Raw genomic sequence first — 56,653 nt, forward strand, 5'->3', positions numbered from 1 at the left:
TGAGTACGGTCCATTGGCAATCGTTAGTCATAAAATAATCCACACATAGACAAAGAAAGATCGTTAAGGTTAGGATCAAAACGATCAAATATACACACATAGAACACGTAGGCACAATGATGAAAAGAAGAGTTCGTAACCTAAAGTCAAATTCTATGTTCCACTATAGTCAGGTTTATTTGGTGTCAAAAGGGTACCATGGTTAAGAGTTCGGACGCGTTAGCAAGGCAGCCTCCCTTGAGGGTGTATGCCAACGGGCGGCTCCGCGAGTTCGTGATGAAATCGAACTCGACTCCATGGTTTAGGTGGATTTAAAAACTTGGATGAAACCTTATTGCCATGAGCGTTTTTGGGTTGATAGAGCATAAATCCCCCGGGGCTAAGACGTATGTAGAACACACATGTTTTTTCAGAAAAATCGAAGGAAGCTGACCGTGAGAAGAGAATTAAAGCCACTGGAAGGATTTCAGGACTGCTGCGACACGACAGAGGACACCGTGTCACGGTGCAAAACACCGCGTGACGTGCCCAGTGCCGTGACACGGCAAGCTCTGCCGTGGCGCGACAGTCAGGAAATCTGACCGGTGTCTCTGTTTTCTTCGTTCACGACCAGGTTATCCAATTTTTCCTACGGGACAGACCTGAAATACGACGTCAAAACGTCTATGCATATGTAAAAATGACAATTTAATCACAGGAATATTTTCAATAATCTTTCAAGTCTCATCTACTCATCTTAATTAAATACCGATCACTCAAATCGATAAATAACCAAGAATCCTCCCTAGTGGAGTCGCCAAATTGTAGGCGTCGTTCAAAGTGCGCCTACCTTAAAGCATGTGGTGAATATGCTTGGCACTCATAGGAAGTTGGAATTGACATAATACGATTAGGGACAAGGAAAGTAGGGAGCTAATATGTCCGATTTATATTGTATTTTACCCCCGTCCCTTGGTCATAATTAGTAGTGTTTTTGGCTCTTTAGAGCCACTTTTATTACTAATTGGTGTTTTCTAGTGTTTTCGTAGATTTTGTTGATTTTGTAGGGATTTTCACGTTTGGAGCATTTTCCCGAGATATTATGGAGCAACTACGAGCATTGGAGAAGCACGACCAGATTCTATAGCCCAGGGCCGGTTAGAGTCATCGAACCGGTGATTAAGGGCTCGGTATATGTGATACCGGGGCATTTAGACCGAGTATTCAAGACCCGAAGAGGAAACTCATATTGGCCCGAAGAATTGGAGCCCAATCGTAGTCTAAATAGTGGCCCAAGAGTGCCGCCTAGCCAAAGAGGCTGGCGCCCGGCGGCGCTCCTGGCCGGGCGAGGGAAGCAAGGCTAGCGCCCGGCCGGGCGCAAGATTCATACTTGAGAGGAAAAAGGCGCGCCCGATCAGGCGGTGCCTCGCCCGACCGGGCGCGTGTTATTATTAGGAGTTAATTATCGACGTTTAAGTTTGTTTTAGTTTAGGATTCTTGCTTAGTATAAATACTTCTCCGTTAAGCGAGTTTAGTATCATCTTTTACCTTTTTCTTAATTCTTTCTTAGATTTCTCTCTCTACTTAGCTTTTAAATTAGTTTCTCTCTCATATACTTTGTTCTTAACTCTATTCTTAATTCTAGATTTCTTTGGTAACGATTCCTCTTCTCTTAATCTTAGTTATTTATTTTATTCCTTTGATCATGTCTTGTTTTATTGCTTTGATTAGTTTAGTTTTTATTATGTGTGAGTATTTTTATTTCTAGGGTTTGTGGGGATCCATAAATAATATGAAGGGGTAATTTATTGTTGTTAATTGTCAATGCTAGATTAATTTCCTATTGATTGATTTAATGCTATGTGACTAGATTTGCGCAAATCTTTTATGCATGAGTTTAACAATATTGATTCGAGATTCGACAGATGAGAACTGATGTTTAGGTCTAGTTTCAATAGGCAGGTTAATTTATAAATGGTTAAGTCGAGATTCGAGAGATGAGATTTAATACCAATAAATTAATTGTGTGATTGTAATACGTAGAGAAAGCCCTTTATGATCTGATTAATTTATGCATTGATGATTGATTATTATAATTTACCCTGGAATATTATTTATTGGTGAACGTATGCCCTAGGCCTTTTATTCATTGTTTTCTCCCTACTCTTAATCATCGTAGTTTAGTTTCCTTTGATTACAATATATTGGTTACTTTATAATCTAGATTATAATGTTTAATTAGGAATAGGAAGTCTCGTTTCTCTGTGGATTCGACCCTACTTCCCTATCTACATTAGTTAGAGGATTTAGGAATTACTTTTGATTAGACGATACGACTTTAGCATGTCAGGAGCCGCCAATAAGTTTTTAAGGAACTTTTAAACCATTCACGGATCATAAAGGCAACCACGAATATAGGGACAACAAATTGCAACAACGATTAACCCGTGAAGGTTACACCCCATTTATAATCCATGAGATTACTAGCTCCATATGGTTCGGAACCATGAAAGGAGGATCGGGGATGATGGTAAGAAGTGAGTCATGGAGTCACATTCGCCCGTATTGGCCTCTACTCGATTCTTATAGTGAAAAGTAATTCCTGCGATCTCAAAGGCATGCAAACAAAATATTCAATTTGCTTTAAACTATTATTATGCTAAATTGGTTGAATATTAATGCAACATATAGTTCTAAAATATTGTGATCACTTGGTTTAATAACAATATTAAAAAGGAACCCAAACCGGTTGTCCAAATTATCTTATTAGGCGTGATTTTCAATTACATATTCCCTTTAAACATGCAATATGGTGATCATAAAATATAATAAAATAAACATTAATATTGGAAGCAATTCAACAATAATATCGTTAGTCAAATCAAATAATAATAATAACCCTAATCATGATACTAGCAATATAAAATAAAATAAGTAATTAAATTAATTAATTACTCACATTCCGCACGTTCCTTAAAATTGCTACATCATGAATAAATTGTTAGTAACTTCAATAAAAAAATATAAATCAAATGAAAATTAAATTAAATAAATGTAGATTTGATTTGGTCCAAACCCTTAGTTATTTATATCTTTCACGCCTTGGTTTAAGGACGGAACCTCGGGTGTTGTATGGACTCCTTGGAGTGCTTAAGGGAAGAATGGTGTAATTAGGAATATAGGTTTAAGGCTTAGACTATGAGAGAAAGAGAAGAGAATGATTTTTTGAGTAAAAGAGAGAAAGAGAGAAGGATTTGATGACCCAAACTGTAGAAAGGAATGGGTTTTTTATAGGGAAAATGAGTAGAGGGAACACACGGAACCCTAAAAAGATAAAAAAAAACCCCAAAAAAATAACACCGCGACACGGCAGAGAACATCGTGACACGGTGCCAGGCACCGTCAAACGGGGGAAAATCCCGTGACATGGAGAAAATTGGAGTGACACTGGACATATTTGACCTACGGGAAGTGAAAACGCGTGAAGGGATTACGCTGAAAAGACACGAGAAAATTCCGTGACACGACACACGTACCATGACACAACATTTTCCACCGTGGCACGGTACAGTACACCGTGCCACGGTAAAAAAGTACGCGGAAATTTCACGGAATATCCCCGTGTCACGGAATGGGCACCGTGACACGGGAAATTGTATTGTGACACGGTGCAAAATCCTGTGACACGGTGGATTAAACGTGCAGAATTGCAAAAAAAAAGGCATTGTGTCACGGCAATAAGCCCCGTGACACGTCAGCATTTGCCGCGTCGCGACATTTTAGCTGCTGCGCGGTAATTCCAGTTTTTTACCCGTTTAAAATCATCATAAATTTTGATCCGTAACTCAAAATAAGGCAGATAATATATCATTGGAAATCTTATCAAGTATAATTTCTAACCCAATTAGAATCAGGTCAAAATAATTTTTAGATTTTAAGATATGGCCATTTTAGTAGAAGAGTATCAATTTTAGGTCGAGTTTAGTGTTTTGCTCATATCTTCTTCGTTATAGCTCGAAATTGGGCTTATGATATATGGATGGAAATATTTTTGAAAGGCCTATACAACCAAATAATAATTGGATCAAAATTATAAGACCAAAAAATAAGTTTCTCTCGGTTTTGCGATGTGGACACGAAAAGTGGAAAACAAGTTATGTTTTAGGGAAAAAAGCTAGGAAATGGATTGGTATATGAAATGTATTGGATAGAACATGGATTTAAGCACTCCAAAGATTAAATACTCAACCCAACCAATAATGGCGGTGAAAGGTTGTTCATCATCGGGTTTGGTTTTGGGGAGACATTTTTAGGTGTCTACAAGGAATCTTGGATGGACTCCCAAGAGGAGTCTTCGAAGGAGTCTTTCCCTCCTTCGGTTCCTGAATTTTGATGCCCCCAGTCGGCATTGGAGTGGCAGCAAACCTGCTAGGAAGGACCAGTGCCCTTTTCTTTCTCGGGGGCCCCATCATTTCGTCGTCTGAAGAACTGTCAGACGAAAGATCCTCGGCAGTAGCAGGAGCTTTCCCTTCACGTCTTACTCTGCCGCCATCTGTCTCATTAGACTTTGGAAAATGGGGGTTAGGAAACAAGATAAGCAAACAGATAAGAAAACCTTCAGCAAAAAAAATGCTAAGGCAAAGAGTCTGGAGGACTCACGAAAGTCTTCAACAGACGCTCGTCCTCAGCAGCCCCGTCTTCTTCCCTCTCTACGGCAGCAGAAGTCCCAATTCCGCTCTCAAAAGCCTCGGCTACCTCAGCAGCAGTAGCAGCAACCTCTTCTTCTTCAGGAGTCATGCAGAAGAAAGGATCATGCTTCTCCCACCAAGGTTTCTACTTCAAATAGTCAGAAGAGGGGGTGATCAAAAACCTCTTGGAGTGCAGAGTAAGAGGACGATCTTTCGGCTCGGTAATGTCAGGCTTGTTGTTCGTTACAACCCTGTTGGCATCAATTCCGAGACACCTGTAGTCAACACCAGTGTTACCCTCGTGCAGCACTAAAAAACAAAGATCAAGTAAGTCAGCAGAACAAAAACAGATGCTGAAAATACTCAAAACTAAAGCGAAAAAAAAAGAAAAATAAAGTCCTCGGCCCCAGCCAAAGATTCTTACAACCTCGGTACTTTCAGCTGAGGCCGACAACATCAAGCATGTGCTCCTAAAAGGCATAATGGAAGCACGACAACCAAGTCTCGGGCATATAATACATTCATCCCATTCCCCCAGGATTCCTCTTCTTGCTGAAGAGGGACAATTGCATATAATTGGGATCCCATCCTCTTCAGAGCCAAGACCCTTCATCTCCGGATCAGGCTCCGTCAAGTATCTAGGAGCACCGAAAAAATTTAGGATGGTCCACATCCGAAGGATCCTTGACCCAGATCCATTAGCCTCTCCATTCCTTGTCTGAAGTATCATTCGGCCACATGGTGAGGTGCTTCCTTGCACTCTCAATACGCCACCAGCCAGGGTCGTGGTCCTCATGCTCGCTCTGAAGGTTCTGCACAAGATTGTTCAGCTTCCTGAAGTAGTGTAGCTTGGCTTGAGGGCGTTAAACAAACACACCCAGAGATACGTCATTATCCTTCGGATACTGATGGGAGTTAATTGACACAAAGAGATACGGTACGATTTCAGCACCCCTGCCACAAAGGGGTGCAAGGGGAAACAAAGCCCGTATTGCAGTTGCCGAGTGTACACCCCTACATAGCCAGGGGTGGACATAAGTTATGTCGGCTGTAGTGGGCATTCGGCACCAGTACCCATCCTCTTCCAAGATACCGTAGAAGATCTCAATTTTCTCGGCAAAGTGGTAGGTGAACTTATTAATCACCCACCAATCATAGGGCCTGAAAGCATCATCCTGAAGTTCTGCTCAATATCTCCTCATTCTTCAGCCCCAGGGAGCAACTCCTAAGGAGCTGCGGCCGGATTCTTTGCTCGGCCAGAAGTACTAGTCTCCTCCGTCCCTTGAAGAGGCACCGAAGAAATCGGCACAACGCTGGTCCTTGCTCCACCAGCAGGAACAGTAGCCTCAGCCTGATGTCAACTGGGTCGAGAAACTTCCTCACCCTCATCCCTCTCGGAATTCATAGGACGTCGCGTCGAACCTCGAGCCATAATTCGACCACTCGAAAAATCGAGAGAAAATTGGGAAAAAGATAGGTGTTTTGAAAGTCAAGGAAAACCGAAGAAAATTCAAAGAAAATTACATTTATCTGAAGCAAAATTTGTCAATCTACAAGTTCGGAGCAACGAATTTTGGTTTCGGCGGAATGAATTTCAGAGAATAAGCAAAGAATTGAAATCTGAAGTAAGGGTTTGCACGAGGTTTAGTGGGAATTTGTGAAGAAATGAGGAAAGAGAGTGTATAAGTAGCTTAAATCTTTCCAGAAATGGAATTATGGGAGTCCGCGCCACTAAAATCCTACTAACTCCTCGTTAAGTAACCGTTAATTACATTCCCTCCAATTAAACTAACCAGTAATCCTTCCAACTTCCTTAATTACTCTTAAAGCAGCCGTTATTTCATTAATGACAGCCAAATTCAAATTTTTTAAATTTGTTAAAAAAAAATCATTTACTTTCCTCCATTTTTGCAAGTCAAAACCCGACCCGTCATGTTTCCAAATCGGGTCTAAGGGACAAGTTGTTTGGGTCCAATTTACTCCAATTGGGTCAGTCCATAAATGATTCAATAACAAATCCCAAGGTCAAGGTTCAACTATCCAATCCATGCCAAGTCAGTCAAAGGCCCAGTTATCGTGCAGTGGCTAGCTCACTTGACTTGAGGCCCACTTTATCCCTTATGTCAAGGTATAAAAGCAATGAATCTTCTCTCTCTACATTCATTCACTTAGAACATCAAGCAATTAATACTCTTGGATAGCTTTCTCTTTCTAAACACTATATTGACTTTGGCATCGGAGGGGCCTTCCTCGACACAACCCCCGAGGCCAGTTTACGTGTGTTTGCTGTGCAGGAAATCCTCGGCTCAGCCATCAATTGGACCGAGTTTAGTCTTCAGCCCACCAGAAAGGACCTATCCGAAGGTCCTATTATTTTCACCCTAAACATCTTCCTACTTAGCTGAGTGAAGGAAAGAGGTAGCTCAAGAACATCTCTTCTTGCGGTTAAAACACACAGTTCTCGACTGACTTTCGCGGATACCAAACTGTCTAGCAAGATGATAAAGACGAAATCAGATAATTATTAGAGCGAAATACTCGGAAATATCATATCCGTATTTTTATGAGGAGAGTTCTTGGGAGTTATCAGATCCGTATTTTTAGGGATTTTTCTGGGCTAGGTTTCACCAATAAATGGAGGAATTTATTTGAAATTTTGGGGGATATCTAGCAACTAACAGAGAGAAGCGAGAGGAGAAGAAACAAACAGAGAACCCTAGCAGAGGGGGACGAATAGGAGGCAACTCGGTTCAATTTGTGTTAACTCTACTTCTTACTAGAAGATCTGGTATTGTAATTGTAATTTTGATTTGGATTTTCTTATTATTGGATTGTCATTTTCTCATCCACTTTTGTTTAGTTTGCTAGTTAGATGATGTGCTTTGATAATTAAAGAGAAGAAGTTAGTGCTTTGAATTCCTCTTATTAATTCCTTGCTACATTAGTTTAGAAGTTGGTAGTGGAATTTGGCTTATTAATTAAATTTATCTAGCTATAATATGTCATTACTTCTTGCTTTGATCATTAGTCATAATATGAATTGTATATTTCTACTTTTGTTATTCAATTTTCGTATCTTAGTATGTCAGGCCAGATTAACAAGGGTAGGGAGAAACATTATGCATTGGACTATATGTTGTATTGTGAGAATAGTATAGATTTTTTTGTAATTATTGGGTATTATGCTTACGTCTTGATTGGATTGATAATTTGGTTTATTGATATGAATTGGTTGAATTATATTTTAGACCGGCCATCTTTAATATAATATTCTAGTTTTATAGCTAGGATTTTAACTTGTGGCACGTAATTGTCCTTATTATTTTCCCTTGTTAGCAATTAGGTGTTTAATAGGTGACTAAAGCTTGTTATAATGCCTAAGATTATCAACCCTTTGAGTTGCACGAATCCGAGCTTGTGAGATTTGTGGCTTAAGTTAATTACTCCCTTGTTATTAATGCTACTAATTAATCAAGTCTAGAGAGCTTGTTCTAGGTTATAAGTTGGCAAGACAATATTCCAAGAGCTTGTTTGGTCTATTTGCAATTAAAGGAAGTTTTGAATGCTTGTTTGTGTTCATTGGTTAACATTATGATATAGTCATGATTATATATAATTCAATGATCAGTTGATACTCCAACGTTATAATACATCTCCTGATTCCCTATTTCATTATTCTTGATTTTATCGTATTTCAATTTTTTACTAGTTTATTTCTCCGTACTTTATTTTTTATCTAGTTAATGGTTTATTTATTAGATCATATCATTATATCTTTAAAACAGGGATTTCTAACTTACAAAAGTAATAATTTGATAATCCAATTCTCTGTGGGATCAACCCTAGCTAACCCTTCTACATTTTAGGAGGTTTTAGTTAGGTTTATTTTTTATAGACACGCGACAGTCGTACCAGCGCTGCTATTACGGAGGCTTTAGCCGGGAATATTATTAGCAACTAGCACTTCATAGACATAATTGAAAGCTGGCGTATGTATTGGCTAGTTGCGATAGTCCACTTTTTAAAGTGAAAGTTATTATTCGCAACTGGCCGAGTGTTAGGCCCGCTGCTAATATTAGTCTTTTTTGTACCTTCACACCTTACTAATTTACCCTTAGGATTTATACCTTCACACCTTACTAAAAAAAGGTAGAACTTTCGTATTTTGTTATGGACTACGAATTACTTGAGTACGATTAGAAATAAAGGTAAGAACAATAGAAATTATACGTTGATACTTTACCTCTTAGCCTTTTGAAAAATGTGGGGATAAAATAGTTGTCTGGATCTCGAAATTTCTTCCTCTAAAACTACAAAAGATGAGGTACTTGTAGGCTTAAAATCGATGAAGATAGAGTTTCAAAATAAGATAGGGTTTAGAAAACGCATAACACGGGTCAACAGTTTTGCGGTTTTTATTTTTATCATAATATTTGATGCAGAACTCGAAATAAGATGAATAATATACCATTGGAAAGCTCTCAGAGTCAACTTTATTTCCAACCAAGCCAATTTGAATCAAATTTATATATTATAAGATAGGTCAAAATAGTAGGGTAGTGTCATCAGTTTTGATGGAGTTTAGTTTTTTGATCATATCTTATTCGTTTTTAAATCGAAATTGAGATTTTAATATCATTGGAAAGCTTATTTTAAGGGCTATCCAACCATTTAAGATTTGGATTAAAAATCAAACTTGTTCGATTTTGGGCCGCGAATTCTGAAAAGCAGAAATTGGGGGAACATTTATGGATTTGGGGATAAAATAAGGGGTTTGGGTTTTTGAAATGGCTAAAATGGGTTAGAAAAATAATAGTGGGGCTAGAACAAAAGGTCTATTCAAGTAATTCTTAAATTCATCATTTGAACCGGACCAAATTAGGCAATGAATGTTGTTTTGTCATCGGACTTTGTTCAGGGATTCATTTTAGGTGTCTACACTTAGATTTTCCTAGAAAGTAACAACACTAAGGGAAAGTAGACAATCTAGTTGGCTCGACAGTTGGATGCCACATAAGCACCACTGATGCATGGCTCCAAAAATATAGGAGCATGTCATAGTAAGGTATGTGATACGGTTATTGACGGTTACTTGGTCAAGCAAAACGTGGATGACTTTCCCATTATACGTGGACAAGGCCAGATATATCCAATTGCAATAACTTAGATTATTGGTGTAGTGGGTAGTTATCGTTACTAATTGGGTTGTAGTTGTTAGTGCTCATAAATAGGTCAAGACATTCATTTGCTGGGTAGAGAATCCTTAGAGCTCTTGAAAGAAACTCCTTATTGTACTTGTAAGTTGTAACCCACTAGTAAATAATAGATGGAAAATTGTTACAAAATTACTTTTATATAATTAAATATAAATAAATGCTACAAAATTATTACCTTTATAAAATATTATACCTAATGAGTCAGTATTGTACTAAAGACCATTATAATCGTCGACAAGTACAGTTTTGTAAAACGTATAAAAGTACGAAATATTACACCCAAGGAGTCAGTATTGTACTAAAGACCGTTATAATCGTCGATAAGTACAGTTTTGACGACATATAGGAGGAAGTATAAATCAAGGGTTGTGAGACAAATGGAAATGTCTCACAACTATTAAAATAACATAAAAGTATAAGGAAGTGAGTGAATGAAGGAGAGAGATAGGAAGAGAGAAAAAAGAGAAAAAAGGTGGTGTGGGCCCCACTAAAACTTTTCAGACATGTATCACGTGCAAAAACGGACAAAATTTTTTGGGGACTACTACCACTGAGTTTATATTTTGTTCCACTAAAACTCCAGTGGAGCTTTTTGAAGTACCACTAAGACTATATTTTGTATCACTAAGAGTGTATTTTGTACCACTGAAATAAACTCCAGTGATATTATTTGATAACTCAATGAGACAATTTTAAACTGGCGCCTGAAAAACCTATATTACCCTTGTGAGACATGACTTTATTGTCTCTCAACCCTCCATTTATATAACCTCGACATATAGTTATGTTTTATGGGATCTTGTTATTCACAAATACAATTAGGAATGGCAACGGATCGGATTCGGGTCGGATGGAGCTCCACCCGCATCCACCCGAATTAATCATCCGCTCCACCCGATCCACCCGTCACCCGCAAAACCCATCACCCGCATCCGATCCATCCGTCATCCGCGGATGAAACGGGTGGATCGGATGCTTAACGAGTGATAATTATAATATTTCAAAAAAAAATAAATTATAATCCTACTCTAACTATAAAATCTAATACGTTAAATAAAAAAAATAAAAAAAAAACTTTTAGCCAATTTTAAACTTAAAAAGTAAACCATTAATTAAATTTTTATTCCAAACTATAGCAATAAAAATAATCATGAACTTACCTTTTTTTTAACGGAATCATGAACTTATTTCGCTACTACATAATTAGGAATTGAGGGAGGTTTTATATTTTTTAAAATAAAATTAAAAAAATTTTAGAATTTTTTTTTTTAGAAATATATAGTACATATATAGTGTAGTATACTAGTATATAAGAAAATTGGGAATTATATATATATATACACACAGATGGACTGCGGATCGGGTGATAAACGAATGATGGAAGAACGGAGCCCACTCGAATCCGATCCGATCCGTCACCCGCTTCATCTGTCACCCGCCCTTCATCCATTTAATGCGGATTTTCGTCCATTTATTTATTTCGGGTGGATCGGATTTGCGGATATCCATTTAGAATTGCCATCCCTAAATACAACATTATTCACATACTCTACTCCGACTAGATTTTGTGGTTTATAGTTATTTTTGTGGGATTATATTAGGATCATACCAAGGATCAACACATATACTATATTTTAATTATACTTACCTCTGTTTTTTTTAGTTGACACATATTCCTTTTTAATTTTTTTTTTTTTTGAGTTGACACGTTTATTTTTTGGGTAAGTTTAATACCTTATATTTACTAGCTTAGCTACCCCACTTGCTTTATTATTCTCTCTCCTCTCCATAATACGTGTGCCTAAATTTAACGTGTCAACTTAGGACATGTTCACATTTACTTAATTTTAGTTCAGTTCAACTCCAATTAGTTCAGTTCAGTTCAGCTCAGCTTAGTTCAGTAAATGTGAACAAGCCCTAAATGGAAATGGAGAAAGTATTATCCATTATAATTTTTACTTATTAATGATTAATATTTGGAATTGTACAAGAAACTATAATTGGATGCTAAATTGCCAAGTACTCCCTCTGTTTTTTTTTATTTGCATCACTTTTTTTTATGAGTGTTTTTTTTTAAATGCATCACTTCTGTGATTGAAAACATTATATTATATTTTATCATTTTTCCCGCTTAACGTATTTTATCATTTCTCTCTCTTCCATGGTCCCCACTAAAATAATAAAAATATTTATTCTTTCTCACATACTTTCTCTTTTATGGTCTCCATCTAACTTTTTTACAATAATAATATATTCACCCACGCACTCAAAATATTATATAAATCTCCTAAAATTTTGTGCAATCCAAAGTGATGCAAATAAAAAAACGGAGGGAGTAAATGGTTTGGTTTCGGGTTATGGTTAAAATGATTAGCGGGCCGGTTTCGAAAATTATCAAAACAATTCGATTGTTTTTTTTATATATATTTTTAATGCGCGTCTTGATCAGATCGAGCTATAATCAATTCGGGTGAAAATTATCAAAATGATAAAATATAAAACATATTCTTAGGTCTCAATCATCAGCTTAAACACGTGATACCATATTAGTCAACTCAACCGAATTGAAGAGGAGGAATAAAAGAGAGAGGGGGTCAAAGAGTCAATTCAAAGGACGCAAGGGCATGTCATTCCGGCCATAGTAATTAGGGGCATTTTGGTAGTTGACTTTTCATAAGGAACAATAGAAGAGCGTTGAACTTTTAAATGTTTGAACTCTAGAACAGCGTTGAACTTTTAAAAGGTTTACAGATTAAAGAAGATATAGGAGAGGTGCTATCTTGGTTATTTTTGATTTTTTAAAAAATGTCAATCCCTCCAAATTCTCCTTGGAGAGGTTGTGCTGCAAACTACCCACAACCTTTAGACGAATGCGAAGAGCTGGGAGTCCAATGTTTAGTAGAAACAATTACTACTTCAACTGCCGGCTCCTAGATCCTCCTTTAGCTGACATTGAGTACCGGAACAGCACCAGAGATGCAGATGTCAGCCGGCATGTGTTCAGGTGGGATCGTGCCCATTACAATGAGGTGTTTCGAGATGGATTTCAGGCGAGGCGTCAACAAGGGACCCCGGACAATATCTTTTACAATTTAGAACACTACATAAACAATGGTGGGCGTCCTCTAGGTAATTCTCCGGAACCTGTTAATTATGCCTTTGTCAGCACCACGATCAATAGCGGCTGGCACCCTCCGCTCCAGCTTCCCCGCAATCAAGATAGTATAGTTGTGGAAACACTACGCCAAAAACATTATATAACAGCACATGATTAATAGCAGTTCAACTAAAACCGCTCTAAAAAGTACCTCCATTAACTTCTAATGGCAGTTTTGGGTTTTAAGGAAGTTTTTAAAGCGGTTATAATAGAACCGCTATCAAAAGTAAAGAAAAAAGGCGCCTGAAATTAAAGCCTACAACCCGCAAAAACTCAAAACCCTCGCAAAAACTCAAACCCTTGCAAAAAACTCAAAACTACCAACCCTCTCAAACCCTCGCAAAAAACTCAAACTGAAAACCCTCTCAAACCAGAATCCCTCATCCGGCAACCTCACTACCTCCGGCGACGTCACTACCGGTCCGGCGACCTCCCTTTCTCTGTTTCTCTCTCCTCTCCTCCATTACTCCCTTTCTTCGCCATCTTCGTCGCCATCTTCGCAACTCTAAGACTCCAATCTGCAGGTTCGAAATTCTTAATTCTTATTATCGATTTTCTGTAATTTTTTTCGAATTTCACTTCTTATCATTTTTTGGTGGATGATTTCGGATTAGGGTAAGAGGAATTCGAGTGAGGTAAGGTTTGAAGAGGAGTTTTGATGTGGTTGATGTTTCTGTTTTCGTTTGCGAGGGTTTGGTTAATTTGGTTAATTTGTTGAATTTATTGTTGGATGTACTTTTTTTTGTTGAATGTAATTTGATATGTATTTTTACTTTGTTGAATTTCTATTTTTTTGGTTGAATGTGTTTCGAATATCTTTTTTTTTTTATTTATTTTTGAATTAGCTTGTTGAATATATTCTGAAATTGTAGTTCTAATAGCCTCAAACCCAAATCTTCCGATTCATGATTTTTCCTAAAACCCAAGTGTTTCATGATTTTTGTTGTAGATTCTAAACAGCCCAACAAAGACGGGAGCACCTTTGGCAAGTAAGACTGGACGAGGCGAGTCTGTGGACTTCGCTCTGGTATGCGAGGACGACTGGACGAGGCGAGTAAGGCGACCCTTGGCCGCGGCGAACAACATCGAGTCACCGACGACAACTGACTTAGTTCAGTTTAATCAGAGGTTAGTTTTCTTTTGTATTTGTTGAATATTTGATTGTATTTTAGTTTGTAAAGTTGTATTTTGTAATTGTAATTGTGAATTTGTGATTGTAATTGGAAATTTGTGATTTGTGATTTGTGATTTTGTGATTGTTGATTTGTTGTTGAGGACTTGAATTTGTGATTGAAATTGGAAAATAAAGAAAGATACAAAATGAAAGAAAATGAGATTAAATGTCTTTGAAATTAAAGAAGGATGAAAAAGAAAATAGAATGAAGTTTTTGAAATTGAATTTTGGACTAGTAAAATTGTTGCGATACAACTGTACTACATACAGTGCAATGTACATTAGACATTTGAAGGTGGTGATTTTTTCATGAGCAACTTTTCAGGATTATTTCATCTTTTTATTTTTCTTTTGATTGATTTGGCACATATGCAAAATGGTAAGTTTGGATATGTTGTGTGTGCGCTCTTCTTTTGAGTTTTGCCTAAACAAGATAAAGGTTATTTTACAAGTCACATTTCTTTGTATATTTTGTGTATGGGCTGTAACCTGTAACACACAGTAAGGTAATTTTGCCATTTTTGTTGGTTATTACGGTTGAAATTGGAAAATGGTGTAAGATACAAAATGAAAGAAAATGAGCTTAAATATTTAATGATTAAATGTAAGACAAAATGATACAACCGTTTGATTCTGGTTGTACACTTTATTTTTTTTGTTGGTTTTGATATGTAGACACATTTTTTCACAAACATAGACAGGATTAATAAAGGCTACGTGTGTATTGTTATTGCTACATCATAGTTGTCATGGATCGAAATTGGATGCATGCTCGGCGTAATAGTGATGAGTATGAGCATGGAGTAGAAGAGTTCATTGAATTTGCAAGAAAACATGCTGAGGACGCAACACATATTTTATGTCCATGTGTTGATTGTAATAGTATGGTTCGACTTAATATTGAGGACGTAAAAGTTCACTTGATGGCTAAAGGCATTAATCAATTTTACAAGTGTTGGTTACATCATGGTGAGATATTAGGGGAGGTTCCTAATGTGCACGGTATGATGGATTTTGAAACTGGGATGGAAGTAGAGATGGATGGAGAATCTTCCGGTGAAGATAATGAGTTTGAAGAAATGGCAAAAGCTTTGGAGGAAAACTTTGCAGATTGTCCAGAGATGTTTGATAACTTGTGTAGTGATGCAAAGAAACCTTTGTATTCGGGATGCACTAAATATAGTAGATTATCTGCTATTATCAAATTGTTTAATGTCAAAGCAAGTAATGGAATAACAGATAAAGGCTTTGCTGGTTTCTTAGATGCAATACATGAAATGCTCCCACATGGAAACCTACTTCCAACTCGCACCTATGATGCTAAAAAGATGCTAAGCTCTATTGGCTTGACTTATGGAAGAATCCATGCATGTCCAAACGACTGCATCTTGTATCGCAAAGAGTATTCGTTGTTGGAGTATTGTCCCAAATGTAAAGCTCCAAGATATAAGAAAAAGAAGATTCCGGCCAAAGTAATGTGGTATTTTCCAATTTTGCCAAGGTTTAGACGACTTTTTAGCATTCCAGAAACTGCAAAGAGTTTGACATGGCATGCGGATGAACGGAAGAATGATGGTATGTTAAGACATCCGGCCGATTCCCCACAATTGATCAAAATTGACAAGGATTTCCATGATTTTGGTAAGGAGCCTAGAAATCTAAGACTTTCCCTTGCAAGTGATGGTGTGAACCCTCATGGTAATCAAAGTAGCACTCATAGTACATGGCCGGTAATCTTAATGATTTATAACCTTTCTCCTTCTTTAATTATGAAACGGAAGTATATGATGCTTTCAATGTTAATATCAGGACCTAGACAACCTGGCCATGATATAGACATTTATTTGGCTCCTTTGATTGAAGATCTAAAATTGATGTGGGATTCTGGCATTGAAGTGTTTGATGCGCATCGTAATGAAACTTTTAATTTGAGAGCCATGCTTTTCGGCACAATAAATGATTTTCCCGCCTATGGTAACTTGTCAGGTTATACTGTGAAAGGTTATAAATCATGCCCTATATGTCAAGAGAACACAACTTCAACTAAGTTGAAAAACTCAGGAAAAAAGGAAAGGAAAAATTCTGGGAAAGTTGTCTACTTGGGAAATCGTAAGTTTTTACCGGTGCAACATCGTTATCGAAGGTGGAGGAAAGCTTTTGATGGTAATGCTGAAGAGGGTAGAGCTCCGGTTCCTCCAACAGGTCTCCAGATATTACAAAAAGTAGAGGTCTTAGATGTAAATCATGGAAAGTTGCACTCCTCCCAGGTTCCAACTCGTGGCTATAAGAAGAGGTCGATTTTTTTTATCTTCCTTATTGGAAGGACTTACATGTTAGACATTTTCTTGATGTCATGCACATTGAGAAAAATGTTTGTGAAAGTCTTGTTAGCACACTACTCAATACACCAGGCAAGAGCAAAGACTCGCTTCATGCTAGAAAAGATTTAGTCGACATGGGAATTAGACCTGAGTTACATCCTGTTATGCATGGTGATCGTACATATCTTCCTCCAGCGTGCTATACTCTAAGTAAAAAAGAGAAAAAAATATTTTGTGAGTGTTTACATGGTGTGAAGGTTCCTGATGGATATTCTTCCAATATTAAAAATCTTGTGTCTTTGAAAGATAATAAACTTTTAGGTTTGAAATCTCATGATTACCATGTACTCATGGAGCATTTTCTTCCTATTGCTATTCGCTCCATTTTGCCTGAAGATGTTCGAAATGCCATTACAAGACTTTGCATTTTCTTTGGTGAGATATGTAGAAAAGAAATCAACCCTTTAAAGCTACCTAACTTGCAAAAGGAAGTTATTGTTACTTTATGTCAGTTGGAGATGTATTTTCCACCTTCTTTCTTTGATATAATGGTCCATTTAACAATACACTTGGTTAGAGAAATTCAGTTGTGTGGGCCTGCATATCTAAGATACATGTATCCTATTGAGAGATACATGAAGATTTTGAAGGATTACGTAAAGAGTGGAAGCCATCCGGAAGGTTGTATGGTTGAGCGCTACCTTGTAGAGGAGGCAATTGATCTTTAAAGTGATTACCTCTCTTTTATTGATGCGGTTGGAATTCCAAATCCTAGGCATGATGGAAGTTTGAATGGGCAAGGGAAAGGGATCATGGGAAATAAGGTGTTGACTATAAACCCTGAAATGTGGCATCGCGCGCACTTGTATGTCTTGCATAATAGTTCGGAGGTTGATCCATATGTGGAAGAACATATGGATTACTTAAGGACCCTTTATCCAATTAAGAGTGAGAAGTGGATTACTGACAAACACAATTCATGCTTTATTGAGTGGTTAAAGGCTCGAGTTGGAGATGAAATAGCTCAATCACCTTTTGATGTTTCTGATAGACTTAAATGGTTGTCCCGAGGTCCTAGTAAAGATGTCTTCTCATATTCTGGTTACCAAATAAATGGGTTTACATTCTGTACAAAGGGTAGGGACAATGAAACTACAACACAAAATAGTGGGGTGTCAATTGTAGCACAAGCTATGCATATCTCAAGCACAAAAGACAAGAACCCCATTTATGCAAATATGTCTTACTATGGAGTAATTGAAAACATTTGGGAATTGGACTATGGGCTGTTTAGAATTCCTATATTTGGTTGTAAGTGGGCTGATAACAATAATGGAGTTCGTTTTGACCATAAAGCCGGTTTCACATTTGTTGATCTCAATAGAGTGGGTAGTAAGGATGATCCATTCATATTGGCCAGTCAAGCAACACAAGTTTTCTATGTTACTGACCCAGCTAATAAAATATGGTCTTTTGTTTTGTCGTCGAACAAAAGATATCCTATCGATGATGAGGACCATGAATTAGATGAAAGGGAAGATCCTTCGTTTGTACTGCCATCACAACCACTCGATGATCAAGTTGTTGAAGAAGATTTTTATAAAAGAGATGATCATGAGGAGGGGATATGGGTACATGCGGAGGAAGGAGCTACCAAATCCAAGAAAAAAAGAAAAAAAACTTGACATGGTACTATATTTGCTTCTGCTTTTTGCTTTTGCTTCTGTTAATATTACTTCTGGTTCTGCTTTTGGTTTTGCTATTTTTGCTTCTCGTTCTGCCTTTTGATTTTGCTTCTACTTGTGGTTCTGCTTTTGGTTCTTCTTTTGGTTCTACCTTTTGACATGGTACTAAACATGTTCCCCAACGTTTGCTAGATTCATTATTCGAAGAACTCAAGGTACTATTCTCAATTGTGCTCAAAATTTATATTATTGTTACATTTGTGCACATGCCTAATAACTAAGTTTGTTAATATTCTCTTGACCTTTGTGCTTGTAGTTGATATACAAGGTTGACGAAAGTAGGAGGAAATTTATGATGACCAAAGCTAATATTGCTTGGAGAAACTTTAAGTCTTCGCTCTCAAGAGAATGGATATGGACTGAAGATATGGAGATACGTAAGACACCGCCAAAACAATACGATTTCATCAAGTTAAATGACTAGACTGAATTTGTAACAAGTCGGCTAAAAGAAGAATGGAAGGTAATTTACGACTTGATTGTGTAGTATAGATACTTTCTACCACACCTATATTGACCATTTTGTAATCATCGTTTGACGAATAGGAGAAGAGTGAAGCTGCTAGAAAGTCTGCAAAAGGAAACATTTATCCTAAAAAACGAGCTCGTAGAGGATATGCTCGATTTGAGCAAGATGTTGTAAGTTAACATTCTTTTATAATCTATGTTGCAATATCTTTGACCCACAAATTATACCTACAACAAGAATTATTTGTGTTTTTCTCAGCTTGAGGAGTTGGCTAAGAAAGGCATCCATGAATCGTCCTTAGGCCGAGGACAGCTGTGGAAGTTAATCAGGAGGGATAAGGATGGAAATGTTGTTGATGAAGGAGCAAAATCAGTAGCTTCACGTATTGTATGTATTTTATTTCAATAAGTTTTTATTTTTAAGTAATTGTTATTTCGATTACCAAGTTGTTCATGGTATAGTCATTGATACAGGATTACTTTATGAGTTTGTCTAAGCAAGGAGGGATGGAAGACATTGGGCGAGGAGATGTGTTGTCAAGGGCGTTGGAGAAAAAAGAGCACGGTGGTCGTGTCATAGGTGTTGGAGTAGGAGTGACTAATACGAGCTACTTTGGAATGATTCAAACAAAGAAGGAATATATGGATCAAGTCAGAAAATTGTGCTCTCGTGTGCAATCATTGGAAAGCGAAATGAAAAAGATCAAAAAGATAAATAATGATGAGGAAACATGTCAAAACGGAGAGGAAGAGGATGATTGTCAAGCCACACAAAAGCATGGGGACAAGGAGGATTGTCACACCTGTCAAATTTCTGATTTCGATTGTCAGCCTTCTGAAATCAACATCCCACAGGTTACCTAAACTTGTATTCTGGTTTTGTATTGTGGTTTTGTACCAAAGTAGCTGTACTAAAATTTCATATTTTGTTTTATATAGGGTATAACTCCTTGCCAATTAGCGTTGTCAGATCCTTCTTACCGTATGGTTGCCTCAGGGAAGGTCCATAACTTCAGAATGGAAACTATGGTGCATAATACACCAATACCATCAGGATATGTGAAAGTTGGTATTGACTACGCTGTAGAGGAGAATACACCTTTGCCAATGCCAATCGAAGGAGTAGCTGATGTGATCAAAGATGCAATAGGCAGTATCGTGTTATGGCCCATAGAACTTATTGTTCTAGATAAGGTGATACAAATTCTTCCTTGAATTGTATAATATTTTTGGCGGTTCCATGTTTATTTTATTGTTATGTTGAAAGGTTATGAACCCTTTAGAAGAAAAGGATAAAGAAGAAGGCCAAGATAAACAAGGGAAGGATAAACTAGGCAAGGAATCTATAAAACCACGACCAGTGACATGTCTACGCAAACGAAAGCCACAAAGTCTAGAAAACTCAGAAAAGGTAAAGAATCCATTAACTCTTGATGCATTTTTTATAAATCACACAAAGTCCTTATTTTTCTTGTATTTTAAATCTAATAAGTTATTTTCTTTATAGCTGGTTAAAGTTCATGAAGGCCATGAAAAATGCTCTAATGCAAACAATGAACCCATTGAGTCGCAAAAGGTTGATCACCCATCAAACCGAACACCTACTTCACCTCCCATTCAATCACAAAAGGTTAATTTAATAGAACTCAAGTTTCTTTTCAGTAGTTAGTTTTTGCTGAGTAATTAGTTTTTTAACATATTCATATTGCACAATGTGTGTTTTTATTAATAGGAAATGAAATCGTTTGACAATGAGAAGGAAAAGGTTGATCGATGTATTGAAGCATTAGTTATTGCAAATGCTCAACCAGAGATGATAATGTTTTTCAAGTATGCTGCAAAAATTGCTTTAGATGAACAAATTAGAGTTCCCATTGATATTGGGATACGAAGTCAGTGCAAGGAGGTGTATCTTGGTACGGAGAAAATTTTTGATTTCCTTGTACAAGACCAAATCGGACTTTGTCATATGAAGATATATATGTCATAAGTTTCGATACCATTGAACTACAAATTCTTACTTAGTAGCTTACAAATTTTAATTATTTTAATTACTTGTAGAATTACCTCGCTAACTCACTTGCCTCGTTATTTGTTTTCAAATGAATTAGAAGGATGTATTCGGTTGCTGGCATTAGTGGTGTCTCTTCCTTTTTTGGTTTTATATGTCCATCTGGGATATCACAAGTGACTCAATTTCAAAAGGGGGACATGAAGAAGATCAAGGATCACAATATGAAAAGAAGTCACTACATGGTGGATGTCTTTAAAGACAATGCATCAAAAGGAAAAATTTTCCTCGCTCCATATAATGCCGGGTACCCTTTTTTTTTGGTGATATTATCGTTCCCATGTCTACTCTCAATATTCATTTTTTATTTGTCTCAAATAGGATGCATTGGGTATTGTGTGCTATTGATCCTTTCAATAACATCGTATACTACTTTGATTCCTTACACAATGAAGAGGAAATAGGCACGGGAAAAGGCGTTAGTGAGGATTTGCGTGAAATCATAGATGTGTATGTGCTTTTTTCTTATCAACTATAACTACCTCCATTGACACATTAACTTTATGTATGTCTACTTAGTTTGGTCTATTTATTTCTTTAGTGCTCTGTTTCAATTTCGGAGTGAAATGGAAATTGCAACGAAATTGAAGATGGATACTAAATGGAAGACAATAAAGGTATTAACAATTTGATAATTTAGTGTAGATATGAAATGATGAAATGTATGTATGAAATAATTTAGTACACAAACGCACCAAGATTCCCGAAAGTGTAAGTTTGTATTTGTGTCAATTGTGTGGTTTTACTGCCATATTCTTCCAAGTTTTACTACCATGAGCTATTGTTCATTGTCCTATGCTGTTGTTGTTTGCTAGCTTGTTGTTTGCTAGCAGCTGCTCGTTGTTGGTGTTGTTGCTTGGTTGCTTCTGGTGTGTTGCAAGTGCTTGGTGTTTTGTTCTGCTGGGTGTTGCTGTGTTGTTGTTGTTTGTTGTTGTTTGCTGCTGCATAGTGTATGTGCTGCATAGTGTGTTGTTGTTGTAGCTTAGTGTTGTGTTTGAGATAAGATAATGGTTTGATTTCGGTTTGGGTTATACTTTGAATTATCATGGATTTGTTATTGATGTTGATATTATCCTAAGCAAATTGTTTTTTTATGTAGTATTTTGCAGGATGCCAGTTTTCCCATTACGATGAAACTCAACTTGATGATGTTAGACTTGAGTGGGTGCGTTACGTGTTTCAACATATCTAGTCTAAAAGAGTTGTTATAAGTAAATCACTCTTATTTTCCCAAAGTTTGAGTTTCGATGCAAAAAAGTACTATACATCTTGGGAAAATATTTTTTGTAAAGGAACATTTTGTAAAGGTGATGAATTGTGTTGGGAAAATATTTTTTTGTAAAGGAACATTTTGTAGAGGTGATGATTTTGTAAAGGAACATTTTTCTTTTTTGTAAATTATTATTATTATTATTACAGGTTTTGCTATATTATTATTGAATTATTTAGTAATTCAATTTTTTTTAAATAGTTGCAAACTTATAATAGCGGTTACAAAAATTGTACTACTTATCAAAGCATATTTATTATAATTTTGGTGTTTGAACCTTTTAACAGCAGTTGTAATGAAATTTGAATTTTGGCGCAAAAGGCATTATTTAATGGCGGTTACAAAAAGTACGCCATTATAGAAAACTTTTCCCACTTTTTCTGATTAATGTTTTATAGCGGTTATACATCCGCCATTAAAAGTGTCATATCCTTTTAACAGCGTTTAGATGAATGGCGGTTGGGTAACCGTTGTTAAAGGGTATTTTAACGCCATTAAAGCCAATTTTTGGCGTAGTGAAACATGGCGGTATGAGATCTACGCACCTGATGGAATTTGGATTGCTGCAACTCTTAGTGATCGTTACCAGTTTCCCTCCCAAGATGAGGTTTGTTATGTTGCCGGTATTGCACCTCAATACACCCGATCTGCCCAACTCTTTAGGCTTTTAATTAACACTGGCTCAAGGTTAGTATTTTAAAAAAACACTTTGTTATTGCATTGAATTTGAACACATACTTATTTAAAATTAACTACTAAAGTTTTAAATTTGTTGATATCATTAATACACTAAACTATTATTGTGTTTGTTAAATATGAATACGACATTATCTTAAATGAACATTAGATTAAGATTAGTGTCTGTGGGATGTAAGATAGTAATAAACTTTTTTCATATAATTAATTTGTGATAACATAAAAATGAGGCAACTCATTATTTGGAAGAAACTAATGCAATGCATACAAGAAAATGGATATGATAAGGGAAAAATTATTAAAACTACAATTGAAAGAAAAAAGTATTGTTGATTAGTTGTGTTGATAATATTTAAAAAGGAAATTTTGTAAAAAACAACCTATTATAATCCAAAATTTGCGAGAAACTACCTATTAAAAAAAATGTTGTAATTGACTACCTAATTTTTGAAAAATGTTGTAATTTACTACCTTTACGCCAGATAATGAAGGAGTTTGACCAAAATTCTCCGGCGTTGACTTGGTCACGTGACTCTTGGTGAAAGAAAAGTGTCATTAAGTGTCACGTGATGGTCATGTGACCAATGCAATACCGGAGAAGTTTGGTCAAACTCCTTCATAATCCGGCGTAAGGTAGTAAATTACAACATTTTTCGAAAATTAGGTAGTCAATTACAACATTTTTTTTAATAGGTAGTTTCTCTCAAATTCTAGACTATAATAGGTAGTTTTTCACAAAATTTCCTATTTAAAAATAGTAATTACATTGATCATGTATGTTATTCCCAATAAAACTATAGAATATATATGTCGTATGACTTTTTTTTATTAATGAATTAATTTAATTCAAAATAAAAAAAAAAAGAATAATTGTCCAGAATAATCCAACATTTGCCTCATTCGCCCAAAATACTCCCACCTTATTTTTAATAATCCGACCTTTATACTCAATCCCCTTAAAATGCTCGCAAGTTACCTGTAACCGGTTGAGTAGGTAATTATTATTTTTAATTAAGTTAAATTTACATGTGTCACCACATGCTTGGTCAAAAAATAAGTTTGAATTTTAATTTTGTCTTAAGAAATGATTATTAGTGATTAACTACTCCGATCCCTCTGTCCCTTAATTACATTCCTAGCTACTTTCCTTTTTGGGTGTTTCAAAATTACATTCCTACTTTTCCTTTATAGTAAGTGAATTTTTACCAAATATCCCCAAATTATCCCTAAATAGTTGTGATGTGACATTACTTTAATTATTTTTCTGTTTTGCAATTAATGGTTGCACAGTTTCCATAATATAATTTTCTCACTCATATTTTCTCACTCATAACATTTTGAATCCATGTGCAACACTATAATTGAATATGATTGGTCCTTTTATTTTTCATAAACAAATGTGATTAGTCCTTTTTCTTTTCAAAGAACTGTGACATGTGCTTGCTTTAATACCATTATATCTTTGTTTTATTCAAAAACAGCAATAAATGTCTTGTAATTCCCATTTTACTTTCGAATCATGGGTTTTAAGGTTACTCCAAGTTCCTTAATTTCCATTTAAATTTAGAAATAGGGATGCAATTAAGGGACGAAGGGAGTATTTCAACTTTTTTCTGAAAAAAAAACAAAAAAACAAAAAACAAAACCAGCCCCAGCCCCACTGCGACCCTAGCCATCTCCCACCCTTATCATGGGCCTTGAGCCACTAGCCTTACCATGACCAGAACCCAGCTCCCTCACTGACCGGATGTTAGCTCACCCTCTGCCCTATACCCCCTTCCGTCACCACTAAACCACCACACGCAATACCAAAATCAAGGTGTGGTCAAAATCGAGGCATAGGAAGGGGATAGGGCCGAAATCGGGACGTGGGGAACGGGAGGTAGCCGGAAAAAAAAGAAGGGGAAGGGAGCTAGGATCGGGATGGAGAAGGGGTTTCCAAGGGTTGGAGATGGTTATATGGTCGCCAGTGTTTTTATTTTCGAATCACAGTCTGGTAGGTTTTCGCGAGTGGGGGAGGGAGGGAAGTAGGTGATTAAGGCCAGGGGTGGGGGTTTGGCATTGCACCGAAGCCGACATTGGGTGTTAGGTGGCCAGAGCCGCGGGGTAGGGGACTCAGGTAATGGGGACAATGGTTGGGCAGCTGGTGGAGTTGTTTTTAAAACATTAATCTTTTTTATTTTTCTTTAATAAAAATGATAATGTTTTTTACCAATCACAAGTCGCCACATGTTAGGTAAATAACTTTGTATTACAAATTACATGACCGATTTGGACCATTTTGAGCGGACTTGATGTAAAGGTCGGATTATTAAAAAATAATCAAAAGGTGAGATTATTTTGGGCGGGTGAGGCAAAGGTCGGATTATTCTAGGCAATTATTCCCCCCCCCCCCCCCCACAAAAAAAAATGTACTTCCTGAAAATAAGTTAGGTAAAATAACTTTAAAAAACTTATTAAAGTCATCGTTATACATTATATTGGCGAGAAATTTTTATAATGATAACTTGACATATGTCTGAAATGATCGATGTAAATATGATCTGATTTGATGATATTTTATAGATTTCTTGAAAAATAAAAAAAAAAGTTATAATTTGATAAATTATTGTAGAAATATATTTAACAAGAAAGTAACTCAATTGTATTGCTTCATAAGAATTCAAATCAACACCTTGAATATAAATGTTTTATTTTTCATTTAACCCTAACTATTATACAACTATATATATACATGTAATTAAAATGTTAATAGTATTTTTGGATCCGTTATTTTATATATACTCTCTACCATATTTCAACCTTTTAAATTTTGGCTTATTTTGGTCTTCCAAAAAATAGTCTTAAAATCTTGTGTAACTATTGTAAGTAAATAGAACATGATATACAAAGGAATACAATTATTAACATAATATATAAGATTAGGAATAAAGTTATTATAGTTGTATTGTACAAATATTCCAATAATAAAAGAGTTTTGCTAAAATATGGGAGGAGGAGTTTTGGAGGGAATAAACGGGTCCAGGAAATGACATGTGTCAATTCTGGTGTCTATTTTAGTATTATGTGGAGGTGATTATTGGGCGGGCCAGAAAGGCCAAGGGAAAAAGTAAAGCCCATTCCTATATGTGTAATTTCTCGCCCAAACTAGCTAGGTCGTGCAGGCTTTTATGGCCAATTTTGAGCCGGTAAAAAATCCAATTACAATTGCATAAAATCGATTTTCCAAGCCTGCCCAAAATTTTAAAAAAATTGGCAGGGCCTAACTTGATTTCGACCCGGAAAATTATACCCAAAACTCGCCCAAAATCGGATTGGTCTCACCATGATCAAGTCTAGTATTATGTTATTGATTGTATTATCATGAGACATCGACATTTGATATTCCAATTTCTCGCCATACGTCGTGCGATTGAGCCACATACACGACAATTAAGCATAAACATGACATGTTAGATGTAAGGTAAGTGATATCAAATAGATTTAGAAGGATAGACATTATTCTAGAATTTTATTTAGATAAATTTTTATTTTTTCACATACACAAAATTATTATTTATAATTTTCAATACTTTTCTTATAAAATTGTAATTTTTGCATCATAAAATCCGTATTAATATATGTTTTAAAGCAAGATACATTTGTAATATATGTAAGTCAATTAGAAAATTTATAGAGTGTGAAAGATGTATAGCTCAAGTGGTTAAAGTTTTCCTCTCGATTCCAGGTGATGCTAAATCAATAATTCTCATCACTTGCCTTGTGGCTCTCTAAATACTTGTGTATGTGATAAAAGAGATCATATGCCTTTTATGTGTAATGGTTGTATTCTCTATGTGATACGGTTTAACATTCAAGCAAATTATTTTTAAAAAAATTTTATCATCACCAATTCGGGGCATCGTCTGGGAATATAACTCGTTTATATATGAACCTATAAATTGAATGTTTAAGTTTATTTTTATAATGATAATCATGTTTATCTATGAAGTACTTAACGTTCATTTTGTTCCACATGTTTATCATTAATGTAACAAATATCTAGGGCCTGGACCAACCCGTTTTAGCTAATCCAAGGTGTAGCATATTAATTGGCGTTAATATGTCACGATTTTTACCATCACCTTACCGTCACCGCATAACGACCATAACCACCACCCGTGCAACCACTGCACAACCACTAGGAATTACCGCCCAACCACCAGATCTCCATAAACACTATCGCGCAACCACTGCACGACCTTTAGAGCCACCCATCGCATCACATTATGAGAGTTAGCACCACTACACAGCTATGAACACCATTTCACAAGCAAGTTCCTTTCCCTAAAGGTTAAATATGGGCCCACTTTACTTGCTTTGCAACTAGGGTGTCTTTTGTTTGGCCGGCTGGCCAATTTATAGTCACCAAGGTGGCCCATCACCGGCATAGCCATGGGTGGGGAGGAGAGAGAAGGAAATATTGGTGGTGGTAGAGGAAGAAGACATTATTATACGTTTATTTTGGAGGAAAAATTGAACGAAGAGAATATCAATTGGATTTGCCTCTGTGATATATCATGCCTCGTTCCAATGTCATCTTTAAAAAATATTGTGCACATAGTCATTTGACTCATTTCAATATACATCATTTTGTAGATTTTATTATTGTATAATTAAAAATCTATTAACTATTACTAAAACAGAAAATGGTGTTGTCATCACTACCCACGGGTTGCTCTCTTTATAAAAAAAATTCCCGCCTAAAATGCAATGATGATGTCATTTTTTTTTTTTTTGTAGAGCTATCATATTGAACATTTTTGTAATTTAAATATTAGAAGTTTCTACCTTACAACTAAAACCTATCATTTTATCGTAGGAAATTAAAACAATTTTAAATAGCACACTAATAAATGACCTACTACATTCAACTATGAATTAGACAAGTCGAACAGATACTATATCATAATTTAAAAAAAAAGATTTTAAATTACAAAATATACATAATTTTTATTTATATAAATGTATAATAGCGATTTATTATTATAATGTACAAATTAAAAATTGGATTTATATCTTTAAAAAAATATAGATTTATATAAATCATGTATCGCACGTAGAGATGTCAAAAACCGACCCGAACTAGTGAATCCGAGCCGTTTTGAACTGTTTCGAAAAGGAACCGAACCGATAAGAACTTGTTATTTTAAAACTGTAAACCGAACCGATTTTTCAAAACTTGAAACTGAACCGATCCGAATGTTTGAGAACGATAATGAACCGTACCTGTTATCAAGCCAAACTCATACAACCCGAAACCGAGAACAACTCGAAACCGAGTACTTCCGAACCCGGTAGCAACCCGACCCATTGTAAACTGAAACCGTTTAAACCCGACAAAAACCCGATAAACCCAAATCGCTTACAACCTGTAGCTAGTTAGGACCGAACCATTTATAACCCGTACTAAATTATGACTGAACAGTTTACAACCCGTAACCGGTAATAATCAAACCGTTTATAGCTTGTAAGTCCGTAACCAATTATGGCCGTAGAGGATTTTTTTTTTTTTTTTTTTGTATATTTTATCGATAGTAAAACAAAAAGGGTTTAATTTGAAATATAAAGTATTTACTACCTCCGTTACACATTATTTGCAACGATTTGACATAAAGTAGAGAGGAAAAATGTCTAATCGTTGCAAATAATGTGTAACGGAGGTAGTATATTGAATAGGTTTGGAATTTTGATGTCAATGAAACTCTTATGATAAAATATTATCGTCCTTTTACGAGTAATGGCTTGTGGAACACTAAATTGTATTAAAAAAATCTGAATCAAAAAGTAAATCTAGATTTGTTAATATCATTTGATCTTGAAAATCATTATACAAAAAAGGGACATAAAGCTAAACAACTAATTAATCCTCCATATGATCTACTAGAATAAATAATTAAAGAATGCAGAGGGTATAGTAGAAGATATACGTTAATGAAACCCATTTAAAACTGGCAAAATAAGTTGTCAAACCGATTGAGTTCAACTCGAATCGATTATGACCTGAACCGATTAAAACCCGACCCGATTAGGACCCGATATGTTTTGACCCAAAACCCGATTTAAATTGATAAACCCCGTTTTTAAACCGACATAATTTAACCCGAACCGATTATGACCCGGACGAATTATAACCCGACCCGATTAGAATCCGACCCGAAAAGAAACTGTGATAAAAATAAACCAAACCGATACGACCCGAAATTATTTAAAACCGACCCGAACTGACCCGATAATAATTCCAACCCGTTAAAAACGACCCGTTGCAAACCAAAAACCGATAAACCGAACCCAAAACCCGATTGACACCCCTAATCGCACGGGTTCTAACCTAGCATTCATGATAAAATAAGTGATTAATGGTTCAAATATTAGTGAATTGAGGAAGCACAATTAACTTTGTTTGAACTAAAATTCTTTAAATAAATCAGAATAAATTGAACAGAGGGAGAAGATATATACACATTATAGTATTCTACATCTCATAACAAGTATACCCAAAAATATTTACGAAACTTTTATAATTCGATCCAGGTATACAAGACGAGAAAGAGTGGACAATGTATTAATCATAAACTCGAATTTCAGCCCACAATTCCATCCGGAAAGGCAGATCAGCATTCAAAGGCCAATAAGTTATTATATAGATGAAAATGGCACAAGGCGAAGTCTAAGCATTAGCAGATATCATCCAAACGATGGCCCCTATAACACCACTTCCTTTCAAAAGAGGGATCTAAGAACCACCTCCCTCATAGATTGGTACATGGATGGGGTGGGTAACTTAGAGAGTTATGTAGATGCTGCATTTCGTTCCTCGCGGAAAAATGAAGCATACCTATTCATGAAGAATGAGTATTTGCTACTGAACTATGCACCTGGGTCAACAAATGACAGAGTAGTTAATGGACCGCTTCTTATACGCGACGGGTTCCCTTCACTAAAGGGTACCCCCTTTGCAGAGTATGGAATAGACTGTGCTTTTGGGTCTCATAATCACAATGAGTCTTTCATCTTCTCCGGAATATTCTGTGCCCGGATAAACTTTGCTCCGGGCACTACAGACGACTATATAATTGATGGTCCTATGATTATCACTAGGATGTTCTCGTTCTTTAGAAAGACGGTCTTCGAAAACGGGGTAGATGCTGCATTTGAGTCCTCAACTAAATATGAAGCTTATCTCTTTAAAGGTGATCAATATGCTCTTATAAACTATAATAATGGTGGTTCTAGTTCAACACCTCGTTTTATTGCCATCCGTCCTATATCGCAGGGCTTTGGTGGTTTGAGAAACACCATCTTTGAAAGCGGGTTCGATGCAGCATTTTCTTCACACTACAACCATAAAGAGGCCTACCTGTTTAAAGGAGATTCATATGCACTCATGAACTTCGCTCCTGGTTCAACAAATGACTACATTATTGGCGGGGTCAAGAAAATCCTTCCTAACAACTGGCCTTCTTTACGACCCATATTGCCTCGGTACAACCGTGGTATTGACCTACCTGCTGATGAACCAAGTTCTGTTGGTCAGCCTGGAGGTCATCAGGAATTGTGAAACACAGTGCAAGACATTAGTAGTTGCTATACATATTTAGAGTTTGCCTACAAGTTTTTACTTCTCACATGAGAAGGTTTTTCTTGTTTCATGCTTAGTATATTTTTTAATTTTGTAGTTTCATGTTTAAGAATTTTTTGGATATTGTTAGTTGTACCCTTTATGAATAAAAACTACTACCGCAATGTAGTACCACTTGCAAATACCAATGATAAAGATGAGTTAATGAGTATATGATAATTACATTACTTGTAAGATTTTATAAACCTCCTCAAATTGGAGTGTATTCCATTTATTCATATATATATGGTTACAAAGATACTCCTAATCACGTTAAGAAGTCTCAGAAGATATTTATAGAATATTCACAAAAGTATATCCTTCTATTACATAATATCTAGAATATTTATCATATACTCTATCACACCCCTGCAATCATAACGGGAGGACGATGAATGCTAAGACTTGATCTGAAATCCAAGAACAGTTGTCAAGGTAGGCCTTTCGTGAAGATGTCTGCAAACTGATATCGAGTTGGAACGTGCAGGACCCATACTTGCCCCAACGCCACCTTTCTTAATCGAAATGAATATCCATTTCGACGTGCTTGATACGTTGGTGCTTTACAAGATTATGAGATAAATAAATTGCACTTACATCATCATAATAAATAATAGCAGCCTGCTCTAAAGAAGATTATGAAGCCAGTAAGCCTCGACAACAACATTCGTGACATCCTGTATTCTGCCTCAGTACTTGATATAGAAAGAGTAGCCTGATGCTTAGAAGACCAAGAAATAAGATTGTACCCTAGAAAACAACACTATCCTAAAATCGAACGACGAGTGTTTGGACACCCGCCCAAATTTGCATTGGTATATGTGATCAAATTCATAAGTGATGAAGGATATAAATGTAACCTGTGATCAATGGAGCCCTAAATGTAATGCAGGGTGCATTTCAATGCATCATAATGACCCTCTCTATGGTCATGCATGAATAAACAAACTTGCTGAACATGAGTAAAAGTAAGGTACTGTAATGAACCTGCAAGACTACGATAAAGTGTTGGGTTATGAAATTTAGGCCTTGTCTGTGCACTAAACTTGGATTGAGTATCCACAGGGGTTGTCGTAGGTTTACAACTAGCCATACCTGTGCGCTCTTAAATTTCCAATGCATAATTATGATGAGACATAAACAAATATGATGGAGTACGAGTAACACCAATGGCCACAAATTCAGATGACCTAAATCAGTCATTGGAAATCTTGTACGTAAGTGAGAGATGATGCGTTCATGTAACAGATCTGAGGATGTAACCAACACAATATCATCAACATATAATAGTATATGCCATATCATTCCCATGCCGGAAAATGAGTAAAGAAGTGTAACTCTTAGCAAACCACTAATACGACCAAGTCCTTCAAGCTTGTTTTAGACAATAGAGAGACTTATGGAGCTTGCAAACATAGCCTGGGAACCTCTTGTCAACAAACCCGACTGGGGGTTAATGCATATACACACACTCATTCAAGTCACCATGTAAAAAGCTTTTTTAACATCAAGTTGGTGAATAGACCACTTACGAGTCATAGCCAAATTCAATACCGTGCAAATGGTAGTCGGTTTAACAATCAGAATGTTTCATCACAATCAACACCTTCAAAGATTTTCCATCACAAACAAGACGAGCTTTGTGTTGTTCTAGATCACCGTTAACATTCAATTTATGACGAAATAACCACATGCAACTAGCAATATTTACCCTCGTTGGCCTAGACACCAATTCACAAGTCCTAATTTCAATTAAAGCATTATATTCATCACGCATCGCGAGATTCCAATTGGGATCTGATAAAGCTTATTTGTTATTTCTATGAAGCGGGGAACGATAAAAGTATTGACCGGGGGTAGTGACAGGCTGACAGCTAAACCAAATTTTGGGTTCGGTTTAAAGATACCATGCTTTGAGCGGTTTGCATTTATGGCGATGAAGGTAGAGGTCTAGTTGGTGTATAGGTGGTTGGCCTCAAAGTAGGGGCGGTGTGCAAGTGTAAGGTGAGGGAGGAGTAGACTATGTGCAACTGATTGTGTTGCTGCCTTGCTGGGGTCGAGTAAGGCTGCCTGAATACCACCGGAAGCTGCCCCAGGGTGGAGGAAGCTACCTGGCACGCTGGAATTTTTGCGGCAACACGCTCAGGACAGTGAGGAGCTGTCTTGCAAGCTGGGGAGGCAGTATCAGCTGAGGAGTGATGCGGCAGGGGGCTCCACAATCCAAAAGCGGCTAGGTGAGGTGCGCGGCAGCCATCCCTGCTTGTGAGGGTTGTGAACTCGATAAAAAAATCGGGTTTTGCAAGAGAGGTGAGGGATTATCCGCACTCTAAAAATCACAGTCATTTGATCAAAATTGAGTGATGTTTCGAAAGTGCTAAGTTGAGTTGAATGACTTAAAGTGAAATGAAAATTATTACGAAGTATCATTATTATTATAACGCTGTATTAGTTTAATTTATTTTTACGAACTGAATTGATTTTTTTGCTAAAATTAACTTATTTTTATTAAAGTGGAATTATTTTAACAAAATTTTCCAGTTCAATCATATCATGGACTATACAATGAGTTAATGACCTTGAGGCTTACGTCAAATACAACCTTATAATATACAGAGGTTCGGTAGAACAATCAGGTCAATCACTTTACAAGTAGAGAAGCCAAGCTACAAAACGCTGGAAAAATCACCAAAATAAACACATGATGGGTTGGTCCATACTGCCAGCCTTAACCATGGGCAGACCAACTGGATATGATATTGCCAAATATCAGCTCGGCTCAACATCAAATTGGATTACACTTAAACTGCACCAAAAACTACACAGCCCCATAATACCTAAATCAGCTTGAACCTTAAATTACTACAACTACAATTAATCTCTTTTCTCATAATAGACTGAACATAGACCCAAATACGAGCAGGTCACAACCGGCTGGCTCATCCGTCATCATCCATTGGGAATATTACCCAAGAGGCCAAGAGCTTAGTCGACACAGCACCTATCACATACGAGTAACTTTTTTTGAAGCCTTCATCAACCCAAGAAGACCAAAGATGACCCAAACCAAACTGATCCAAATCTATTAGGGTGGGGGAAATAATACAAACCTTGCATAGTAAGACCGAAGGTAAAGCTAGGATCATGCTAAGCCGTGTAAGCCCTCGTGTTGTGTCGTATCAATATACCTCGTGACCAAACGAGTTGTGTTTGGTATAAGCCAAGATAAAGCCATATTGGGTTATGCTTGTGTTGATCTTTCATAAACGAAACTTGTGCACGACTCAACTCACATGTCATGTCATTCCAGTATGTTTTGTATCAACGGGCCCTTAATAATTTTTTAGATTTTGGTAAATTGGTCAAAAATATGCAGGTCAGCCCACCATGCTCAATACGGGCTTGTGTCTGTGCCAAATTTTTGAAAATTGATTTTTGTGCACACAGGGCTCCGCATATTCTTAGGTGCACACTCATGCACCTAGAAATAGGTGTAACAACAGTGCAATATGAACATTAGCTTTCTTCTCCTCTATTTTTCTCCTTCGTTTTTTTATTTTCTCTCTCCTTTGTTTTTTTAATTTTCCCCTTACTTTTTTAAACTTTATTGATTGAATTTGTTTCTTACAACATGAAAGTAGTTTATAACTATGAATTTTTGTGTGAATTTCGATTTTATGCTTTATTTTCGATTAATTAAGGTTCATATGAATCTTTGAATTCACAAATTATACTCTGCTTTTTCTCCTTCCTTCTTTAATTCCTTTTTCCTCTATTTTTATTCTTTCTATTTTTCTCGTTTTTTCGATTTAACGATTGAATTTGTTTCTTACAGTATGGAATTGGTTGTTTATTTGATTTTTTGAACAAAAACTTTTGTATACACCCGCTTTACACTAATATTATTGTACATCGAGCAGTATAAGGGTAACTTTTACCTAATTTAAGGGTAACTTTCTGCCTTTTTTGGGTAACTTTAAACATAATACAATTTTTATATATATAGACAATAAGAAAAGTTTTATAATGGTAATTTAATTATATTCAATCACTAATAATTGATTTTTAGTCATTTAAAATGTGATTCTTTATTAATAATTTTTATTTGTATTGGATTACTTTTATGCATATTAGGGTAACTTTTATTTATTTTAGGGGTAACTTTTGATCAAATTAGTCTATCTTTGTAGTGGATGTACAATAATTATTGTACACCCGATTTTTTTTAAAGTTTGTGTTTTTTGAATTCATATGAATTGAATTTTTTAGCTTTGATCAATTTCATTTGTGTATGAATTTCATCTGATTTTCTGCATTTTTTTTTTATCAATGAACATAATCATGCAAAATATGAACATATGCATAAGTTCCCTTAAATGTGAACCTTAGCTTTTCAGAAAGTGAACATAGGCATAAAACATATGAACATATGCATTTCAGAAAATAAACATAACAATATAAAATATGAACGTAAGCATTGGTTTTCTTAAAGTGAATATAACCATTTAAAAGGTAAACATATGCGTAAAAAAATATGAACATATGCATTTCAGAAAGAGAACATATGCATACAGACATAATGAGAATATTTATGAACAACAAATATTTACTATGAATATTTACATTTTGAACATATAAAATATTATTATGAATATAAGACATTTAATTATGAACATAAAAAATTGAAGAAATAAAAAATAATATTATTATGAAACATATGCATCATAAGTATTAAAAATATGAACATATGCATTCAAAATATGAACATATGCATTGGTTCATTTTTTAATGCGTATGAACATAATTAAGCATTTCAGAAGGTGAACATATAGATAAAAAAAAATATGAACATATGGATTTAGAAAGTGAATATAAGCATTTCAGAAAGTTTACAAAAGGATTCAAAATATGAACATAAGAATTCAAAATATGAACATATTCATTTCGGAATGTGAACGTAAGGTATCCGTTAGATTTCACTATTTTTTTTTTTTGAAAATTCCAATAAAAAATTTCGAACAATAGAGTATCGAACAATATTCAAACAAAATTTAGTGATAATCATATAAATTCAAACAACATTAAGTGAAATTTACATAAAATTGCTTTTTTTTAGGGAGTATCCTTTTGATTTTGCATTTCTTCTCTAATATCCATTGATGTTTTTGCAGTTTTTTAGTGAGAGAAAATGAAATAGAGAAGAGAGAAAGTGAAAAAGAGGAGAGAGAAAATCATATATAGAAGAAGAGTTTTGAGCTTGGAGGTGACGTTACATGTATTGGGTGTGGGTGGGTGTATTTTAGTTTCCGTGTTTTTTAATTTTAAGGTTTTTTTTAATTGGGTTGTGTGTAATTGGACTTTTGAGCTGCGTTGTTACACTTATCTAAGGTGCATAAGGGTGCACCTTAGACTAATTGCACATGGCTCATTGGCGTGCCTCCTATGTCGTGTGGTTGTGAAACGTGTCGAGTTGGCCCATTTTCATGTCAGGCATAACCTTATGTCAACTTGGCCCATGCACAACTCTAAACATAAGCATCCAACTTCCAAACACAAACTACTAAGCAGTAGTGAATACTGTGATGAAATTAGCTTGAAGTAGTGAAGTTCAAAGTTGGTGAGAATTCAATAATTTATCAATGATGTAAAGAATCAAGTTCACAGTTACCAAATCTAAAATGAATGATGCAACAAAGAGCCCCAATCCAGCTTATATCATGCAAATTGCAAAAACAACAAATCTCTGGTCTTTAACAGATTGAGAATAGACAGATAGTCTCCCACCATGTGAGACTTTTAATGTAATGAAAAATAGTGTCCAATATATGATCACCATACACGTCTACTTACCAAATAATGGCTCTATTACTATTAAGCCCCACTTTCTCAATATACCTCCAAATTTCTAATCATGCACCACCCACTAGACTCGTCAAAGATTTGAAAGTGATCTGCCTTCTGACACTTTTCAATGGTCCGTCCTTGTAATTTTCTATCATTCACCTCACGGGTTTCAGGGTCGGGCTTTCCGAGCCCGAGTTCAGGCTGACTTCTAGGGTGAGGCTCTTTTTATCACCCCTAGTTCAACCTAATCCTCGCCTGATTTTCCGTCTCCTCAACCACTAGATAGATCAATAACAAATTGCACGTCAATTCAATAGATTACCACATAAGCAAATCTATGATAGACAGTGAAAACTAATGCATGTCAAATTTATATATAGTTGAAACCATGATTAATGTGGTGGTCCTAAGCTATCTAATAATTTCTACTCAAACTTGTAGACATACATAAAGGGGGGTAGAGAGAAGGAAGGAGGCAAATAGAATTGAATAACGGACACCTCTTTATAAGGTATTCTATCCGATTCTTTTAATTTCAACTCATAGCCACCCACCCATCTATCAGAATGAAACATTCTGGCATAATTCTATACTTCATCATTATTATTACAACTTTCTGTTTATTCGCCAAATACACAAGCCTATCCTCATCGCCTCTATTTTCTGTAGCGTCTCCTACAAACGATCTACAAGGACTAGCATCAAGGAGAGCTTTGAGCAGACATCTGACTCAACATGAGTCAAGAGCAGTCAAGGTGAGCTTATGAATAATTGTCACATTTTATATACCATCATCAAGTTCATATCATACTATCATTCACAAGACAGTATAAAGTATCGGCATCATAATAAACATGCAGGTTTTGGATGCAACGAAGCACTCACCTCACCAAGAAGCATACAGAAGAGAAGAGCCCCTGAAGAATGGCCACGCCAATGATGATGGTGAAGAAGAATTAGTCTATCATATAGATTATCATGGCGTGACGACCCATCCTGGTCCAAATCCTAAACATGGAAAACCATAGAACAGTCATCAGGTTGTCATCAACTATATTGAATACATGTAACATGATATAGATAATCAATGCTGTTATTAAGATTTTCTTTTTACATTGAACAATATTAGCCTATTCTTTATGTAAAAAATTACAGATCATTGCATACCTCAAAAGCCTCAATCATGTCACTTCTTCTGTATTCAACACCTTATGCAAGTCTGAAATCTTAGCAACAAAGCAAGCACAATAGCAGTGTAAGAAAATGAATCCTTCTGCAAAATATCAGTGCTCATAGCCAAGTTTATATTGAAAAGGGTAAGTTACCAAAATCAGAATAAAGCTTTGTTGATCAGAGCTTTTAGAGAAGATAGTAATCATAAATAGAGATACACATCAGTCTAACAGGTAGTGGTGAAACCAAAATTCGAAAAAAAAAATGGTTTGTTAAGTAATATGGTTAATTAATGATGTAAGGAAAGCATTCCATTCATATATCGCATCCGGGCCTCCTTGTACAAGGCATGCAAAGTCTTAAAGCTCTCTTTTGCATCGTCAAAGAGATCTTCACTACAAAAGTTTGACTTAACATGGGCAAATGCAGCTTCAGCATCATCCTTGTGTTGATTAATAAATGATAAAATGTTACAAACTCGATCTGAATTAAAGTTACAAAAATTCTGAACATATACGTCTCTCCCATTGAGAAGCTCAAGCCATCTAAGCCAATGAAAAGGATCATCATCTCTTTCAACTGCCTTTTGCAGATATTCGAGAGAATCTGTGAAGCTGCATAGCTCATTGATTTTATCACTTGCTAATTTGAAAGTGGCTCTCTGGTTCTTTTCATGCCATTCTATAGTGTCGATAGGCAAAGAACTAGCAGCAGCCAAACAAGCTTTTCGAAATATGGGCTCAGTACTGCTAAGAAGCCTCATTGCGATATGCAAGATATACACAGAAATAGATAGCATGCCAGAAGTATCATGAGCAAAAGTATCAGACCCTGTTTTTCGGCTCCACAGATAAAGTGCAATATGGGCAAATCCTTCCCACCTGATATCATCAAAATTGAGTAGCCGAAAAGGCAATCAGTAAACTTGTTAACACTAATTTAAGATGGATATTTGGTGGTTTGATCTAAACCAGAAGAATTTCATACCCAATAGAAGACAAGAATGTTAATGAATTCAATGAATGAACGCTGAGAATGATATCCATGATGTAATATAGCAAAAACAAAAAGATAAAAGATTGCATGAGTGCAGGACCTGCTGCCTTGAAATGGTGGAGCATCTCATTTGGGTTTTGCAACAGGATGATTAGAATTGGACTCAAAACTAAACATGTGGTTATAAAATCAACATTGTTTGAGGTTAAAGATATTGACCAATAACTGTGTATATACTCTATACTGCATGAATAGCTGAATAAGATACTCTCATATTAATCTCAAAACGAGGACAAGAAGTTAGATCTATAGACACAAAAAATCAGGACGAACAACGAATTAATCAGATATGAAATGAAGTAACTTCCACTGGCGGTTATAGCTCTACAAGTTAACACCAGAAATGCAGTTGGTTTAATACATTAGGGAAGAAACTAAAATAGTAAGATCATAACAAAGGATCTTCATAGCATAGAAAGATCATAACAAATGATTACAAATGGAATGGGGACACTGTAGAAGAATTGGGATGTTTATCATACACTTATGGCTAAAAAAGAAGACATTGATGCGATTTAGAGACCTTCTAGGGCTCACTTAGTGATCCTAGGCAGAGGGCCTCTTTTTGCAAATTTTGTGTAATTGTTTATCAATTACATAGTTTTGATTTGACATAATATAATGCATCATTAGCATTATTTCCACTTCGTATTAATTGCATCTCTGACATTGAAAAAAGTAAACATTTCACTTTTATTTTTTGTGGGAAATCAAACTATTTTGTAATCACTTTTAATCATTTGTCTTTCTAAAAGTTATCAAGTTATAGTCTTTTGGCACATGTCTTAGGATAAATCTAACAAAGATATTTTCTACCAAGAACGACCCCTATCTCGATTCCCATCACCATCGCACTAGAATCATTGTAGTACTTCTATGAATATAAAATAGATTATATAAAAAAGATTGACAGTTTTAAAAACTTTGGAAAAGGAGTTAAAGATTCTTTTTTTTTTTTATCATTATGTTAAATGACAAACAAGAGGGTTTTTATTTAGAAGGTAAGGAAGAAGGATCCTATTGAACAATCACCCTCACATAGGTAAATCCAGTCAATCATTACTAGTGGATTTGGATCTCATGACCAAAGTCACAGACCAAACCTTGTGTAATGGACTCAGGCCGATTTCACTCAACAATGCTCATTATTAATAGAAGGACTGCTTCTTCATTAACTAAACGATTAAGGGATACAAGTAGTAGCTTGAGGCTACAAATCTCCTAGCAACTTGAGGTTGCAACTCTCTAAGTTTTCCTTACCAATTTTCTGCCTGCCTTTTCTACTAACAATACCCATACTAGTTATACTAAGATGACCCCCCCCCCTAAAGCCGGTCTATTACATTGTAATAGACCGGCTTTAGGGTGGGGGGGGGGGGGGGTTCAGCCACAACCTATACGGGTCTACGCTAGAAGAGTCAAACAAGGGTATCAACAACACAAACCACAAAGAGCAAGGGACAAAATCAATTAAGAAGAGGAGAAGGAAAGAAAGCAACCTTGGTTCTAGGATGTTTATTTATGTTTTTCTATATTAGCTAAGTTTCACATGTTAAGCCTTAAGGTCATCCTTGACCATCTTAGTATAAGTAGTATGGGTAAGGAAAAGGCAGGCAGAAAATTGTTAAGGAAAACTTGGAGAGTTGCAACCTCAAGTTGATAGGAGATTTGTAGCCTCAAGCTACTACTTGTATCCCTTAATCGTTTAGTTAATGAAGAAGCAATCCTTCTGTTAATAATGAGCATCGTTAAGTGAAATCGGCCTTAGTCCATTACACCTTGCTTGGCTTTTAAAAAAAGTAAAAAATAAAAAATCTTTCTAAGCATATTTATTTAAGGAAAAGAAGTTATTTTTTATTTTTATTTTTTTTTATTATCTTTTAATTTTCTCTTCAACACTAAACAGGTAGTTCTGTAATAGTTCATTGCAGATTGCATTTGTACTTGTGAGGATAAGATTGTGCACCTATTAGCATCCTCAAACCCTATAAGCATGGAGTAGGAACCAAGCTAGGTAGTGAAGCAGCTGTACTTTGCAAAACTGCACTATTTACTACTAAAGCAAGCTCTGGTTATTGGGCAGGTCGGGTTAGGGTCGGTGAGGTTCATTTGCAGATTGGGTTGCGGGTTGATAATGGGCGGTCCAACAAAATGTCAATTAAAATAATTTATGGACAAAGTCATTATTAAGTATAAATGAATACGAATTTATCTATGTAATTATTTTTATGTTATCTATTTTCTTATTAAATTGGAAAAAACAATTTGGCCTTATATTGACCCTACCCAATAAAGGTCCTATCCATTAAAAGTCCTTTAAGCTTAGCCTGACACTATTATCATTGGGCTACCCTACCCAATAACCAAGTCTACTTAGACAATAATATGCTAAAATTATTAAAGCAACTAGAGAACTAGAAGATCCTAGGCAAGGTCGATAAATAGATTTCAGTTCTGCTGCAATGACAAGTGCAACATGCTTTAGCACTCAATTGGAAGGCTAATTGACGAGTTCTATGACAGATATTCCAAGCACATTTGGCCCCACACTACAAAGCCCATCACCCAAAGTACAGGACATGCACCAATGTATGATTCAATTAACTATGGTTTCCGGACTGTAGACAGTGTAAATTCACTTCTCAAGCTGATTTAAGAGGGTAGTGCTAGCTTGCTAGGGAACAGAGTCAGCCAAAATCTTAATCTCAGATTGCCCTTGGCACTGATTTCTTTTGCAGCAACATGGAGAAAATTGACATAGTCAATCTATGACGTTGAATATGGCTTAGTAAGTGTCATTTGTGGCTTGGTACCTATTTTTTACTTCAATTAACCCTTAATTAAACCAGACATGTAACAAATTGTGTAACCTTTAGTACTTCCTTGCTTCCGAATCATTTCAGCTCAAGGGAATTTACCTAATATTGATTTTTATCACTTTTAAGACAACGCGCAAGGGAATCCAGAGCTGCTTGGAAGAAGCTACCCAAGGTCAATTGGTATCATGTTATGCATCAGCAAATTGAAGAAAATGACAGAGATGAAAATGGTGAGTATCACAGGAAATTGAAGATAAATGTAAAATATTTGAGAGACTGGACGCTCTCTCAAAGCTTAATAAATTAAGCTAAAATAAACTTCTCATGATTCTTCTCTTCCTAACTTCCTCTATTTATACAGACTTCTGAATTCCCCTTTCCCTATAACTTGATTCCAGCCTCTTTTTTTTTCTCATGCTTCCTAACTGATTCATTTTGCATTTCTGATTAAGATTATGCACATCCTATGGCTGGTTCATTAAATATTAGAGGAAAGTCTCTGGACGGCTCTCGCATTGCTACCATCACCATATGTGCAAGTTATCAACACCAAAATGAGTCCCCAGAGAACACCACAAACAGTGAACAAATCATTTAATCATCACATAGATTTAGAGCCTTCATATTGGCCCCCCTTAACTCACACTAGACTTATGCTCTCAATACCTTATATTGAAGTTTAATGTAGAAAAACCAGCATTAATTGAATAAAATTGTTGTAGATCCCTGGCTCCAATATCTAAAAGCAAAATTCACCTCAAAATAATTATGCTGTAAAGTAATTGCACAGCACTTATTCAAAATACAGTTTCTTAAACTGTAGTCAAAGCAATCATCATATAGGCCTTTGATTTTAATAGAATACTAATTTGTTACACTCACACAAGATAAACCATTGACCATTGTTTATAGAGATAATGTAAAATCAGCAATAATCAAGTTCTACATTGTCAGAAGGAGGTTCAGTGACTTACTCAAAAGGAGGCTCAACCTCAATCGCAAGAGTAAGATGTACAGAGGACTCATAAACCTTGCTGCTTTCACCGAGATCTGCAACTGTACATGCTTCATGAGCAAAACCCCTTGGAAGATAAAGGACATCACCTTCATCAAGCAAAATTTGTCTGCTTTGCACCAGTAACTCCTGAGGAACCTCAAGACACTCATATAGTCGAGGTAATTCGATAATTGGTTTTGGATAGACTGTCCACTGCTTAACTCCATAAAGTTGACAGACAAAGACACAATGATCATCATAATGGCAGGATAAACCTTGAGAATTAGGTGGTGTAACATATAAATTAGCACCTACTGATGGTTGACCAAACATAGAAGCAATTTCTCGTGTGACTGCAGCAATATCACTATTGCGGAACTCCATACCACGTACAGCTGTAGTATAACCCTTCCTGTATGCTCCCTCACACTTTAAGATGTCCTCTGCAGAGAAAGCCCTGGGACCTTCAATGCCATTTCTTAAATATTCCTGAAAGTAATGCTCCTCAAGTTTAGAATGCATGCTAGTCTTTACCACACGTATGTCCTGCTGATATATTATTGGGGAACCAAGTGTGTCCCTTACATCATTAAGTAAACTCAAGCAGTCTATTTCGTTTAAAGCTACAGGAGGACAGGAAACCATTCCTCGTAGGATAGAAGAAAGACATTTAGGCAATTCTTCTTCAGATGTAAGTGAATGCATAAATGAGCTGAAAATGGCATGTGGTGCCTCCGGATATTTTGGTTGATTCCTAATCAGAAAAGGTGATGATTCCCAGTGCTCCAACATGAAGTTTGTAAAACTCGTTGACGAAGGCCCAAATATGTGTCCCATGACAACTTCTGAAGGCATGGAGTTTATAACAGAAAGGGCATCCATTGACAGCCTAAAAATGCTTTCTGCCAAGCTCTTAGCTGTAAGGTTGCTCTTGTAGCAGCATTTTACTTTAGAGACATTCAGAATTTCAGAAGCTAGCAATTTTGCACGTACTTTAGACCATATTTCTCCCAAATAAGGAAAAGTTGCTTCTTTTAGCTTCCTTGGAATGCTTTTGAGCTGTTCGGGGTGGCAGAAGTTGATAAGAGTAGCAGCAGCATTGAGTAGTAGCAATGGAATTTTTTCTTGTTTATGTTTAACTCCTAGGAAAAAATTACCCTCGTTTTCGACGAGATTTATATACAGGGAAGACACCAGGGATTTTTGAACCTGAAGGAACCCAAGCCTAAAACATATTATACCATATCATAAATATTGGCATACATAATTTTAAGTACGAGTAAAAAGTGGATTCCATAAGAAAAAGAGTGACAGAAAATTTAAAAAGCACATGAATACCTGAAGGCTTTATAAACAATCCACCCAGGAAACAATTGGTTACATGATTGTGAAAGATCAGAAATATTATATATCTCAAATGTCTGCATATTCTTGTCAATTGAATCAATGTTGTTTTCTCAGCTATCAAATATTTTGCAATTTTAAGCCATAAAGTTCCTCTTTTTTTTTTTTTTTTTTATTTGAGACAGTCATGTAGTTCCTTTATTTGGGATGATTTGTACATAAAGGATAATTTCAATTATTACAAAACAGGAGGAAAAATTAACCAAACCCGCTAGCTTGGTTCAAAGGATCTTTGCTAGAGAATATCAATAGCCAACACGAATTTTTGACATGATGACAAAGCAATACCACACCAAACAAATACAATTACAGTGTGTCCAAATTGGCAATTCAGAGGGAAATGAAAGGGATGAGAAAACGAGGGACTAATTATCCCTTGTACAGTATGTAAGTTTGGGAAAATTTTGGAAGGACATTATTATTTATAAGCTCACTTCTTCCCTCCCCTTCCTTCTCCTTCCCTTTCCTCCCTTTCTCTCTATGATAATGCTATCCGAACAAAGTGTAAAAGAAGCCACATAGGCACATACTAAGGCTAATGTAAGAGCCTAAATATTTCGGATGGTTCTCAAGTGAAAATATGGTTTATAGCCAGCTTGCTTCTATCTTCAAAAGCACATTACAAATTGGTGGTCATGAAGTCATGCTAGATGAGCAATAAGATGCAGCCATGACATCTTATTAGCAAAATTTAAAAGCCGATTCCCACCACATTCCCCATTGCATATGATCTCAGCTTCAACAGCCATACAATAGACCACGACTACATGACACGAAGGAGCACTCATTCACAGGCTCACAGTTCTGTTAGTTTGTTACTACTTACTAGAGTACAATATTTAAACCTTGGCTCCCGAAATTTATGCACTATTTGAAACATCAGCTCACAAAATTTTCTATCATATTTGAATGTCAAAACTCAAACCCTTAGCTAGATAAATTTCTGTTTTAGTACTTATACCACAATAACCAACACTGAAAAAATCCTTATTATTGACTCATAAATGTATGTGGTTCAATAATATAATGTGCAATACATATTAACATCCAAATAAACCAAATTAAATCAAAAAACAATAAAAACAGCAACAGAAATTTAAAAAAGGAGGAGACACTTACATAATATAATTCAAACCAGAAACATCCAACAATCTTTGACACCCCAAAGAAGTGATAGAAAGATCCAAAATCGCATTACAAACAAGTTTCTTAGTTTCCATCATTTCAAACCTCAAAATATTCAACACCAAACCCTTTACAATCCCTGAATCCCCAGCAACCCTCTCATTGGCCTCAATCGAAACAAGTGATACCGCCCCAACAATCTTCACGGCCGTGCGTATGATTTCTTCGTCACTTGAGTGGAGCATGAGAGGTAGAAGAGAGAGAATTGGATTGAGAAGGGGTGAATTTGAGGTAAAGGGTGAATTGGGGTGTAGAAAACGGAGGAGTTTGTTTGAGGAATTGAGGATTAAGGGTTTGGATAAAGGGTTTAATGGGGTTTTGAGGGAAGCTAGAGTTATGGAGAAGAGGGTGATGATGTTGGGGTTGTTCTGCCATGGCTGCTTCTTGCGAGCTTTGGGTATTGTTGTTTGCTTTGGTTCCATTTTTTTGGTTTCTACTATTGTTCTGCTGTTTCTGTTTGTTAGCTCCTCGCCTCCTCGTACTTATCTGTGCGGTTTGCGGACTAGTTTAGGGATGTTCTCTTCAGTTTCGATTATAATTTCAGAGTATTCATTTTAGTTTAATCTAGTTCAGTAAATCAGAACAGTCTTAAGTTTACCTTATATTTACTTATCTGAACTTATCTGATTTGATCTAATCTGATCTGAATTAATTCATAACAATGTGTTTTCCATATTGATATTATTGGGATTATAATACATTTGGTATAATTTATGTTAAGATATTATTTTAATAAATTACATACTTGTAATTTGCCGAATAATCTTGTGTGGACCTGTTTACATAACATCAATTGTTGTGTATATTCCTCAAGTCCACAATGTAAACCAGGTCTTTATTTAAAAGTTTGTAGTAATCTTCTTAGAAGTCCTCCAAGTTTCAATACTAAAGTGTTTTCGGTATTTTTTATTTTGTCAATTTTTACCTTATATTTGACTATTAAGAGCCAAAATGACTCCAAAATCTTAACTAAGAAATTTTCTTGAATTGACAATTGTGACACACGAGATATTTCATATACTAAGGTTATTTTTTGGAAACTGACTCATTTCTAGTAATTACTAGGTTAGGTTCCGAGCTATGCACGGTAACTTTCAATAACTATTCTTTAATTAACATTATATTTAATTATAAAAAACAATATGGCTAAGTTTTTTTTTTTTTTTTGACGGTAAGCAAGAGCATTTTATTAATTAAACAAGAAGGCTTAAATCAGCTAGCCAAAACCAAAGCAGAAACATCATTTGGAAATTCCTCAAGCCAAACTCTAAGATCACTAAATCGATTACATAACTTGGCAAGCCCATGGGCAACACCATTGCCACTTCTCTTCACAAAGGAGTAAGATACATCCTGACAAAGCAGAGTGAGTTGCAAAATGTCCTTAACCACCATCCCAAAAGCCGTCGGATGCACTACCCCCTTCACCAAATGATTATGGAGCTTTAAGCAATCATCGGTTTCTAAACACACCTTCCGAAAGCCCGCTTCAATTGTAATGTTCAAAGCATGGCGCAAAGCAAGGGCCTCCGCAACATCAGCGTCGAAAACACCCTTCCATTCGCAAACACGTAGAGGCCACCATATCCGATTTCATCTCTCATCACACCCCCCCAAACCCACACCACTAGGCGAGAACACAGCAGCATCTGAATTGACTTTTATTATACCCCTCAAAGGAGGCTTCCACCTAGCTTCAAGGATAGGAGATGGAGGGCTTAAGTTACCAACCTCTTCGCCAGCACAAATTCCCCCACCAATTAAACCAACTGATTTGCAAATAACATCACTCAAAACAATTCGCTTTCTATAAAAAAAAACCCACCTACTATGGCGCACCCGATCACCCGACACAAATACACCAAAATATACACCACCAATTTGCATCCTTATGCAACTCACGCACAGCAGCACACCACTCTCTGAAGCTCTCCCCAGCATATCTCCCCACATCCAAACGCAAAGGAGAAGTATACCATATCATCTTCACATCCCCACAATTTACCAACATATGTAGAGTTGATTCACTCCCCTCCCCACAAATCGAGCAGACTTGGTCAACCTCCATACCTCTGCGATCTAAATTAGCACGAGCAGCTGCAACATCTTTAATTTCTCTCCAAGCAAACAACTTGATTTTCTAAGGAATTTCAGCACTCCATATAACCTTCCAATCAAATTGCCTTTCACTATGAGAGGTGGTAGGCTCATTTTTCATTTGATCATCAGTAATTAAATAGTAAGCACTTCTTACCGAGTAACTGCCATCCTTCGTATAATGCCAAGTCCAAGAATCCCTACAATCATAAAGGGGGATAGGAATACTTAGGATTTTGCACACTTCATTCTGAGAAAAGTTGGCGTTAAGGGCTGCAATATCCCAACTCCTATCATGCCAAAGCTGTCGCACATAACTCAAATTCTGCTCATTCTTATCTTTCCTAGAAATAGGTTTAAAATCAGGGAGACCCGGGATCCAGGCATCTTTCCAGATATGGATTGATGATCCATCACCAATATTCTTTCTTGCACCCCTCATAAGAACTTCACGAGCACCCAAAATAGACCTCCATGTATAGCTCGAATTCGGACTCACTTTTGCCTCCATCAAAGTCGAGTTAGAAAAATATTTTCCTTTAAGCACCTTAGACATAAGGGACTTCTCATTGGATAACACACGCTAAGCTTGCTTTTCAAGTAGATCCTTATTAAAATTTCTCATATTTCGGAAACCAAGCCCACCTTGCTTTTTCGATATGTACAGTTTATCCCAAGAGACCCAACAAATTTTTTTCTCCTCTCCTTTTTGGCCCCAAAAAAACTGTTGACATAACCTTTCAACTACATCTAAAATGCTAGCCGGGATCGAAAAACATTACATAGCATAAGTCGGAATTGCTTGGGCAATTGATTTGATCAAAATTTCCTTTCCGTCTTAAGATAGATATTTCTCCTTCCACCCCTTTAGTTTCTTCCAAATCCGATCTTCAATATTCTGGAAAACCTGTTTCTTTGATCCACCAATGTAAGTTGGTAAACCAAGATATTTGTTATGTCTTTCGACAGCCTTAAATGATAACTTCATCTGAAGTATATTTTTCCGTTCTTGCTCAATGTTTCGGCTAAAAGACACCTCCGATTTATCCATATTCCATTTCTGACTCGAAGCCACCTCATAAGTAGAAAGAATCCCTAGCACATTCTCAATTTCCTCTTCCGTCGCCCTCACAAACAGCAAGCTATCATCTGCGAAAAATAAATGAGAAATAGGTTGAACATGTCTCCCAATTTTAACCCCATGGATTAACTTCCTATTTTCCGCATCTCTAAGTAGAGCCGACAGTCCCTCAGCCCACAATATAAATAAAAAAGGAGAAATCGGATCCCCTTGTCTGAGACCTCGACTAGACTTGGACTTTCTCGACGGTTGGCCATTAATTAGAACATCAAAGGAGGCCGTACTAACACACTTCATCACCAACCCCACAAAAGAATCCGGCATACCCAGTTTAAGCATCATCTTCTGTAAGAACTCTCATTCAACTCTATTATACGCCTTGCTCATATCAAGTTTGAGCCCAAGATAGCCTTTTTTTCCCCTTTTTTTTTTCTTCCTGAGATAATGAAAACATTCATAGGCCACCAACACATTATCAGTGATCAAACACCCCGGAACAAATCCACTCTGCGACTCATGGATGATGAACGGAAGTACTAATTTCAACCTGTTTGCTAGCACCTTCGTAACAATTTTGTATAAAACATTACACAAGCTAACAGACCTATAATCAACAGGAGACTCACACTCTTTCTTTTTTGGGATTAAAACAATACGAGTCTGGTTAATAAAAGCTATATCCCCATTATTATTTAAAATATCAAGCACTTTCCCAACTACATCATTCCCAACAACATCCCAAAATTTTTGAAAAAATATTGTAGACATACCATCGGGCCTAGGGGCCTTAGTCGAGTGCATTTGGAAAAGCGCATCTCGAACCTCATCCGCGCGAAAAGGGGCAGCCAAGCTCGTATAATGTCTCTCATCAACAATAGGCGTCACTTTCTCCATCACTGGCTCGGTTTCAATATTACTATTTGTAATCCCCCATATTTTTAACTTAATCATAATTTATTTATATATTATTCTTACAAATATTTTTATGTCAGTTTCATTAAATAAATTATTTTTATGAAAAGATTTAAGTAAACTAATGTGTTTTTACTAATTTACAAACAATTTTAACATTATAGCCCAAAACCCAAATATTACCCAAAGCCCAAATAAAACCCTCAAAAACCCTTACCCTTCTTCTTCTCTCTCTCACGTAAAAAAAAAAAAAGAGCTTTCACTCTCTTCGTTCTCCTTCATTCACGAGCAGCAAACAAGAAAAAAAAAAAAAAAAAAAAAACTCCTTGAAGCTTCTGCCGCCGCACCAGCCACCCGAACCACCGGCCGCCTGCACACCCGAACCTCCGGCCACCACCGCCTGCACAGCCACGCCTCCCCTGCAGCTCGCCTCTTCTTCTTCTTCTTCCCTTTTCTATATTTCTTGTTATTTTGATTAAAGATTCAATTTTTATTTGATTTCAATTATAAAATTATTGTTATTAGGCTTTGATAGTATGTATAAATTACAAAAGACTATAAATTTATGGGTTTTGTATGTCTAAAGTATTAAATAAAATTTCAGATTTGGTATATGTATGAATTTAAGGTTTAAAGTATTAATCAAGTCATCTAATCATACTATGTTTAAATTACATTAAAGTATAATTATCTTAATCATATATAAATTTTCAGATTTATTAAAAGTAGTGTTAATTTCATGTTTTTATGCTTCTAAACCTATAAAATAATTATTGTGAGTATTTTGTGATTGAAAAGCTTTGAACTTTAAATTCTAACTTTAAAAATAATTTTCAGATTTCATACCTTTTATTTTGAAGCCTCTAATTGTATTGAATTGATATATTCTTTGTTTTTTTTAACACACTAACTTGCTATATAATGATTGTTTCAAGTAATTATGCTTACGGGGTTATTTTATATACTTAAAACAAAATTCCAGATTTATTTACCCACTTTAAAGTTGCTGTAATTTGATATAAAACACTATATTTTCATAATTCTAACATATAAACTTAAAGTTGGGATGTTATATTACTAACTTTGATTATTGGGGACAATTTAAAGGCTTTATTTTGATGATTTAAGAGGTTTTAAAGTAGTTTAGTATTGCTGTAATTTTAATTGCTTTGGTATTGATTTATTTCTAATTGTTTGGTTTAGGAGAGGACTTTGTAGAAGGCGACTTCTAGTTTTAAAGTGGCCAACCGGATTGTTTACACAAGGTACGTACAAGTTACGAAACCTTGCTTGTAGGTGCATGTTTAAGGACGGATCGAGAACTTAGTATCATGTATAGGATTGTCTGGGTTAAATTGTCTGGTTATACATTGTGAATTTCAAATGATGTGCACTAGTTTATAATGCAAGTATTATTTGTGCTTTAATTATGCAAGGTGCGCCTAAAGGCAAAGGTATGTGATTGGTGTATAGATCAAAGTATTACTCATTCATGATTATGTAAACAGGATGAGTAAAGGAGAAATTCAAGTCTTGTAAGACGAGGTTAAGGTTTTGGGGTGCCTTATGCACTCAAGGTGTTTATACACCGAGGTAGTAATGGAATAACTAATAAATGTTGTTTATCACTAATAAATCAAGAATCTAAATTGAGAATTTGCCATGTTTGATTGAATTGTTTTTAGGGTGTTTGTATTGAAATGTATATGAGTCATCACCAAGTCTAAACCTGTAAATCACGTAAAGTGCAAGATGGATGAGCAATAAAACTCTGGAATGGTGCACATATGGAGTAATGACAATCAGGGGTTGGGGTACATGGGGTATTAGCCGTGTACTTTTATCGAGGCTGTCTGATCTACGAGTCTCCTATTTCAAATATTATTTTTCTAAAACTATGAGTTAGGTGAGATCTCATACTAACTACGGTCACGGAGTCGTGCCCGTGGTCGTTGGATGTTTATTGATGTTTCCGAAAGGAGGCATGGGGTTTTTCTTTATTGATGTTCCAAATGGGACATGGGTTGAACAACCTTGTCTATTGCTAAATCCAATGAAATAAATAAATGAGTCAGTTAATATTAATTAGTGAGGTCTTAATAAATTTAATAATCGAGTCATGAATTGAGTCTATATTTAATGATGCTTGTGCTTGATTATTAGTAGCATGTTAGGTATTTTCTTAATTTATTTCGCAGCTGGTATGTACTCAGCTTTGCTGACTGCGTGCTTTTGTGTGTGTCTTTCTTTGGTCATGGCCTTCGCCTTTCAATGACCCTGTGACGATCCAATTTTTACACTTGTAATATTGGGGAGCAGAATAACCCCAGGTTCTTACACATGCAGCATTCATCAGGGTTGTGAGATCTTGAGTAGAGAGTTGGTTGTTTGCATTTTATTTCTTTTGCAAGTTTGAATTTATTTTAATTCAATTTTATTTGACACTAATTCTTTTGGGTTTGAATTTATTTGAACACTGAATTTAATCACTTACTACTTTTATTGGGTTTTGAATAAGGGCCTTAATGGTTCCAACTTGTAATACTTATTTTGATTTAATTCCTTTGTTTTGAGGTTTATTTATAACTGTTTTGGTTTTCCGCTGCTAATTTCTGAGATAGCCTTAACGTTTGAACACGTGGCGGTAGCACACCAGTAATTCTCTTGAAATTGTTCAGATTATATACAGGTTTCTCACAGGTTTTTAAGAGAGAATTATTGGGGTGTTACACTACTTCTTGCAAAGAGATCTTCAAAAAAATTAACAAAAGCCTTCGAAATCCGCTCTTCATCATCATAGGAGTTACCAGCCGCATCCTTGATGTGGTGAATATTATTTCTCGCCTCTCTTTGTTTTGCCTTCTGATGAAAGAAAGATGTATTCTTATCACCGTGCTTCAACCATTCTTGCCTACTCCGTTGCTTCCAGTACATTTCCTCCCTATTTTCAAACTCATCCATACGGTCATCTAAAGCCCTCATTTGAGAAATTACTTCCTCCGATTGATACTCACCCATCAAATGCTTCATCTGAGCTTTACACGCATTTAGTTCCTTCACAAAATCCCCAAATTTCTCCCTACTCCATGCACTTAAACATGTAGAAGTAAATGCAATTTTCGAACATAAGTCCCCTCCACGTTCCCAAGCCTTCGAAATAATCTCAGCACAGTTTTCATCACGGAGCCACATTTCTTCAAAACAATACAACTTTTTTTTTTCTTTTTTTTTTTCTTTTGCTTTGGCACAGCTTCTTTAATACACAATAGGATAGGTAAATGATCCGACCCTCTCTTAGTGAGATGAGTAACAAACGAGCCCATGAACATCTCTCTCCAGAGCTAATTTGCAAAAAATCTATCAAGTCTTTCTTGGATATTTTCCTCCCCACCCCTATTATTAGTCCACGTATAGCTATGCCCAATAAAACCCAAATCCTCAAAATGGCAGTAGCTCATGGCATTGCGCAATATCTCTGCCTCCTCTACACAAAAACTCCTTCCACTAATTTTTTCCCCTAAGTGAAGCATCAAGTTAAAATCCCCTCCACATAACCATGGCTTGTCATCTGACCCCTTTAAGCTCTCCAAAAGTACACTAGTCTTGTACTTGTTTTCGTCCTCCGGATGCCCGTACACACCAGTAAATCTCCACTCATCATTCCCCTGAGATCCTACCCCAACATCAATATGATTTAAAGAGAAGGATTTCACTGCCACCGTCAACTCATTTTTTCATAACAAAGCCAGACCCCCCCCGTCTCCTACCCTCCCCTTCACACTCCACAATAAAACCCGAAGTAAACTTTATTTTTTGTTTTATTTTTTCCATTTCAAAAGCTGTCAACTTAGTTTCCAAAAGAAAAACAATTTGGGGATTTTCTAAGAAAATAATACATTTTAACGCATTAAATGCAGCAAAACTCCCCAAACCCCTGCAGTTCCACGAGAGGATGTAACTCATCTATCACCGAGAGCCCAAGTAGTGGGGCTGGCCACCTTTTCAACAGGTACGGACACCAATCTCCTCTTATTCCCTCCCTCCTGCTCACTATTAAAAGTTTCAACATTATTTTGATCAGGTTCACACTCTCTCCTTTTTTCTCCATAAATCAGCACATCACTCTTCATACTATGATCATCATCCCTCTGCGTTCTTTTCCGCCCTTTTGCCCCCTTTCCACCCCCCTTTTTACTACTATCATCAATTTCCAATTGCCCCTTCTCCAAAGTCCTTGTTTCCCCACTAGTAAACAAAAAGACATCACTCTCTGCTTTCTTCCCCGAGTCTTCACTATTTGCAAAAAGATTGGCAGAGCTATCAACGCTCAATTCCACCTCCCCTATCTTATTAACCATATCTTGCACCTGGGCATACACCTCTGAATTCGAGCATTTCTCCTTCGGCTTTGTAATAAACAGGGCCTTCGCACACCCTTTTTTGTCCACCCCTTCCGGCTGCACATTAATTCCTGCATTATACTTCTAAGGCGAAGCTTTCATCCATGCCCCAAAAGCGATATTCGAATTATCTATTTCTTTGATCTCATCACATTCCTTTATCCCATGTCCCATAAGCCCACAACAATAACAGAACAAAGGCAACTTCTCATCTTTCACGTCAAAGAATTCTTCAACACCCCCTCTTAATTTCAATTTCACATGCTTGATTAGAGGTTTTCTCACATCAATTAGAAAACGAATTCTAATTGATTTATCAGTGCCTAGTTGAGCAGCATTATCCAATTTTACAAAAACTTCTACTTTATTACCAATTTTTTCAACATTAGCAATATTTAAGCGACCTTTAAGAGGAAGGTTGTACACTCTAATCCACATTGGCAAATGAAAAAGTTGAGTGTCAGAGGACTTTACCGAATCAGCAATTTCACCAAGAATCAGGGCATGTCTATCAAAGTGCCATGGTTGTTCATCAATCACCCTATGCTTATCTCTCCAATGATAAAATTGGAACATGAAAAGGTTTTTGCCAATATTGGTAATGTCCACACCATGTTTAGGTTGCCAAACACCTTTGATAGTTGCGATAAAGGCATTGGTATTGATATTACGACTCGTCCAAATTCTTCCAATTAAAGCTAGTTCAACACGATCGTCCTCGTCATCCTCACCCGTATCGTCCCAATCGATTGCTTCATTCAAATCAGAATTAGTTATGATCTCCTTAATTCCATTCTCCTCTCCTTCCTTCCCTACCCCGGCAAGAGATTGTGAGCTATCTCCCATAATTGATCGTACAAAAACTAGAACGAGAGAATAACAATGCTGTGAAGGAACAAATTCACACAAAACAGAAGAGGAAACTCGATCCACAATCGAGAAAAGCCTTGAAAAACAAGAAAACCTAGCCCCAAGCGACTAGAAGAAACCCTCCCAAGGAAAACCTAGAGGGAAAAAAAGTCGTATATATATAATTTGGTAAATGAATTTATTATGAAAGTCTATTATTAGAAAAATAGATATTTTAAAATGTGTATGTATGCATATTTATATATATTTCACCAACAAATATATATCGTTTCTTCTTGTTAACTAAATAAAGTCTTAACAATATGTATTTAACCCGTAAAACTTTGTTTTATTTATGGTAGAGTAGTACGTAAGTCTACATATGTCATAATTTTTTTTTTGTGATCACGAGGGGCAAGCCTCAAGAAGAAATTACAAAGCGAAAACAAGGAAAAAAAATAGAAAACAGAAAAAACAAAACAGAGAACAAAGAAAAAACACAAACCAAAACTAAACACTCCTAGCTAATCAGAGCACTACTCAACAATTTATTCCAAGCTACTTAAAATCAAGTTGACGAAGAAGGCACCATCCGAAGCCTTGTTACTCCCCGCAAGTCCTCCAATAAAACGGCTCGAATTTCCCCCGGGATCGCCTCAAAGAAGACTATTTTCTCAATGGACGTTACTTCGAAATTAAATAACCAATCGGTCGTTCGATTAGCTTCTCGATAGAAATGTCCTATTGTAAGTTCCCAATCTCGATTCTCAATCAGGGCCTTACACTTACGGATGATATGAATAAAAGGGGAGTTGGTTGGGATAGGAATCATAGGATCCACCAACATTCTGACAACAATCTCTGAGTCAACTATGATACTTACTTTCCGATGTCCACCATTCCAAGCCACTGCTAAGCCACGCATGACAGCCAAAAGCTTTGCCTTAGTATTCAAAAAGTTGCCACAGTTCATCGCAAAAGCCTCATACAACTCACCACGATGGCCTCTAATTAAACCTCCAGCGCCTGCAGGGCCTAGGTTGCCTTTAGAGGCCCCGTCTATATTAAGTCTGACCCAGTTCTCCCTAGGAGGAATCCACCTAATTAGCATTTCTTTCCGCTTCCTCTTACCAGGAGAAGTACATAGCAAATTGTCTTCATAAGCTCTTTTTATGTCTCCTACTCGAGTCATAATAAAACTCACTTGGTCTATAGGAATAGCAGAAGCCCTCTCAAAGCTTTGCTCTTTTCTCCACCTCCATAACCACCAGCACGATGTGGCAAACACCAAAGGCCAGTCCTGATACCCATATGCTTCTTCTTGGCCTGGCCTAAGTTATTCATTAACCAGGTTCGGAACAAATCAGTGTTCCAATTAGCAGTAGCATCAAATCCCTTTTTTCTCCAAATCAATTGAGAAGCCGGGCACTCTATAAGTATATGATTCATATTCTCCTCAATATATCCACAAGTATAACAACGAGGATCCATATCAATATGTCTCAAAAATCGATTTGAATTTGTCATAAGATTATCCTTGCAAGCCAACCATAAAAAGAACCTGATTCTCTGAGGAGCTAGTAATTTCCAGATTTGATCCCACTTCACTGTTCCAGATGCTTGATTTCCTTGCTCCATCCTAATAATCTACATAGCTGAATTGATTGTAAATCCACCAGAGGAAGAGCCATTCCAGAAGATGTTATCAATGGAATAATCCTCATCTTCAATCAGTTCATGTGACATTATATTTTTCAATACATCACCTGGAAAATAGTCAGCAAAGTATTCAAAGATCCAACCCCTGTTAGGGTCCCACATCTCGCGAACCATCCTTTCTAAAGAAGAATTAGGAGGATCTGCAATGGTTAATTCCACCAAGGGAACCTTGGTTGCCCACTTTTGTTTCCAGAAAGATGTGGAATTTGGCCATTGCTAACCGTTACATCAATGCCCCTTCGCAGCACATCCACGTTTTCCACCATTCCCCTCCAAGCATTAACATCTCCACGTCGCAGTGACCTTTACAATATTTGTGGCGAATTACACGTGACCACAATGCCTCAGGTAGAACGCGCCACCCTAGTTTGGTTAGAAAAGCTGCATTAGCTTGCCTCACTTACCTAAGTCCTAACCCCCCTTTCCTTCTTCAGAGTAGTCACTCTGTTCCAGGCTACAACATGCATTTTTTTTTGTTCACTATTGCTGCCCCATAAGAACCCTCGAGTGATTGCATACATATGTCATAAATTATATTAAGAGTTTATGGTATCAATATATATTTGGAAGGATACACTAAATTTTTTCTAATTTTTTTGTAAGGAAAATCTTTTGTATCCTTTTATTTATGTATAAGATTTATTTCCTATATAGGTATTAAAAAAAATAAAATAA

General features: G+C 36.2%; 3 protein-coding genes and 1 long non-coding RNA gene across 5 annotated transcripts; 3 read left to right on the forward strand and 1 right to left on the reverse strand.

The window, feature by feature from the left end:
* Positions 1–13,387: 13,387 nt before the first annotated feature.
* LOC110716643 lies at positions 13,388–22,217 on the forward strand. 2 transcript variants are annotated; one of them, XM_021895289.1, is made up of 15 exons: positions 13,388–13,564; positions 13,990–14,168; positions 18,413–18,435; positions 18,537–18,743; positions 18,827–18,919; positions 19,008–19,136; positions 19,223–19,603; positions 19,688–19,942; positions 20,016–20,159; positions 20,256–20,378; positions 20,481–20,664; positions 20,937–21,066; positions 21,141–21,269; positions 21,361–21,436; positions 21,919–22,217. In XM_021895289.1, the coding sequence occupies exons 7-15, from the start codon at positions 19,232–19,234 to the stop codon at positions 22,009–22,011; spliced, it is 1,506 nt and encodes a 501-aa protein (XP_021750981.1). In that variant the 5' UTR covers positions 13,388–13,564; positions 13,990–14,168; positions 18,413–18,435; positions 18,537–18,743; positions 18,827–18,919; positions 19,008–19,136; positions 19,223–19,231; the 3' UTR covers positions 22,012–22,217. The 2 variants fall into 2 exon arrangements, 1 of the variants encoding a protein (XP_021750981.1); XR_002510547.1 differs by lacking the exons at positions 13,388–13,564; positions 13,990–14,168; positions 19,223–19,603; ... (6 more) ...; positions 21,361–21,436; positions 21,919–22,217 and having other exon boundaries at positions 14,355–18,435; positions 19,008–19,215.
* A 320-nt stretch (positions 22,218–22,537) lies between these two features.
* On the forward strand, positions 22,538–30,385 carry LOC110716686 (albumin-2-like). The gene is made up of 2 exons (XM_021895330.1): positions 22,538–22,776; positions 29,359–30,385. The coding sequence occupies exons 1-2, from the start codon at positions 22,538–22,540 to the stop codon at positions 30,383–30,385; spliced, it is 1,266 nt and encodes a 421-aa protein (XP_021751022.1).
* Positions 30,386–36,126: 5,741 nt separating this feature from the next.
* On the forward strand, positions 36,127–37,449 carry LOC110716589. The gene is made up of 2 exons (XR_002510515.1): positions 36,127–37,041; positions 37,147–37,449. It is a non-coding gene; the product is annotated as an uncharacterized LOC110716589 (long non-coding RNA).
* A 97-nt stretch (positions 37,450–37,546) lies between these two features.
* Positions 37,547–45,497, reverse strand: LOC110716587. Its single transcript, XM_021895220.1, has 3 exons — positions 44,855–45,497; positions 42,309–43,556; positions 37,547–38,340 (listed from the first exon to the last, which is right to left on the reverse strand). The coding sequence occupies exons 1-3, from the start codon at positions 45,340–45,342 to the stop codon at positions 37,749–37,751; spliced, it is 2,328 nt and encodes a 775-aa protein (XP_021750912.1). The 5' UTR covers positions 45,343–45,497; the 3' UTR covers positions 37,547–37,748.
* Between the last annotated feature and the right edge of the window lie 11,156 nt (positions 45,498–56,653).

Source organism: Chenopodium quinoa, unplaced genomic scaffold (genome assembly GCF_001683475.1).
Source record: "Chenopodium quinoa cultivar QQ74 unplaced genomic scaffold, ASM168347v1, whole genome shotgun sequence".
Classification (NCBI taxonomy): Eukaryota; Viridiplantae; Streptophyta; class Magnoliopsida; order Caryophyllales; family Amaranthaceae; genus Chenopodium; species Chenopodium quinoa.

Coding starts and splice junctions, on each gene's coding strand:
- LOC110716686 (XM_021895330.1), top strand. CDS start 22,538: ATGAATGGCGGTTGGGTAACCGTTGTTAAAGGGTATTTTAACGCCATT. Junction 22,777..29,358: donor TTAATTAACACTGGCTCAAG/GTTAGTATTTTA, acceptor AATTCGATCCAG/GTATACAAGACGAGAAAGAG.
- LOC110716587 (XM_021895220.1), bottom strand. CDS start 45,342: ATGGAACCAAAGCAAACAACAATACCCAAAGCTCGCAAGAAGCAGCCA. Junction 43,557..44,854: donor TCTGGTTTGAATTATATTAT/GTAAGTGTCTCC, acceptor AATATGTTTTAG/GCTTGGGTTCCTTCAGGTTC. Junction 38,341..42,308: donor GAGGTTGAGCCTCCTTTTGA/GTAAGTCACTGA, acceptor TGATGATATCAG/GTGGGAAGGATTTGCCCATA.
- LOC110716643 (XM_021895289.1), top strand. CDS start 19,232: ATGAGTTTGTCTAAGCAAGGAGGGATGGAAGACATTGGGCGAGGAGAT. Junction 19,943..20,015: donor AACTTATTGTTCTAGATAAG/GTGATACAAATT, acceptor TTATGTTGAAAG/GTTATGAACCCTTTAGAAGA. Junction 21,270..21,360: donor TTGCGTGAAATCATAGATGT/GTATGTGCTTTT, acceptor TTATTTCTTTAG/TGCTCTGTTTCAATTTCGGA.